General features: G+C 36.3%; 4 protein-coding genes and 4 pseudogenes across 12 annotated transcripts; 6 read left to right on the forward strand and 2 right to left on the reverse strand.

Moving 5' to 3' along the window:
* Window positions 1-2,026: 2,026 nt before the first annotated feature.
* On the reverse strand, window positions 2,027-4,115 carry LOC132171666 (uncharacterized). Of its 2 annotated transcripts, none has more exons than XM_059583039.2 (3): window positions 3,889-4,115; window positions 2,770-3,418; window positions 2,027-2,586 (listed from the first exon to the last, which is right to left on the reverse strand). In XM_059583039.2, the coding sequence occupies exons 2-3, from the start codon at window positions 3,316-3,318 to the stop codon at window positions 2,563-2,565; spliced, it is 573 nt and encodes a 190-aa protein (XP_059439022.2). In that variant the 5' UTR covers window positions 3,319-3,418; window positions 3,889-4,115; the 3' UTR covers window positions 2,027-2,562. The 2 variants fall into 2 exon arrangements, with proteins under 2 accessions (XP_059439022.2, XP_059439023.2); XM_059583040.2 differs by lacking the exon at window positions 3,889-4,115 and adding an exon at window positions 3,505-3,673.
* Window positions 4,116-8,623: 4,508 nt separating this feature from the next.
* On the reverse strand, window positions 8,624-9,020 carry LOC132170287 (calcium-binding protein KRP1 pseudogene; annotated as a pseudogene).
* A 6,593-nt stretch (window positions 9,021-15,613) lies between these two features.
* Window positions 15,614-19,069, forward strand: LOC132170284 (G-type lectin S-receptor-like serine/threonine-protein kinase At1g11330). Of its 7 annotated transcripts, none has more exons than XM_088517642.1 (7): window positions 15,614-16,995; window positions 17,255-17,367; window positions 17,478-17,654; window positions 17,727-17,937; window positions 18,180-18,417; window positions 18,509-18,659; window positions 18,761-19,069. In XM_088517642.1, exons 1-7 carry the CDS (start codon window positions 15,714-15,716, stop codon window positions 19,067-19,069), a joined length of 2,481 nt encoding a protein of 826 aa, XP_088373768.1. In that variant the 5' UTR covers window positions 15,614-15,713. The 7 variants fall into 7 exon arrangements, with proteins under 7 accessions (XP_088373768.1, XP_088373757.1, XP_088373763.1 ...); XM_088517631.1 differs by having other exon boundaries at window positions 15,651-16,995; window positions 17,255-17,383; window positions 17,518-17,654; XM_088517637.1 differs by having other exon boundaries at window positions 15,651-16,995; window positions 17,255-17,383; window positions 17,530-17,654.
* Window positions 19,070-24,603: 5,534 nt separating this feature from the next.
* On the forward strand, window positions 24,604-29,218 carry LOC132170282 (G-type lectin S-receptor-like serine/threonine-protein kinase At1g11300). The gene is made up of 8 exons (XM_088517646.1): window positions 24,604-24,735; window positions 24,895-26,324; window positions 27,056-27,163; window positions 27,280-27,461; window positions 27,538-27,748; window positions 27,994-28,231; window positions 28,323-28,473; window positions 28,584-29,218. Exons 2-8 carry the CDS (start codon window positions 25,037-25,039, stop codon window positions 28,890-28,892), a joined length of 2,487 nt encoding a protein of 828 aa, XP_088373772.1. The 5' UTR covers window positions 24,604-24,735; window positions 24,895-25,036; the 3' UTR covers window positions 28,893-29,218.
* Window positions 29,219-33,002: 3,784 nt separating this feature from the next.
* On the forward strand, window positions 33,003-41,535 carry LOC132169963 (G-type lectin S-receptor-like serine/threonine-protein kinase At1g11330; annotated as a pseudogene). The gene is made up of 7 exons (XR_015912694.1): window positions 33,003-34,445; window positions 34,714-34,820; window positions 34,907-35,109; window positions 35,182-35,392; window positions 35,628-35,865; window positions 35,956-36,106; window positions 41,156-41,535. The product of XR_015912694.1 is annotated as a G-type lectin S-receptor-like serine/threonine-protein kinase At1g11330 (transcript).
* Window positions 41,536-45,420: 3,885 nt separating this feature from the next.
* Window positions 45,421-47,031, forward strand: LOC132169964 (G-type lectin S-receptor-like serine/threonine-protein kinase SD1-13; annotated as a pseudogene).
* Window positions 47,032-53,025: 5,994 nt separating this feature from the next.
* LOC148589905 (cytokinin dehydrogenase 3 pseudogene) lies at window positions 53,026-54,833 on the forward strand (annotated as a pseudogene).
* A 2,440-nt stretch (window positions 54,834-57,273) lies between these two features.
* On the forward strand, window positions 57,274-60,753 carry LOC132170280 (G-type lectin S-receptor-like serine/threonine-protein kinase At1g11300). Its single transcript, XM_059581197.2, has 7 exons — window positions 57,274-58,603; window positions 58,711-58,818; window positions 58,907-59,109; window positions 59,193-59,403; window positions 59,646-59,883; window positions 59,975-60,125; window positions 60,236-60,753. Exons 1-7 carry the CDS (start codon window positions 57,322-57,324, stop codon window positions 60,548-60,550), a joined length of 2,508 nt encoding a protein of 835 aa, XP_059437180.2. The 5' UTR covers window positions 57,274-57,321; the 3' UTR covers window positions 60,551-60,753.
* Window positions 60,754-71,009: the final 10,256 nt, after the last annotated feature.

The raw sequence follows: 71,009 nt of genomic DNA on the forward strand, positions 1-71,009 counted from the left end.
CAACTCCCAAATGACCACTTCTCAATACTGCACCAAACAGTTGGATGCGACATCTAATTTGTCCTTTTTGTGAAAGAGTTGCATTGCTAACTAACTCTCTTCATTAAAATTTTGCTAAGTTTTAATTTACGGTTGGTAATTTTTTATAGAATCTTCAAATTTGACATGACTTGTTTATCAAACGAGTTATGTGGGTCGTGTGTATTATCTTCTTATTTAAATGGATTGTACCACTATTGAGGGGATTGACTCATTTAACTAAATATATCGTATTCGAGTTGACCTATGAGTCAACCCAACCCGACAACATGAATTGCTAGCCTTATTTCATACCAAATTTTGGAGCAAAAATGCCACATTCTAGAAAGTTAGTTTCACATTAGGGAAAAATGCAAAATTAGTAATTGTGGTTTAGCTGATTTACAATTAGCTCAATGTGGTATCAAAAGCATGAACTCAAAGATCCCTAAGATATGCAAAAAAAATAATTTAGTACATACAGTCAAATGTCATCCACTAATTTAACAAATTATGTTAGTGTGACACTGACTTAAATAAGACAAGTATTACAATTTTATTGGTTCTAACATTTTACGCTCTTAGAATTTGTTAAATCAGTGAACAAAATTTGACTGTAGGGACTAAATTATTTTTTTGGCTTATCTCAAAGACCTTTAAGCTTATTTTAATACCACATGTAGTTAATTACAAATCGGGTGAACCACAGGGACTAATTTTGCATTTTTCCCTTGGATTGCCACATTGAGTTGAGTAGATTTAGTGCTAAATCTCACATTAATTTTCCTTACTAAATGAAACTAAGTTGTTTAAAACTCCAATTACAACTAAATCAATCTCTTAAAAATAATAATGTAAAATGTGACTAACTCTTCTCCTTTGTCATTACAAATAAAACCTTAAAAACTTTTCTAAATCATACTGGAGTAATAATGCAAATATGATGGGACATCTTTATTTCCGTAAAGAGAATGTACAAGGGGTGGGTGGCTGTCATTTCAAGTAACAAAAGGATATGTACGTGGGAGAATAATAATTCCCTTTCATACACAGAAGATCTTTTACCCAACAACAGTTCTGAGAAATAGAATCCAAAGATCAATCAAATACAACCAGAGTATCACTCCTCTTCCCTCTTCATGGCAGGGAAAGTTTCCAAAGGAACACACCACAGCCACACAAAGCTGTCTCCCCTTGCAAGCAACAATTTTCCTCCACAAACCCATATTTTCTTAATTCCTTCTTTCTTCGATGAAGCCATAATAATATAGATTAATTTCAACTTTCTTAATGACCCATTGATCAACTTGCAATTAAAATACTAATTTATGGTTTATGGTGGGCACGTGGAGATGTTCCAAAGCTTGACCCCATTATAACCCTGCTTTGCCTTAAGCTTCTCATGGCTTATCTTATTTTATACAAAATTATTTGTCAATCAAGTTGCAACCTGCTTGTATAGACCTCCCAAATTTGATGCGTTGATGGGGCATATAATAGTATTTAATTATCTTTAATTAGTGGTTTGAAAGAGAGGCAGGATTGGTATCAAGCTAGTTTAATATTGCAATCCCAAGATATCTGTTTGAGATACAATGCCTTTGATTTAAAGGTAGTATTTTCTTAAGAGCCTTGATAATAGAGAAAGCAAAAATTTATCCCCAGCTAGTAGTATAAACCTCCCCTTAATACACTCTGTCTCTAATGATATCTCTCCCCGCTTCAATTCCTAACATTCTCCTCAAGGCTCACGTCATGCAATGCCTTAGCGTGTTACTAAAAAGTTAGTCATATTTGCGTTGTTATTGTAAAAAGACTACTCAAGTTACATTTAGAGCTTATTTATAAACTTAGTTTCATCCAGTAAGAGACCAATGCAAGACTAAACATCAATAGCACATTTATAATCCATCTGCTTTATGTGAGTAATTCATCTTTTCAATGTAGAATTAACTTTCCGGAACTCCGCAAATATGGTAGATATTCAGGAGTTAATCCAACATAGCAAAAAACAAAAAAAACCCAGAGTTAGACTTTCTACTTTTTATCAACATATCCATCATTACAACACTGTTTAAGGATTTGAGCTGCCTAACCAAGGTTGAAAAGGAAACTATTTCGATCCTATTTTTCTTTTTCTTCTTCTTCTTTTCTTGGCGTAGTGACAAAATTCTGAAACTAAGCAAACTGCAGACATTATAGGGAAGAAAGTACAGCAGAGATATTTACCATATCAATGACTAAAGACTTGTAAGGACACAATCCGAGTTGAGATCACTATATTGAATAAATAAGGAAATTTACCCAACTCCTCAATGGAAAAATTAAAGGAAAAGGAATTCACCTTAAATAAGATTAAAGGGCTATACTCTACAGGTTAGTAAATATGCCATCAAGAAATCATGAAGACTTTTAGTACTAAATATGCCATCATGATGAAGTCTCTTGGAAACCAGCTTTCATTGTCTGCAGAGCCTTTGGTCTTGGCTTCAGCATTCCCAAATCTGCTTGAGACAGTTCTTTTCCTGTTCTTGGGATCCTGGATTATTGTGCTTTTGAACAGCTCTTCTGTTAAGAGATTGATGTATCATATATGTCATAAACAACACCAATCCAGATGTATATATAGAATGGTACCAGAAGAACCCCAAAAAGAGAAAAAAAGAAGAAAGAAATCTCAGAATTTAACTGGAGCTAGTGAGATTTAGAGAAAGTTCATCTTATAGAGCAAAAGACAGAAGAAAGACATACCTGCGAATGATGCTCTGTACTCCCACGCACACGCTTCCATGAAAACTTTTTTCTTGAATCAGAGAGGCCTTCTTCACTAGTTGAAGAACTTGAGGCTGATGGAGGCGGAGTTGAAGACCATGGAACTACTTGATTTTCTTCATCATCTTCATCAATATCTCCTTGATCCTCATGACCATGACCATGACCATCATCATCATCTTCAATGTTGTCTTCTCTATCAAGATCATCTTCCCCACCACCCCCATCATCATCATCATCATCATCGTCGTCGTCGTCATCATAATCATCACCATGGTCATTTGCCTCATTTTGGGTATCGCCACTATTCACACAACTTTCACAAACAGAAATAGTAGGACTGAGCTTTGGTCCGGAGCCACTCCAAGGCGTCGAAGACTGACAAACATGGCAAAGAAGTGTTCTTGAATGCTTGCTGACCAGGAAATTTGCGCCATGAACCTGAGAATCGCAGTCCCAACAAAGGCTAGCTTGATCCGATTCGCAGTACATCTTTGCCAGAGAGTCGCAGAGCTCACACTTCTTCATCTTTCCCCCTTCCAAGAAAATGGTACACAGCCTTAAACCTCTGTAATCACATCCTTGTGCCTGTTCCCATTGTCCTGCTTTATTTCCTCCTATTAAGCCCCTGGGTGTACAAAAAAAGAAATTTTAAATAATAATAAAAAAAAACACATGGTGCAGAGCAACTTGCAACTATTTATAAATTAAAACCTGCACTGTTTTCTTTGTTTTTTTTAGTAGAAAGAGCTGAGAATGGATGCACCAATCAATATACAGGACAGGTACTAATTTAAAATTATGAAAACTCCTTAAAAGAATGTTTATGACATTGTTAAGAAGTTAACACAAGTAGATTCCTATGACTATGGACTGTTCTTGTGTGTTGTGAGATAAGAACAAGGTTTTTCGGAAAATTCAGGCGCAAAAAAGCTAGTCATGTCTACTTTATTACATCAAAATAATTAATCAATTCAAAACTCGTTAAACATCACTTATAAAGCAATGTGGGACATAGAGTAAGCTACTTATTTTTTTAATATAAGAATTCCAAAACAACTAATCAATTTGAAATTACTTATAATCTAAAACCCGCACCCTTTCTCATTCACAGTCAGAATCCTCTTTGTAAGATCCGGGGTCCAAGGTGACTATAGCTTCATGGAAAAGAAAATTGGATGAGAAGAGCACAAGAGACGACTAGGGCAGCATTGTGTCTTAAACACCCACATGAAATTTGTCACATTAAAATTTGATCAACATTTGGTTAGTCCTAATGTTGAATGGATATTGGTCCGTCTGCAATTAGAGGGTCCAGCTGGTCCAAACCCAGTACCTACTTGGTTTCTTGCAATTTTGTGGTGAGCTGTGCATGCAGCTGCTTCTCTGTAACTCTGTTCTCTGTATGTAGACACACTTTTAAAGAAAGAGACGGTGCCCCTCATGGCCTTATCTCAGTTTCAACACTCTTCCCAAAGAGCTTGACACGCGTCTGAATCCAACTGAGCTCTAAATTCTGTGGGCTTCCTCAAATTTCCTCCCGAGTAGGTGGGATGGATTTAGGACAAAATCTATCTGCAATATTAGATAAGGTGAAAACAACTACTCATACCCCTCTCTCTCTCTCTCTCTCTCTCAAAAAAGAAAAAAAAGAAAAAAGGAAGTGGATCTTTTAAGATAAAACATAGTTGTCTGATTTGATCATGGAGTGTGCATGTTTTGGTGTTTTTATTTTGTTGTTTTATAGTACTGTCTAATCCTGTCAAGTCAGGTAAATCATTAACTTTCTCGGTGCAAATTGGGCCGCGATCAAAAACTTGGAAACGATCTTTACGGTGCATGAAATTAACACTAAAATTAGAACGAGAAATGAAAATATTCTTTTCTGTGAGAATTATAGATGAGTAATTTGCCTTAGAAAATGTAATCCATCAGTGACATCTTCCTATGGCATCTCACATTATTTTCAAATTATTATTATTATTATTTTGTTTTCAAAATACTAATAATAAGTATTAATCCAAAGTCTATGCTTACTTAAGGACGCTTCCTACTTCTATCGCCTGTGTCTGAATTTCATGTAAAAAAAAAAAACACCCCTTCAAAGTTTTAAAATTTTTCAATATGGTCCATCCGTTAACTATTTTCGTTTAATTTAACTGAAAATTGATCATGTATCAAGCACATGTATTGTTTTGTTTTAAATTTTTTAAATTGTATTCATATATTTTAACAAATTTCAAAAATATCCTCAAGTAAAACCAAAATAAAAATAAATAAAATTGGGCATAGGGGTGGCTTGACCACCCCAATCCGGCCATTTGGGAGTGGTTTTGAGCACTTCTATTTGGGCCTTTGAGGGTGGTCAGCCACCTCCCATGAACTGAGCCACCCCAATCGGCCGTTTAAGGGTGGTCGAAACCACACCCCCATTTGGTCTTTTGGGAGTGGCACGCCATCCCAATCTGACCAGATGTTGGTGGACAAGTCATCTCATGGCCAAAAGGGTGGTTATAATTAGAGGTTAAATTGAAAATGACATAAAACTTTGAGGTAAAGTGTAATTTTCTTTTAAAGAAAAAAAGAAATCCAATTTAATTAATTAACATGTTCCTTTCAAATGCCTAAAGACATTTTGTGGCTGAGGTTGATCATATGAGCAGAGATTCAAACGGCTATGACAGCCTTCTGGGCATGTTTTGATTTTCAAGCTAGTGGATGGTGTCGCGACTCAGAACCTGTGGGCTTCGCTTCTTGTACGTGTGTCAGTACTGCTGCGTACTATTAACTCAGACAGCATGACGTTACAAATTAGTGGGAAAAAAAAAATTTTAAAAATAAAAACCCATGATATGTCATAGTCTTCTCAGTAAAACTTTCTTATTTGTCTTTATGGTAAAGGCAACCAACAAGCGAGATTACGATTGATAAAGCACTAGTAGTAAAGATAAAAAAAAGTCAAGAAATCAAGGACTTGTAAGCGATAAAGACATTATTCTCCGAAATTTGTTATAGATTTAAAGTTGATTGAAACAGTGACTTCTCATAGATATTGCCTTATAATAGTCCGATAAACTATTGTATATGTCATAGATAATGTTTGAGTTGTGAAAACTTCAAATTATATCTTTGGCATTATACGGAGCATTTTGCCTCATTTGATTATTATATTAATGAAGAGATAATTCGTTCAATAAAAAACGAAAAAACTTTCTTATTATCATGGAAAACAATATAAGTAATTATTGAAAAAGGTGGTAATTAACAAAGGAATTAATTAGTGGAACCATTCTTTGTTGTCTGTTGAGTTCCTTATAATGATATTTTCAATTTCTTAATTAAAATTAGGCATGTCAATTTATGTTTGCATGTCAGTTTCAAATTGTGTCCAAGGCATGTGAATAAGACTAGGGGCAAAAATAAGAGTTTAGATGACAGGGGACAAAACTAAAAAAAAAAAGACTAGCTGGGGTAAAAAATTAATTCTGAGGGGTTCAACTCATAAAAATATAAACAATAGAGGAATTCATAAATTTTTTTTTGAAATTTTTAAAAATCGAGACCAGTACCCCTAAAGTTAAAGGTAGTTTTGCCATTGAAAATGTCGCATGTCAAGTTTGAAATGTGTCAAAACATGCACATAGAACTATATATGACAATCTTAACCCAACCTATTAAATAAAAATGAATTAGACCCTTTAATCTTAAATTCACTAATTTCGTATAAAATTTGTATCGACTTTGCATTCCCTGTGCCTGTTCCTACGCTCCATGAACTCCTCTCTATATTATGACACTAGAAAATTGATGTGCTTTAACTTTCAATTTGTGAGTCACATTTTCAATCAAAACACCCTTTAAAGCACAAACATTAAGAGATGGTAGAAAAGGTGAGAGGAAGGGATATTATGGCCCAGATAATATCATAAACAATGCTTCAGGTAGAGAGATATAAATTGAAAGATTTAAATAAGAGACACATACATGTATCTTGTGGTTGAGGAACCCATGCCTTCTAGAACAACATCATGTCTCAATTATGGCTTTGATATCCATTTATGATATGGGTGGTTAGATTGGTTACTTTATTAGGCTTCTCAAAGTGGAAAATAACCAGAGAAGTTGTTTCCATTTCTGTATACACAAAAGCTTAGAAGGTGAACTGGATCCCATTTGATGGTAGCCACACGGCAGGAGGGTAGTTGTTGAAATCTCTGCTACTATCCCCACCTTTCTCTTCCACAAGATTAAGATTGATGTAACACTAGCAGTAGCAGCCATTGAATCCCACCTATCTTTCAGGCCTACTTCACCTACTGCACCTGCTAGCCTCATAAGCTATTGTCTATGCCTGTTTGATGCTACGGTGTAGAAGTTTGATCGAGACCCCTTGCATTCGCGTGTCGGGATAGGAAATCTCTTACAATTGTTAAAACATTACATGAAATTAAGTAATGCTATTTTGATAAATCATGGTATGATTGTCATACAATTCTATATATGGCTATAAAAAGCAGTTATTACTTATTAGATCAGTATTTGTGAAAAATTAAGGATTGATTTTTACTATTATACACATACAATTGGAATAAGACTGATTGTCATGTAACTGGGATGATGTGACAATGAAAATCGAGAATTTTTTTTTTTTTTTTTTTTTTTTTTTTTTAACTAGTGTTGATTAAATTGTTAATTTTCACTGCTACATCATTAAGTTTTATGACAATTGTATAATAGTTTACTAAAGGCGTGTTTGAGATTGCATTTAAAAGGTCTAAAAGTACTTTTAACACTCAAAAAATTCGTTTAAAGAAAAAAAATACTCATTTGATAAAAAAAAAATTAGAAGCTTTTAACACTCAAAAAATTCGTTTAAAGAAAAAAAAATACTCATTTGATAAAAAAAAATTAAAAGCGCTTTTAAGAGTCAAAAAAGCCAAAAAATGACCAAAACATACTTTTGGCAAAAACTTAAAAATAAAACTTTTGCCCAAAAGCTATTTTTGATTTTAAAATTCTATTTCTTAAACACAATCCCTAACGGGCTCTAAATAACATTATTCATTTTCTTGGTTGGTATCCCTCGTACACTTGAATGAGCATGTCGAGATGAGCCCAGGCTATCTCAAGCAGGCCCATTAAATTTGGTTACTGGGGGTTAAACTTGCCCGGCCAACATTGCCTGCTTTTAAAACATTGCGTAGCCCATCAACATTTTGGACTAAATAGAGAGCCCATAATTGTTTAAAATGAGTTTTAGCGAAACCCAACTTTTTTTTGGACCCGACAACGACAACATATCGTTTGTGTAAACCTCTGTATATATACGAGAAACTCTTTCTCGGAAGGACCAGAACAAATTCAGAAAGCACTTCATTGCACCAAACCCCTCTCTCTTTTGGTGCATGCATGTGCATCTTCTTTTTATTTTATGAAATTTCGATCAAGCAAATATAATAATTGAAGTAAAATATAATCAATTGTCACTTGAAAATGGAGTAATATTCGGATTTTATTTTCTTGTGTGTCACGTCATTTAAAAATTTTAAAAACAATTCAATCGAGTGATAAATAGAATAGAATAGATATCAAAATAGAGAAGATGCATTAGATCAAGAACACAGAGAGACTACAATGGGCCTACATTTCACTAACAAATAGCTTCCTCAACAACACAGAATCCAATCCGACAAGAACTCAAGTAAGAAAAAGAGAAGATGCCCTGGAGCAAGAACAGGATACCCTTTTTTTTTTTTTGGGGGGGGGGGGGGGGGGGGGGGGGGGTTGTGGGGGGGTTGGAATTAAATTAAATAAAGAAATTAAAGGCACCTAATTAAAATTCACTAACAATGGCCTCCTCCAACAAATCTCTAGAAGTTTCCATCAATCCAGGGCTCAACCGAAACATGAGAGTGCAAAACTCCATCTCATTCAAAGCCCCATCCCCATCCAAATCTCCTTCTCTAAGCATACACATTAACTCCTCATCGCTCATCCCTTGCAACCCAAGCAAAGCCGAGTTTCTCTTCAAGCTCTCGAACGTGATCACACCCTTCTCCTCATCCACCAGCAGCTGAAACCCATTGCACAGCTCCTTCATAAACCCCTCCGTACCCAGCTTCTCCACCATCGCCGGAAAGAAATCTTCAAACACAATGCCATTCCGTGACGCCATGAATATCAGCTAGAGCCACGTACTTACGTCGTAAAACAATATGTTTATGTTTGGTTACAACGTTGGGTGGTGACTTAGGTGGTTGGGCAGGACTCAGGTATATATACGAGGACAGGGAAGAAAAGGTCTAGAAGAAACTAAAATGGAGGAAATTCAAAGGAAGCGTTGGAGGAAGGACGTTGGTGGGGATGACAACAAAGGTACAGATCAGAGAGATTTTTGTTTCGTGAACAAGGTTTATTCGTGGCCGTTTCATTTCTTTGGAGAGTTCTCCTTCCACGAAGTTGCATGGGAAGGTACCATTGGTCGTGTGAAGCATTTTCCTATCAAAAATCCCATCTACAGCTAGCACGGCAATAATTTACAAAATAATCTTCCATCCTTTACGAAGAATTAATATCCATAGCTAATTTTGGATAAACATTTTTGACTCACCGGGAAATGTGTACACTCAATCAACCATCAGTTGGGCTTTTGACACGTAATATCAATGTTCAACACCAAGAGTGAGTACAAATATGACATCATCATGGGATATGATAAATGAATATGAAATATAACTTTACCCATCAATTTAAACAACCAAATAGCTTTTAACAATAAAGAATACACTAATAATTAGTCGGAAAAGGAATTTCTTACAAATTTTATTTTAAATTCGTCTTTAAAAACGATATGTGTTTTTTATGTTAAAGCATTGATTAAATAATTAAGAACACGTTTAGAGTTGCGTTGGAAAATAGAATTTTTAATGTCAAAAATAGCTTTTTAGAAGAAAAAAATCTTCATTTTAAAACTTTTTTCAAAAGTGCGTTGTGATCATTTTTAAAGAAAAAAGTTAAATAAGTGCTTTTGAAATATCAGCTTTTTGTTTAACACAACTTTTTAAGTATTAAAAGTACTTTTAAGTTTACTAACGCAATTTTAAACTGTCTCTAAATTTATTTCTACATATAAGTGGCATAAACTTTTAGAATAAATGGTGATTTACTACTTTAAATATGTAATTAAAGTTAAACGATGTAGATCACTTTTAGAGACGGATTTTCAAAACTTTTGCGTATGTTAAAAAATGGAAATTTCTGTCCTATTTATTTGGAGATAAAGCCAAGGGGTTTGAAATCAAGGCATGTCCACATCTATAAACATATTGCAGACAAAAGGGAAACCCAAGACATTTGATTAAAATCACAAAACTGAGTAAAAATGCTTTCTTTCCATTTACAGCTTTATGGCATTGGATATTGGCGGGGAGTGCAGCGCGATGCTTCGGTGAAGATGGCCTTGGTGGTCAGGACTCGGGACTCGGGAGGTATTATAGCCACCGTCTTGTCATGGACCATTTACCCTTATTTTCATTCAAAGCTCTATGGGCCCACTTCCATAAGGTCCACAATCAAAAAGAGTATTAAATTTTTCGCCAAAATTTAACTCCGCATAATTCACTCTAAATTAATTCTGAGAATTAAAATCCAGTCTATTAAGTTTATAAGAAAATATTTGTTCAACTTTCATAGTCGGTGACATTAATAATCCTACCTTCTTCTTTAAGGAGTAGCTCAATCGGCTGTGGACCACGCCTCATGAAGCGATGACCACTAGTTAGAATTCCTCATTTTCCTTTTCTTGTGTGAACATATCAAAAGAAAAAAAAAAAAAAATCCTACCCCCACCACGTCGTTTATTATTGTATTACTTAGAACGTGTGCTTCGGAAATGAGAATTATGATATGAATATATATATTATATAATTTGGTTTTTTTTTTTTTTTTTTTTTTTTTTTTTTTTTTTTGAAAAAATGAAAATTATCTCTAAGTTGTAAATTGTAGTATGTATTTGGCCCCTTCCAAAAGCAGGATGGTATTTGACTGGTTGGGTGATTTAGGAGAGCGTGTGCTTTTATTAATGTGAATAAGTTAAGGCAATATGGAAAGTTCCCAGGAAAAAACAGAAACAAAAAAAACGGCCATAAGGAAAGTACCCTTCTCCAAGAAACAAGAAGATACAACCAAAATACATGAAAGTTTGAGCATGAAATGATGCAAGATTAGAAGAGAAGAGATGGGTTCCTTTTGGATTTGGATCCGATATCCCTTTTGTCTTGGAATTGAAATAGCCACTTTCCTAGAAAACTCCCAACCCATGTTATCCACCTAATGGGAGAACCTTGCAGTACACATTTTCTGGTCAGAGAGGCCAAGTCAATTCAGAATTTGTGCATATTATATACAATTCAATCAAGGCTTCGTTGACAAAATATTATTTATTTATATTTCCCATTTGAATCTTGCAAGTACAGTGCTAAATCCCCCCTTCCTCCTTTTCCCTTTTTTTTTTTTTTTTTTTTTTTTTTTTTCTCTTTCCCTGCTGTTTCTTCTTTGTTCCTTTCTTTGTTTCTTGTGTTACTTTGTTTTACTGTTTGCTTTCTTCTGTTTGTATTTGCCCTGGGAAAAAAGAAAGAAAGAAAGAAAGAAGGAAAGTGTTAAATATTTTCGTAGTGTTAAAGCTTGTACATGGGTTGTAATGGAGTTAAGTATTGAAGGTTGAGCTTTGTTGATTTAATTTTATTTCAACCACGAGTCAAGCTCGAGCTAGATAATTAGTTGACGCTTTTTCAGTGAACTGGAGTTTAAAATGTTCTAATTATGAAATTAGAATAATACCATAAAAAATAATAAAAAAGTAATACAAGTATAGCTTGTTTAATAATCAAACTAACTTATAAAAAAAAAATAATAATAATCAAACTTAATTTTGTGTTTACAATTGACTCTTTTATTTATCGAACTGAAATTGAGTCGAATTTATGTACAAGCAAGTTGTCAAATAGAATTTTTGACTTACCCTCGTAAGGTTATATTGCCTCTGGAAGGGGAGGCCTTTACCAAATCATCACTAGCAGTCTAGCCTTTCTCTAGGGTTATTTGTACTAGCCTATAACCTGCTCTATGTGTAGTTTTTATTTATTTATTTTTGATAATTTAATCAAAGAGTCTTTAAAAGATTATCAATAACCAAAATTTTTTTTCCCTCACTCAATTAACTAATTGACGGGTATTTTTTTATTATAATTTAATTAAAAATTCTTTAAAAGATTATCAATAACCAATTTCTTTCCCCTCACTCAATTAACTAATTGACTATCAAAAATGAAAAATATTCATAAGATCATTTTGAACCATTTTTCTTTACTCAACAGCATAAATCCACGTATCAAATAAATTTAGAAATTCATAAAGTTTAATCTTTATAAATTGGAACGTATTAATTAATATTTGTTTCCATAAATATGGTATAAAACGAATGAAAACTATAAAGGAAAAAAAATTATTAAAATGAGTCTTGCATATATTCCTAACAATCTAAATAAAATATTATCACATAGAGCCTATTTCTCATATTAATTAATAAGCTACTGAAAAACAAATTTGATAAAACCCCATAAAAAATTCTCATTTCAAAAATCATAATCCATTATAAAATCCTAAATTAAAGTTGTCAACCAATTTAGCATATAAACAATATGCATTACATACGGAAAAATAAAAACTCAATGAAGAACAACAAAAGCTAAAAAAATTGTTACACCTCGTACTAAAAACAAAGAATGTTGATACCTTATTCAACTTAGCTTACTCATTCGGTAAACAAAAGAATGTTGGTAGTTCTAATTATTTAAAGAAAGAAAAAAAAAATGTTGCAGGAATATTGAGAACCCAAAAACACAAACAAATGCTAGAAAATAATTAAAATGCTTATACTAATAACATCCCATTACTTTGAAACTATAATTTTATTGCTATATAATAACCATTCAAGACAAAGTTTTTTTGAATACAACTTTATATTATTCATCTCATAAAACTAGAGTAATTTGCTCTAACGAAATAATATCAGAAATATATGGAGGAATGTCTTTCATCCAAACTTAATCTATGACGTGTTTAACTGCTGCTTTAACAAACCATGAGCAGTCAAATTTACCTCCCTCTTGAAATGAACTATTTGCCAATTAGACACCATTTTAAGCACTAGTTGTCTATATCTGCTCCAATTTCTCCTGCTTGATTTGACAACATTAACTATTTGAAACATATTACCCTCTAGAACAATGCGTCTAAGACCCAGGTCTCTGCAAAACTTTGCAACATATAACACTCCCAATACTTCGGCTAAAATTGGTTCTCCCCGCCAGAATTTTTGCATGTCTCCCACTACAAACCCATACGCGCATTAACTTTATCAATAGCCGCATCTCAATTAACTTTGCAAACATCAATTGGTAGTGCTTCCGGCCATCTGAAGTGTTCTATCCCTCTAGTCATTTTTGGCTAATTCCTCTCCGCCATCGCCATCGCCATCTTGTATTCATCGAAGGACTATATCCATAGCCCCCTTCACTACTAAATTGGGATCTTGGAATTCCAACTCCCCCCCAAAATGAACTATGGTATTCCGGGGAAACCATATTCTAATCAGTGATATTACCACAAATAACTCAAACTCTTCCGTAGAACATTTGGATGACATATTCTCCACAATTTGCAAATAATCAGATTCACTACAAGAGCTTTTTTGAAATTTCCTCCCACACACTCCCCAGACATCCATAGCAGAAGGCCAATTCCACAAAATAGGTCAAGAAGATTCTTTAACAAATACCCATTGCCTACCTTTTTTGAATTTAAACAAAAAACTATACCCAATAAAAAAAAAAAAAAAAAAAAAAAAAACTTCCAATTTTAACAATCTTATAAGTAACTAAATGAGTCTTGTAAATATTCCTAACAATCAGAAGAACATATTATCACACAACATATCTATCATATTAACTAATAAGCTACCCAAAAACAAATTCAATAAAACCCCATAAAATTTTATAAGAAGAAAAAATTCATAATCTATTGTTAAACCCTTAAAGCCAATGGTGTTGATCAATTAAGCACGTAAACAATGTGCAATATTACATATAGAAAACAAAAATGGAAACAGAACATAACTACGAAAATAAAGATAAAAGCAGAAAATAAAAAAAATACTGATGTAATAGATATATAAGAACTGTCTTTTTTCTATAATTTTCCCGGTTCCAATGAAACTTTGAAAGGCAATGCCACCCACCAATTAAGCACGTAAACAATGTGCATTATGCATAATAAAATAAAATAACATTTTTTTTTAAAAAAAAACTCACTGAACAACATTGAAAACCAAAAAACCATCATACTTTGTATTTTTCCAAATTCAATTTAAAATGTACCTTTTGCATCCCGTGAATTACAGCGCCTTGGCACTTTTTTCCCATAAACTACCAATTATGACAACTGATCCCATCAAACTATCATCTTATGACAAATAGCCCCATTCCGTTAGTCAAAGGGGTTAAAATTGACGGTCAACGGTCATGTGCAAGTCATGTGTCATTTTAAATTTTTTTTCGTCCACCCTCACTTCAGACCGAGAAAATGACGCTTATACCCTCCTAAACCCTAATCCAACACATGAAAACAATTTAAAATGAGGGAAAAAGTGGAAGAAAAAAAAAAATTAAAATAGTATATGACTTGCACATGATCGTTAACCATTAATGTTAACCCCTTTGACTGACGGAATGGGGCTATTTGTCATAAGATGGTAGTTTGATGGAATCAGGTGTTATAATTAGTAGTTCATGGAGGGAAAGTGCCAAGGCGTTGTAGTTCATGGGGGCAAAAGGTAATTACCAAAAAAAAAAAAAAAAAAAGGGAAAATACACTTCACCCCCTTAACTATCCACCCATTTGCACTTTTAACTCCAATGTTTAAAAAGTGACACTTTACTCCTCAAAGTATTTGAATTGACACTTTTAACTCTAATGTTTAAAAAGTGACACTTTATCCTCAAAATATTTTTAAATTGACACTTTACCCCCTAAATTGACACATTACCCCCCAAAACTTAGTTACTTCATGGGGTCAAGTGTCAATGCCAAATACTTTGAAGGGGTAAAGTGTCACTTTTTAAATATTGGGTTTAAAAGTGCAAATGAATGGATAGTTCAGGGGGCAAAGTGTATTTTTTCCCAAAAAAAAAAAAAAAAAAAAGTTACAAACATCCCATGAGTTCATCTTGAAAATACGAATATACAAATTACAAAACACGGTTAGTTAGTTGCTTGCGATTAATAAATAAATGCCCACATGTATCAGCTACCCTGATAAACAAGATAAGAACCATTAGGAGAAGAAAACGAAGCGAACACTGCAAAAGAAGCCATAGGATCCAGATTTTTTTTTTTTTTTTTTTTTTTTTTTTAAATAAAAATAAAAATAAAAATTGAGGGATGAGCTTAGAAGAGTGCTCATCATCACTTATTTTACAAACTTAAGTGGATATAAAATAATAAATTATTTAATTTATATTATAACCCACTAATTCCTAATATGATCTTTACAATTTAAATGACCAATAAAAGATAACATTGTCATATATTTTCAACTTGAAATGTGTTGCCGATCTTGTGGATGATCTTTTCGAACTTGAACCACAGTCATGGTGAAGTGTACAATTGAAGCAAGCGTCCAAATATTTCAAACCGAAGTCCAAAAGGGCAGCTTGATAGAAAGTCTAAAGCATTGACAAAAAAACGCGCTTGATAGAAATATCTGTCGAAGAAAAAGTATTGAGGACGAGAAGCAAGGAATCAATAATGCTCCTCGCTCCTGCCATTCAAAATCTGTATTCTCACAAACAAGAAGCGTTGAATCTATGGAACTTGTTCGAAACACCAACTTGTCTGCCCTTCTTGTCTTGCTATCTTGCTTTTGTTTACAGTTTGGCTCTGCAACAGACACCATCACAGCAGCTAAATTCATCAACGACTCTGAAACCATCATCTCCAATGGGGGTGACTTCAAACTGGGATTTTTCAGCCCTCCAAATTCTACCGATCGGTATGTTGGGATATGGTATGCTGAAATTTCTGTGTTCACTGTCGTATGGGTTGCTAACAGAAACAATCCCCTTAAGAATTCCTCTGGAGTTCTTACCAAATCCGAAGATGGGAATCTGGTAGTGTTAGATGGGCAAAAGAAGATTCTTTGGTCCTCAAATTTAACAAATTCTGTCGTCAATTCAAGTGCTCAGCTTTTAGATTCTGGAAATCTTGTCTTGCAAGGAAACACTACAGGGACATTCTTATGGGAGAGTTTCCAACATCCTTCTAATACATTCATCGAAAAGATGAAAATTAGTACGGATCTTAGAACGGGTAAGAAAGTGCAGCTGACATCATGGACAAGCCCATCTGATCCATCCATTGGAAACTTCTCTGCCGGTATTGATGCTCGTAATCTTCCGGAATTGTTTATTTGGAATGGCAGTAGACCATATTGGCGGAGTGGTCCATGGAACAGCCTAGTCTTTATCGGATTACAAAACATGTATTCTGTATTTCATGATGGATTTAGTCTTGTAGACGATAAAGAAGGGACAATCTATTTATCTTTTAGCTCTTCGAACGACTCTTCCCCATATACTTATGTCTTGAATGAGCAAGGAAATCTACTTGAAGCATATTCCAACAACAGTGGGGAAGGTTGGGAGGTCACGTGGTCATCTTATAAGACAGAGTGCGATGTTTATGGCAAGTGTGGGGCATTTGGAAGCTGTAATTCACATAATTCACCAATTTGCAGCTGTTTACGGGGATTTGAGCCAAAAAACACAGAAGAATGGAACAGAGGAAATTGGACTAGTGGATGTGTGAGGAGGACACCCTTGCAGTGTGAGAGGGTGAACAATGGCAGTGATGGGGGCAAAAAAGATGGATTTTTGAAACTGACGATGATGAAAGTGCCAGACTTGGCAGATTGGTCATCTGCTCGTGAAGAAAATTGTAGAAACCAAAGCTTGGAGAATTGTTCTTGTATTGCTTACGCATTTGATGCTGGCACTGGTTGTATGCCATGGACAAGAAGCTTAATTGACCTACAGAAATTCTCGAGTGGCGGAGTTGATCTTTACGTTCGTGTGGCCTATTCAGAACTTGGTGAGTTGTTTTGGTTTTCGGTCAAAGTTTATCTAATGCTTCAAATCAACCACTGATGGTGCAGTTGTTTGGCTAATTTATGTTTCAAAATTGTATTTCAAACAAACCCAAGTCACCCCCAACTTGCCAATTGCTTAGGAAGTCTTTGTTGTTCTGTTTTTACAAAAATTGATAATTTTGTTTTACAAAAAAAAAAAAAAGTTACATATTCTCTAGCCTATTATGGATGAATTAGTTTGATGTTTTCTCTTGTTTTCAGATAAAGAGAGAAATGTGAAAGTAATTGTAACAGTCACAGTGATCATAGGAGTAATATTCACTGGCATTTGCATTTACTTATTGTGGCGTTGGATGGCTAAACAAAAAGGTAATATGCACCTTCCTCTTTGTGGCAGGAAGGACCCTCCTCATCCTCTCTCTTTTCTTCTCTCTTCTTTGTATGCACATTCCTATTAGCTCAGTGGACTAAGATTTATAATCACCGTGAAGAGGAGGAGATGTTATTGTTGAACAAGAGTGAAGACAACCATGGAGACAATGTGAACCAGGCTAAACTCGAAGAGCTGCCAATATTCAATCTTCAGGAGTTGGCAAGTTCAACAAACAGCTTCCATCAATCAAATAAGCTCGGGCAGGGTGGATTTGGTCCTGTATACAAGGTAATGGTTAATCTTGTAGAGGGTTATTGCCTAACAATTTGAATATATAGTCAAGTTGTTATTTGTTTACAGGGAAAATTGTCAGGCGGACAAGAAATTGCAGTAAAAAGACTTTCAAAAGCCTCTGGACAAGGGTTAGAAGAATTTATGAATGAGGTGGTAGTAATAGCTAAACTCCAACATCGGAATCTTGTTAGACTCCTTGGCTGTTGTATTGAAGGGGAAGAAAAGATGTTGGTTTATGAATACATGCCAAACAAAAGTTTGGACGCATTTCTCTTTGGTTGGTTAGTTCATTCTTATGGCCTTTGTTGGGATCTTCCAATATTACAATCTAAAATTATCTACATGCAGAGACAAAAATGGAATGATATTCTTGGTTGTGGTATCTTAGCGTGTAAATGCTTACTTTTCTTACGTGACTTCACCAAATTTACTTTGCTTACAAACATGACCGAAGTTCACCTTACAAGTTTAATCTGATTGCACTTTCTTTTTCTTATTTGGTTTGAATAATTTCCTTAGATACAATCAAACCAAAACTACTAGATTGGAGAAGACGCTTCAAAATTATCGAGGAAATTAGTCGAGGTCTGCTATACCTTCATAGAGATTCTAGATTAAGGATTATTCACAGAAATTTAAAAGTAAGTAATATCTTGTTGGATGAAGAGCTAAATCCAAAAATATCAGATTTTGGTATGGCTAGGATTTTTGGGGGCAATGAAGATCAGGCCAATACTACAAGGGTCGTTGGAACATAGTAAGTACCTATGTTTGGCCAAATTCACAAATATAATTACACTAATATTTCATGTAACAAGATTTGTATGTGTTTTATTGTTACAATTCAGTGGATACATGTCCCCTGAATATGCAATGAAAGGGCAATTTTATGAGAAATCGGATGTCTTCAGCTTTGGAGTGTTGTTACTCGAGATAATTAGTGGAAGAAGAAATTCTAGCTTTTATGATGATGAGCAGGCCATGAGCCTTCTAGGATTTGTAAGCCTTCCTTCTATCATTGCTTCATTTTTTAAGAACTTCAATTGCATGTTTCCTATGAGTTTTAGTGTTGATGCTAAGAATTTCTATCATGTTTTCAGGCATGGAAAATGTGGAATGCAGACAACATTGTGGCATTAACTGACCCAATAATACGTGAACCATGCTTTGAAATGGAAATTTTGAGATGCATACATGTTGGGCTGTTGTGTGTGCAAGATTTTGCAAATGATAGGCCAAGTGTATCCATTGTTATTTCCATGCTTAAAAGTGAGATCATTGATCTGCCTCTTCCAAAGCAACCTGCATTCACCGAAAGGCAGATTAACCCATATGCTAGCTCCTCACAAAAGAACCCAAGTAAATGCTCTATTAACAATGTTACTGTTACAATGGTTCAAGGCCGATAACTAGCATCTGTTCTTTGAAAAAACCACTTGGTGGTTATAGGTGTTGAAAGATCTCAGGGCTATATTATGAGAACCCTTTACCAAATCACCTCTTGACTTTCCCTATGGTTCTTTGTACGAGTCTTTGGAAATTGTTTGAGTTTTCCATCATTTAATTTGCTTTGTGATCTTGTTGTCCCTGTTCCAATTTGAAAAGGTATTACGTCATTCATGTAGTTTTAGGGTTGGCTAATTCGTTGTTCAAAAAGGCAATTCATTATTTATGTAAAGCTCGGTTTGATATATGTTCATTGGTGGTTTGAATGGTTGAAGCTTCAGTTGCAAGCTCATTTGCTGGTGGTTTGAATGGCACTCCTCAGTACTAAAATCCGAGGGCAGTTACTAACAATCACACCTTATGTTTTCACAGTCACACCATACGTTTTCAAGATAAAATTTTTGTTAGTTCTTGTGTTGGCTTAATTCAGTTCCAAAATGCAGAGGTTACTGTTCACGAGCTCAAACACTGATATGGAATGCTCAGAATCCAATCTCCACCGTTCATAATGTAGATTCATGTGTTATGAACGTCCCTGCAAAATTTCAGCTCAATCGGACCACAAACGCCCATCGATCAGGGCTGTTGATCAAGACTGGACAGCATTTCCAGAATGTTGTTTCACCCATGTCCGGACATGCCTTCCCCGGGTCCGGACCTCATTTCCAGAAACTCAAATTTTGCTCCGTAAAGCCGTGTCCGGACAGCCCATTAACATGTCCGGACACCCCGTAAGTTTGAGGCCCAAAAACGTGATTTTAAGTGGTTTAAGTCTAGGGTTTTGTCGGGGGTATATATACATTATTATAGAAGATAGAAGTACGAATTTTAACCCCCAGAGAGTTCGTCGGAGGCTGTGCTAAGAGAGATCATATGTGGTGAGCGTTAAATTGAATCTCTTAGAGTTTTAGTTATTCCTTTGATAAATCTACGGTTGAGAAGTCTATCGGAAGGGTCCGGTAAAAGAGAATCACGTTGAAGAAGATTGTGAGCAAGGAGACGAGTTGTAGGCTTGTCGATCTTACAGAGCCAAGGTCTTGCAAAGGGTTGTAAGTGTTCCTAGTGTCTGTAATCTCTAGATAATCTTTTGATAGTAATTTCCTGGGTTTGGCTGCCCCGGAGAGGTTTTACTTTTAGATCGGTTTCTAAAAGGTTTCCTCTTCGTCACCAAAATCTTTGTGTCTGCCTCTTTATTGCTTTATATATTTTGGGTGATTGAATTGTTTATTACTTCATAATATTAATTCCGCATAAATTGTGATAAACAAGTTTTTGGAGTCGGCATAGCGTTTTTCAATTGGTATCAGAGCAGGTTCACTCTGTTTGGATTAAATTCTTGAGTGAGATCTGTTGACTCCTGTTTGCTATGAATACTTCTTAAGGGGAATATGATCTTATAAATTCCTTCAACAATTTGTTGGAAAAATTCACTCTTTTGAGACATCAATACACAAATTGTTTGGGGGATTTTCAAGATCTTAAACATGTGAATGAATCTATTGTTAATGAATTGTCTGAATCACATGTCCTAATTGATTCTTTGAAATCTGATAAAGAATCTTTGGCGAATGATTTGTCTAAATCACATATCTTGATTGATTCTTTGAAATCTGAGATTTCTGTGCTTGTTGAAAAGTCTTTATCACTTAAGAATGAATTGAATGTTTCTAAGGAACTCTCACGAAATTTCTCTAATGATAATTTGAAAAGTTTTCTTTGTACTAAAGAACTTGTTCCTAACAAGCCTAGTATGATTGTTGATAATGTTGGTGCATCTACTTCACATGTTTCTAATGAGTCCTTGAATGTTGAGCCTGTGAATGTTAAAGAAACCAAGGCTAATTTTTCTAAGACTCCTTCAGTTAAACAAACTCAAGGTAAGTTTTTTTCTACATGCCATCATTGTGGGATTGTTGGTCACATTAGACCAAACTGTTGGAAATTCAAAGCTGCTCCAAAGAAAGAAAATCATGCAGCTGTTCCGACTCTCCATGGTAAGAAAGGTAAGAAAATTTATGTTAAGCATCATGCATCTTACCCTAAGCTTAGAGTCATGCATCCTCATAGAAAATTACCTTTTAAAAGGTTTGTGCCCACTTGTCATCATTGTGGAAAGGTTGGTCATATTCGACCAAAGTGTTTTGATTTGAAATCCCATAAGCATAAAAGTGAAAATTCCTATTCTAGGAAAGAAAGTGAAGGTTTGGTCATAATGATTAGAGAAGTGTTATCTAGGCTAGATAAGTTTGAGCAAAGTCATAAGTCTAGACCTAAGATTTCTCAAGTGTGGGTTAGGAAGAATGATACCATTCACCCATTGAGGGGGAGTGGTAGTGATCTCACCTAAAGTTAGGTGAGTCAATAACATGCCTAGGATTGATTGTTTTGCTTATTTTGTAATATCCTAGAGCATGTTGTTTTTTTTCATTGCATTTTTTTTTTTTTTTGCTTTATTGTTTATGCACTGCATTGTTTTTGTTGTTACACTTTCTGTATGAAGAGTATATACATGATTGTTTTGAGATTCATGTTTTGAGGCATATTCATAAAGGATTTTTCAAGAAATTCATATATCATGATCTTTGAAAAGCTTATAGATGAGATGTTGTGTGCGGACCACCAAGATTTTTGTCTACTTGCTAATCAAATGTTCAGGAATGTGTAATGTCTTGTGAAGACCTAGAAGTAGTTATTAAACCAAATCATTATTTTGTAGTGGGGCCTATAAGATGTGATGAAAGTTTAATGCTAAAGGACATTCATGTTTTTCCTGTTGTAATCTCAATTCAAGCATGTTGTCTTGTTTTGCATTGCATTTTTCTTTGTTTTGCATTTGTTTTTCTTTTGTGTGCATTTCTTTTGTGAAAAATTTCAAAAAGACAAAAATATGTTACTTTGATTGTTTCCTTTTCTTTCTTTTGTCTTATGCACCTAGATAGTCCATTAATTTCTCATGTTGCTTTTTATGGATTTAATTCCTTACATCTTGGAATGTTCTTAATATGCATGAGATGAAAATTTGTGTCAATGGACTTGTTTTTGTGGTTACCTAAAGCCTAAACTTATGTGGTACATTTTGCCTATGCTTTATCTTTTGTGCACATTTAAGCTTAAATTGAGGTTTTGTTTCACTTTATTTGTGAGGTCTGTTAGGTAACCATATGAGGTTTTTGACTAGTCATATTTTTCAAATTGACCATATGCGAGTTGAACCTAGGGCTTAAAAATTCCTGCTTTCTCTGTTGTGATAAGCACCAAAAGTTTAATGACACTTTCTCAAAGAGAAAAATAAACAAAATAGTGAAACAAATAAAATCAAAAGATCATATTCCAAAAGGAATTTATTTCACTGTGTCAAACTTGTGCAAAATATTTTACAAAGAGAATTGTATAGGATGAGAGTGGCTAGGCCCTAGTATGATAAGGTTTGACTTTTGATTTGATATACTTGTCAAAACCTCATGGTGGTGAAACTTTCTCCTCATTTTGTAAATTGAAATTTTTTTCTCTTTGGATGGCTTACCCACACACCACACAAGCATAGGTTGAATGAAACATTTTCTTGGCTTGGGTTAAGCAATATGAGTTTCTAGCAATTTCTAGTATCATGTATGTTTTGCATATTTGGAGCATGTTTGGGATATTCATTGTGCAATACATGAGTCATTAATGTGTTATCATTTGTGTTCATTTGACTTTTGAGGGGGAGAAACATGTTTCGCATTTTTTAGCTTCTTGTTGATTATTGAGTCATATGTTGAGGGGGAGTTTTTGGTGATGTGTGTTCATGATCTTGCATTCTACGTCATTTTTTTGTGATCATGAGTTTTATTTCTGTATTCCTGTTCCACATATGCCTTAATATATTTTGTGAAGTGTTTCAGGAAATATGAAGACCTTTTGTCATTCTGTGACAAAAAGGGGGAGTAAATATGGGGAGATGATGGGATTGGCTCGGCATTTTGGTTTTGTCACTGAATTGCCAAAGGGGGAGTTTGTTAGTTCTTGTGTTGGCTTAATTCAGTTTCAAAATGCAGAGGCTACTGTTCACGAGCTCAAACACTGATATAGAATGCTCAGAATCCAATCTCCACCGTTCATAATGTAGATTCATGTGTTATGAACGTCCCTGCAAAATTTCAGCTCAATCGGACCACAAACGCCCATCGATCGGGGCTGTTGATCAAGACTGGACAGCATTTCCAGAATGTTGTTTCACTCATGTCCGGACATGCCTTCCCCGGGTCCGGACCTCATTTCCAGAAACTCAAATTTTGCTCCGTAAAGCCGTGTCCGGACAGCCCATTAACATGTCCGGACACCCCGTAAGTTTGAGGCCCAAAAACGTGATTTTAAGTGGTTTAAGTCTAGGGTTTTGTCGGGGGTATATATACATTATTATAGAAGATAGAAGTACGAATTTTAACCCCCAGAGAGTTCGTCGGAGGCTGTGCTAAGAGAGATCATATGTGGTGAGCGTTAAATTGAATCTCTTAGAGTTTTAGTTATTCCTTTGATAAATCTACGGTTGAGAAGTCTATCGGAAGGGTCCGGTAAAAGAGAATCACGTTGAAGAAGATTGTGAGCAAGGAGACGAGTTGTAGGCTTGTCGATCTTACAGAGCCAAGGTCTTGCAAAGGGTTGTAAGTGTTCCTAGTGTCTGTAATCTCTAGATAATCTTTTGATAGTGATTTCCTGGGTTTGGCTGCCCCGGAGAGGTTTTACTTTTAGATCGGTTTCTAAAAGGTTTCCTCTTCGTCACCAAAATCTTTGTGTCTGCCTCTTTATTGCTTTATATATTTTGGGTGATTGAATTGTTTATTACTTCATAATATTAATTCCGCATAAATTGTGATAAACAAGTTTTTGGAGTCGGCATAGCGTTTTTCAATTTATATCTTGATTCCACATTTCAGGCTTCTAGCTTAAAAATAACTAAGAATATTCAAAGGTCCCATGATGAGTTCATCTAGTAAATACAAACATATAAATTACAAAGTGCCGTTAGTAAATTTGCTTATATATATAAGATTCATAGTAGTTAATTGCAGTTAATAACTGCTCGCATGTATCACCCTAATAAACAAGATAAGAACAATTAGGAAATGAAAACGAAGAAGCAAACACGGCAGAAGAAGCCATAGTATAAAAAAAGAAAAAAAAATGAAGCGTGCTCTTAGATGAGCTCTGATCATCACTTATTCTAAAACTTAAGCGGATAAGGAATAATAAATTTAATGATTTAATTTATGTTCTTAGTAAATTTAATCATTTAATTTATGTTCTAATACTTATTTCTAACGTGATCTCTACGATTTGATAAAACCTACAGAATGCCAAAATCAAACGCACCCTTATGCTAAGAAGTCATTCATAAACATATGTGTATATGTTTATATCCACATATCTCAAGCTGTAGTCTAAAAGGGCATCTCTTGATAGAAATATCTGTTCATGAAAATTACGTGCGAAGACGAGAAGCATTGAGTCAATAGAATAGAAAAAGGTGTTACAATTTAGATATGCTCTCGGTCAAGGAGCAGCAACAGCCTTTGCAATTTATATTGAAGAGGCTGTGCATACAAAGGAGAAGTGAAGAAAGCAAGATTCCTTGAGAAGGAGGCAACAGGTAACTCTGAGGTTAAAAAGGAAGACATCTCTAGTTTTACAATTTGAAACTGTTCTTGTTTCTATAAATATTATTTCTTAGTTCATTTTATTGTTGTCTTGGTCTTTGTTTATTTGTTAGGAAGTCTTGAGCCATAATTTGAGCCTTTTGTTTTTTTAGTTGGAAGTGGTTCTTGTAGGAGGTTCCTAGAAGGCCTGAGTCAGACTATAAGATATCTCTATTCTTTCTTCTTCTTCTTCTTCTTAATTCTGCCTCCTGGAATCCAAAATCCGCATTCTCACAAACGAGCAGCTTTGAAACTATGGGACTTGTTCGAAATACCAACTTGTCAGCTCTTCTTGTCTTGCTATCTTGCTTTCGTTTAGAGTTTGGCTCTGCCACAGACACCATCACAGCAGCTAAGTTCATCAACGACTCTGAAACCATCATCTCCAATGGCGGTGACTTCAAACTGGGATTTTTCTGCCCTCCAAATTCTACCGATCGATATGTTGGGATATGGTATGCAGCGTATGCTGAAATTTCTGCGTTCACTGTCATATGGGTTGCTAACAGAAACAATCCCCTCAAGAATTCCTCTGGAATTCTTACCATATCCGAAGATGGCAATCTGGTAGTGCTAGACGGGCAAAAGAAGCTTCTTTGGTCATCAAATTTAACAGATTCTGTTGGCAATTCGAGTGCCCAGCTTTTAGATTCTGGAAACCTTGTTTTGCGAGGAAACACTACAGGGACAATCATATGGGAGAGTTTCCAACATCCTTCTAATATAATGATAAAAAATATGAAAATTAGTACGGATGTTAGAACGGGTAAGAAAGTGCAGCTGACATCATGGAAAAGTCCTTCTGATCCATCCATTGGAAACTTCTCTGCCGGTCTTGAGGTTCGTAATCTTCCTGAACTTTTTATATGGAATGGCAGTAGCACAATTTGGCGGACTGGTCCATGGAACCGTCGGATCTTTATTGGAGTACCAACCAAGTATTCTTCATATCTTGAAGGATTTAGTGTTGTAGATAATAAAGAAGGAACATCCTATTTTACTTTTTCCTCTTCGAACGAGTCTCTCCGATTAAATTATGTCTTGAATGAGCAAGGAAATCTACTTGAAGTATATAGCAACAATGGGGAGGATTGGGAGGTCACGTGGTCATCTTTACGGACTGAGTGCGATGTTTATGGCAAGTGTGGGGCATTTGGAAGCTGTAATTCACATAATTCACCAATTTGCAGCTGTTTACGGGGGTTTGAGCCAAAAAACAAAGAAGAATGGAACAGAGGAAATTGGACTAGTGGATGTGTGAGGAGGAGACCCTTGCAGTGTGAGAGGGTGAACAATGGCAGTGATGGGGGCAAAAAAGACGGATTTTTGAAACTGACGATGATGAAAGTGCCAGACTTGGAAGATTGGTCATCTGCTCGTGAAGAAAATTGTAGAAACCAATGCTTGGAGAATTGTTCTTGTGTTGCTTACGCATTTGATGCTGGCACTGGTTGTATGCCATGGACAAGAAACTTAATTGACCTACAGAAGTTATCGAGTGGCGGAATTGATCTTCATGTGCGTTTGGCCTATTCAGAACTTGGTGAGTTGTTTCTGTTTTCTGTCAAAATTTATCTTATGCTTCAAATCATCCACTCCTGATGCAATTGTTTGGTTACTTTATGTTGCAAAATTGATAAAATTGTGTTACAGTCCAACTCCTATCATGTTGAGGAGATAAACAGCTTGAGAGTTTTAACTGAGCTAGAAACTTCTTAGGTATATTAAGTAATATATATTTTCTTAAGCGAGACTTAACACTCATAAATGCACTTACAACAATCTCCCCTTCAACCAGATGCATATGGACACCCGTACACCAATTTCAGGAAGCTAAACACTCTCACAAGTACACTCACAATAATCTCCCATTCAACAAGATGCATTTGGACACCCGTACACCTGTTCCACGAAGCTAAACACTCTCACAAGTGCACTCACAACAATTTCGTTCTCAACCAGACACATCTGGACGCTGTACAACCATTCTAAGAAGCTAACCATAGCTTTGATACCACTTGTTGCGAGATAAAGCGCTTATGAGAGTTTTTACCAAGAGAACGTTAATATACATATTTGAACACCACTCCAACACAAAAGCCTAAGCTAATAGTTTGAGTCTTCTTAGGTATATATTAACTACTATTTTTTTTTTATATTTTCTCAATGTGAGACTTCACATTCACAAGTATACTCACGACACATCATTCCCTAACTTTCCAAGCTAAGGAAGTCTTTGGATGAATTAGTTTGATGTTTTCTCTGAATTTACAGATACAAAGGAAAAAGTGAAAGTAATCATCACAGTCACAGTGATCATTGTATTGATATTCACTGGCATCTGCACTTACCTATTGTGGCGTTGGATGGCTAAACAAAACGGTAATATGCACATTTCTTTTTGCTTACAAAATAGTCTTGATATCTCAGTGGACTAAGAATTGTTACCACATTTCTACATAGAGATTACTAACAACTGTTGTATAAATACCCTGTAGGGAGAAGGAAAACAAAAATGTTATTGTACAAATTTTCTGGTGAAGAGAAGCTTGGAGACAACGTGAACCAAGTTAAACTCCAAGAGCTACTGTTATTCAACCTTCAGGAGCTGGCAAGTGCAACAAACAACTTCGATCAATCAAACAAGCTTGGGCAGGGTGGGTTTGGTCCCGTATACAGGGTAATGGTTGCTCTTGTAGAGGCTTATTACCTAACAACTTGAATATGTAGTCAATTACTTGTTTCTTTGTTTACAGGGAAAATTGTCAAATGGACAAGAAATTGCAGTAAAAAGACTTTCAAGAGACTCTGGACAAGGGCAAGAAGAATTTATGAATGAGGTGGTGGTGATATCTAAACTCCAGCACCGAAATCTCGTTAGACTCCTTGGCTGCTATGTTGAAGGGGAAGAAAAGATGTTGGTTTACGAATACATGCCAAACAAAAGTTTGGATGCATTTCTCTTTGGTTAGTTCATGCTTATGCCCTTTGTTAGTATCTTCCAATATTACAATCTAAAATTATCTACATTGAGAGAAAAAAATGAAATGATATTCTTAGTTGTGGTATCTTAGTTTGTAAATGCATACTTTTCTTATGTGAATTCACCAAATTTTCAGCTTTTACAAACATGATAGAGTTCACCTTGCAAGTTCAAACCGAGTGTACTTTTTTTTTTTTTTTATTTGGTTAATTTGAATAATTTCCTTTAGATCCAGTCAAATCAAAACTACTAGATTGGAGAAGACGCTTCAACATTATTGAGGGAATCTGTCGAGGTCTACTGTACCTTCATAGGGATTCCAGATTAAAGATTATCCATAGAGACCTAAAAACGAGTAATATCTTGTTGGATGAAGAGCTAAATCCAAAAATATCAGATTTTGGTTTGGCTAGGATTTTTGGGGGTAATGGAGATCAAGCCAATACTACAAGGGTCGTTGGAACATAGTAAGTACCTTTGTTTGGCCAAATTCACAAATATAATTATACTAATATTCCATGTAACAACATTTGTATGTGTTTTATTGTTAAAATTCAGTGGGTACATGTCCCCTGAATATGCAATGAAAGGGCAATTTTCAGAGAAATTGGATGTCTTTAGCTTTGGAGTATTGTTACTCGAGATTGTTAGTGGAAGAAGAAATTCTAGCTTTTTTGATGATGAACAGGACATGAGCCTTCTAGGATTTGTAAGTCTCCCTTATATCGTTGCCTCATTTTTTTAAGAACTTCAATTGCATGTTTCTTATGAGTTTTAGTATTGATGCTAAGAATTTCAATCCCGTTTTCATGTTTTCAGGCATGGAAAATGTGGAATGCAGACAACATTGTGGCGTTAACTGACCCAATCATATGTGAACCATGCTTTGAAATGGAAATTTTGAGATGCATAAATGTTGGGTTGCTGTGTGTGCAAGATTTTGCTAATGATAGGCCAACTGTACCCATTGTTATTTCCATGCTTAAAAGTGAGATTATTGATCTGCCTCTTCCAAAGCAACCTGCATTCACGGAAAGGGAGATTGCCCCAGATGCTAGCTCCTCACAAAACAACCAAAGTAAATGCTCTGTTAACAATGTTACTGTTACAATGGTTCAAGGCCGATAGCAAGCATCTGTTCTTTGAAAAAACCACTTCGTGTGTATAGGTGTTGAAAGATTTCAGGGTTATATTAAGAGAACCCTTTACCAAATCACCTCTTGACTTTCCCTATGGTTATTTGTATAAGTCTTTGGAAATAGTTTGAGTTATGCAGCATTTAATTTGCTTTGTGATCTTGTTGTCTCTGTTCCAATTTGAAAAGGGATTACGTCATCCTTGTAGTTTTTAGAGTTGGTTAATTCGTTGTTCAAAAAGGCAATTAATTGTTTATGTAAAGCTCGGTTTGGTATATGTTCATTGGTGCTTCGAATGGTTGAAGCTTCAGTTGCAAGCTCATTCGCTGGTGGTTTGAACGACATTCCTTAGTACAGAAACTCGAGAGTTTCGTTCGCTACGCACTCGCTAAAGTGTCCGAATGTGTAGCGAACGAAGGCATGACATACTTTTACCTGTTCCAATGAAACCTTAAAAGCCAATGTCATCTATCAATTAAGGAAGCATTTTTTGGGGAAACTTTCTTGGAATATCTTGCCTCTTAGACCTAACATTTTCAGGTTTTCCCCTAGCAAGATCTAAAAACATTACAAGTCCTACTATTTATAGGTAAGAAAACTAACAAACTATTCCAAGTAAACTTGGCCCTAACATGATTGGCCGAACAATGGCAACCAGCCATTGGTTCCCTAAATGTGGCAATAGCTTCTCATTGGTTTTCCTTAATTGGCAGAAGCTTCTTATTGGTCCTCGGTTATTGGTAAGGTCGGTTCTATCATTATTCCTTTGAGGCTCTGACATAACTTTGCAGCTTTCCCGACTGTGGTTCTGACATCACCGTCCTTCTGATATTACAACCCTGATATATTCCTGTCCTAAGTTTTAACAATATTCTTTCGGCGCTGGTAGATTCTATCAGATATCAGAATTGAGCTTCCCGAGTATGCCTCGGTCAAGGGTGCCTCGGTGTTTCCTGAGTATTCCTCGGTTCTTGATTTCCTGAGCCGAGGTTCGACCCTCGGTTTGACTGAACAATGCTCGGTGGCCAAGTATTCCTCGGTTCTTGATTTCTCGAGCCGAGGCTCGACCCTCGGTTTGGCTGAACAATTCTTGGTGGATTGTTCTACATCAGCTTTGCTGCCCAATTTGTCAAGGCTCAGCAGAATCGTTCCATCACATGTTTTTTTGAGTTGCCCTTTTGCCAGAATTTTGTGGAGGAATTCTCAATGGCATCTAGATACGGGGCCTTCTCCTCTCTTCCTTTTGACTCCTAGATTAAGGCTATTCTCAGCGCCCACTCGGCACTGAGTGTTCCTTGGAAAGAAGCCAGAAATTTTCAGATTTCGGCTTTGATAATGATGGATCAGATCAGGCTGACTTAGAATAAATTGATTCATGATTCCATTCAACGAGTCCCCCCCTCTCTGTTTTGAAGCTTATTAAGATCACCACCCATAATCACCTCTCTGTGTGGAACTCTGGAGATCATGCCTCTTCATATTGGGTTCCACCCTCATTAGGCTATCTCAAGGTGAATTTTGTCGTGGTAATTAGGCCTAATTTTGCTGTTGCTACTGCAAATCATGAATGAAATTTTCTGGCTATGAATACCTTAAAGCTCCCTCCTATGGAAGCAGGCATGGGTGAAGCTCATGCAGCCCTTCAGGCTTCCAGAATTGCAGTCTCCTTTGTCTGCCCCCGCTTGATCATTGAAGGGGACTCCATGCTTACTATCCTTGCTGTAAAGGATCCCCATCTCTTCTTGTACTAGAACTCAATGCCTATTATTTCCAATATTAAGCTCCAATTGCTTTCCATCTCATATCGGAAAGCTGTGAAGATTTTCAAATCTACGAATATAGGTGCACACCTTGTAGTTAGATGGGCCGCTTCCCACTTAATGTTCGAAAGCATTCCCACTATTTCTCATTTTCTTTCCTCTATCAGATTAAGGAGTGGCAAAGACCCTCTTTTGTAATTCCCTTTTCTGTTTCTCCTTTATTTGAATAAAAAAAAAAAAAAAACTCAATTAACAACAACAAAAACCAAAAAATTGTCATACTTCATACCAAAAACAAAGATAGAAAACCCTTTCTCTCTCTCTCCGTCATTTTTCCAAATTCAGTCAAAAATTTAGAAAAGAAAAAATAAGCAATTTGAATAAAAGTAAAATATAAATTAGAATAGAAAATAAAGACAAACAAAAGAACAAAACCATTTGAAATAAAGTAAAAACAAAAAGAAAAAAGAAAAATAGTACTAATCTAATACAAAAGAACTATCTTTTTTCTATACTTTTTTCGGTTTTAATAAATTTTATAGATATAGGAAGAAGTCTTGTCAAATACAGATTTTTTCTTCTTACCATCTTGCTCATGTAAACAAACAAATTACAAAGATAGGAAATTCTCTCTCGTAAAATTTATAATGAAAAAGAGAGAGAGAGAGAGAGAGAGAGAAGAGAAACGTGAATACCAGCCGTCATCCACTTTGTTGGGCCACATGGAATCTCAGGAATCACCATCATTCACATTGGGAAAGCTACAATGGACGATTTCCGTTGGATTTGATATTTCTTGGATAGTCACTTTCCTATTTTTAGAATCTTGAAAAGTTTTTCATTGTTAATCTTACAAGTTAAGCATCTCTAAAGCTTTTATATGAAGATATATTTTTCCCGGGCCAAATCATGTTCACAAAGCAATTAATAACTCCTAAATATTGGAACTTTTTTAATGTTGTGGATGATATATTTTTTATTTTTATTTTTAAGTTCGAAGGCTTCAAAAGTTTATACTGTGTAAATTTTAAGGCACATTAGTTTGCTAAATGGACTGTTTCTAACCTTGTTTTTGAAAGTATTCTCAAATGATCTTTCAATTCAGATTAAGAGTGAGAATGATATGATTTTCCATTGTAACATTTTCCCGTATTTAATTAAAAAAAAAAAAAAAGCTAATGAATTTATCAAATGCATCTTCTCTCCAGCCTCAAGGTAGGAAGTCATTCACGACAAATGGGAGTAGGAATGGAGCCAGGAAATTTTATAGGAGGGGCCAACCAAATTTTTTTTTTTTTTGGTTATTTAGAATTTTTTTTATTAAAAAAAATTATTTTGATTGTTTTTTATAAATTAAAGACTACCGTAAGGACCAAAAATGGTGAGCATTTGAAAGTAAGAGCAAAAAAATGGACATTTAAAAATAAGGACTAAAAATAAAAAAATTTAATGGCAAAAAAATTAGGGTTAAATACCTCAAAACCCCCTAGGGTTTAGCAACTTTATTTTTTTCCCCCTGGGGTTTCACTTTTATCACAGGACCCCCCTGAGGTTTTGATAAAGACCAATTTAGTCAATCCGTTAGTTGACCGTTAAGACTGATACGTGGACCAGATGAGGGTCCTAACGTGTCTGTCCTAACGGTCAACTAACGGTCAACTAATGGATGGACTAATTTGGTCACTTATCAAAACTACAGGGACCTCCTGTGATAAAAATGAAACCCCAGGGGAGAAAAAATAAAGTTGAAAAACCCTAGGGGGGTTTGGAGTATTTAACCCAAAAAATTAAGAATAAGGCCAAAAGTTTTTATTGGATATGGCCAAAAAATCTAAAAATAGGGCCACCTTTTTTTTTTTTTTTTTTGGAGGGGCCAAATGACTAAACTTAAAACATTACTTTACCTTTTTTTTTTATTTTTTACTTACAATTTTTTTTTTTTCCTTATTTTGGGAGGGAACCATGGCCTACCCCGGTCCCCTCCCCCTCCGTCTCTGAATGGGAGGCTTCATCGACATTGACCAACTTTCCACCAGGAAACTGATATGGGTTTTATCATTTTTTTTTTCATAGACTACCTTTCACCAATAAATTTAATTATTTAATTTATATTCTAACCCACTTATTCCAAATATAATATTTACAATTTAAATGACAAATAAAAGATAAACGTTACCATATATTTGAACTTGAAATGTGTTGCTGACCTTGTGGATGATCTGTTTGAACTTGAACCGAGGCTAGCTTTATCTCTAACATTGATGATGTTACACCACTTTCAGGGTGAAGCGGACAATTGAAGGCTGAAGCGTCTAAATGTTTGAAGCCGAAGTCCAAAAAGGCAGCTTTGAATGATAGAAAGTCGAAAGCATTGACAGAAAAACGCGTTTGATAGAAATATCTGTCGAAGAAAAGTACGAGGACGAGAAGCAAGGAATCAATAATGCTCGTCGCTCCAGCCATCCAAAACCTGTATTCTCACAAACAAGAAGCGTTGAATCTATGGAACTTGTTCGAAACACCAACTTGTCTGCTCTTCTTGTCTTGCTATCTTGCTTCTGTTTAGAGTTTGGCTCTGCAACAGACACCATCACAGCAGCTAAATTCATCAACGACTCTGAAACCATCATCTCCAATGGGGGTGACTTCAAACTGGGATTTTTCAGCCCTCCAAATTCTACCGACCGGTATGTTGGGATATGGTATGCTGAAATTTTCTGTGTTCACTGTCGTATGGGTTGCTAACAGAAACAATCCCCTCAAGAATTCCTCTGGAATTCTTACCATATCCGAAGTTGGGAATCTGGTAGTGTTAGATGGGCAAAAGAAGGTTCTCTGGTCATCAAATTTAACAAATTCTGTTGTCAATTCCAGTGCCCAGCTTTTAGATTCTGGAAACCTTGTCTTGCAAGGAAACACTACAGGGACATTCTTATGGGAGAGTTTCCAACATCCTTCTGATACATTCATGGAAAAAATGAAAATTAGTACGGATGTTAGAACGGGTAAGAAAATGCAGCTGACATCATGGAAAAGTCCTTCTGATCCATCCATTGGAAACTTCTCCGCCGGTATTGAGGTTCGAAATATTCCTGAAATTTTCATCTGGAACGACAGTAACACATATTGGCGGAGTGGTCCATGGAACGGCCAGATCTTTATTGGAATACCGGACATGATTTCTGTATATCTTGATGGATTTAATCTTGTACCTGATAATGATGGAACATTCTATTTATCTTTTTCCTTTTCAAACGATTCTTTCACAACAAAATTTGTCTTGAATGCGCAAGGAAATATACAGGAAACATATTTCGGCACTGGGGATGATCATTGGGGGATCGGGTGGTCAGCTTTGAATACTGACTGCGATGTTTATGGCAGGTGTGGGGCATTTGGAAGCTGTAATTCACAGAATTCACCAATTTGCAGCTGTATACCGGGGTTTGAGCCAAAGAACAGAAAAGAATGGAACAGAGGAAATTGGACTAGTGGATGTGTGAGGAGGAGACCCTTGCAGTGTGAGAGGGTGAACAATGGCAGTGATGGGGGCAAAAAAGATGGATTTTTGAAACTGACGAAGATGAAAGTACCAGACTTGGCAGATCGGTCATCTGCTCGTGAAGAAAAATGTAGAAATCAATGCTTGGAGAATTGTTCTTGTGTAGCTTACGCATTTGTTGCTGGCATTGGCTGTATGCCATGGACAGGAAGCTTAATTGACCTACAGAAATTCTCGAGTGGCGGAATTGATCTTTATGTCCGTTTGGCCTATTCAGAACTTGGTGAGTTGTTTCTGTTTTCTTTCAAAATTTATCTTATGCTTCAAATCATCCACTGCTGGTGCAGTTCATAGGCTAATTTTGTGTTGCAAAATAGATAAAATTGTATTTCAAACAAACCCATGTCACCCCCAACATGCCAATTGCTTAGGAAGTCCTTGTAGTTCTGTTTTTACCAAAATAGATAATTCTGTTTTACCAAAAAAAAAAAAGGTAAATATTCTCTTGCCTATTTTGGAGGAATTAGTTTGATGTTTTCTCTGATTTACAGATAAAGAGGGAAATGTGAAAGTAATCGTAACAGTCACAGTGATCATAGGAGTATATTCACTGGCATTTGCATTTACTTATTGTGGCGTTGGATGTCTAAACAAAAAGGTAATATGCACCTTCCTCTTTGTAGCTGGAAGGACCCTCATCCTCTCTCTTTTCTTCTCTCTTCTTTGTATGCACATTCCTACTAGCTCAATTGACTAAGATTTATAAACACCGTGAAGAGGAGGAGAAGTTATTGTTGAACATGGGTGAAGACAACCATGGAGACAACGTGAACCAAGCTAAACTCGAAGAGCTGCCAATATTCAATCTTCAGGAGTTGGCAAGTTCAACAAACAGCTTCCATCAATCAAATAAGCTTGGGTAGGGTGGATTTGGTCCTGTATACAGGGTAATGGTTAATCTTGTAAAGGGTTATTGCCTAACAATTTGAATATATAGTCAAGTTGTTGTTTGTTTACAGGGAAAATTGTTAGACGGACAAGAAATTGCAGTAAAAAGACTTTTGAAAGCCTCTGGACAAGGGCTAGAAGAATTTATGAATGAGATGGTGGTGATATCTAAACTCCAACATCGGAATCTCGTTAGACTCCTTGGCTGCTGCATTGAAGGGGAAGAAAAGATGTTGGTTTATGAATACATGCCAAACAAAAGTTTGGACGCATTTCTCTTTGGTTAGTTCATTCCGATGGCCTTTGTTGGGATATTACAATCTAAAATTATCTACATGCAGAGATAAAAATGGAATGATATTCTTGGTTGTGGTATCTTAGTGTGTAAATGCTTACTTTTTTTAATTATGTGACTTCACCAAATTTACACTGCTTCCAAACATTACTGAAGTTCACCTTACAAGTTTAATGTGACTGCACTTTTCTTTTTCTTATTTGGTTTGAATAATTTTCTTAGATTCAGTCAAACCAAAACTACTACATTGGAGAAGACGCTTCAACATTATCGAGGGAATTAGTCGAGGTCTGCTATACCTTCACAGGGATTCTAAATTAAGGATTATTCATAGAGATTTAAAAGCAAGTAATATCTTGTTGGATGAAGAGCGAAATCCAAAAATATCAGATTTTGGTATGGCAAGGATTTTCGGGGGCAATGAAGATCAGGCCAATACTACAAGGGTCGTTGGAACATAGTAAGTACCTATGTTTGGCCAAATTCATAAATATAAGTACACTAATATTTTATGTAACAAGATTTGGATGTGTTTTTTGTTAAAATTTAGTGGGTACATGTCTCTTGAGTATGCAATGAAAGGGCAATTTTTAGAGAAATCAGATGTCTTCAGCTTTGGAGTGTTGTTACTCGAGATAATTAGTGGAAGAAGAAATTCTAGCTTTTATGATGATGAGCCGGCCATGAGCCTTATAGGATTTGTAAGCCTTCCTTAGATCATTGCTTCATTTTTAAGAACCTCAATTGATGTTTCTTATGAGTTTCATGTGTTAGGTTATGTTTTGGCTCATTCGGTTTGTGTGTAAAGTTGGTGAAAATGAAGCATCTTAACATGTCCAGAAAACAGATTCTAGAAGGCAGGTCTGGACCCCCAGAAGCCAGGTTCGGACCCAATTTCCAGAGAATACCTGTTGAAGGGCATGTCCGGACCTCCAGAAGCCGGGTCCGGACACAAAAACCAGCAAGCCTGTTTTGATGGGCAGGTCCAGACCGCCAGAAGCTGGGTCCGGACCTGATTTCCAGAATCTGGATTTTGAAGGAGAGGTCCGAACCGCCAGAAGCTGGGTCCGGACCTCATTTCTAGAAAGCGTTATTTTTCTGAGATGTCCGGACACAAGATTTGGAGATCCGGACATCACTAGGTTACGCATATGTAACCCTAGCCATGTCCAGACCCCAGATTAGCAATGTCCGGACACGGCAGCTTTGTTATGTTTTATTTTCTATTTAAGCAAACTAATTTGCCATTTATTTGTACGTATTTTTTGGAGAGCAAAATTAGAGAGCCTAGAGAGAGAGATTTTGTTCTAGGTTTGTTTGAGAAAAGGTTAAATACGTGAAACCAATCGGAGTTCCGGTGAAAGGAAATCTTATAGAAGAATTGTGCCAGATGTTCTGGAAAGGGCTACTGCGGTAGAAGTCAAGTGGGTCGCTTGTCGTGCACAAGGAAGAGTAAATTGCAAAGGTTTTGTAATTCTTCTTGTATTCCTTATTCTTCTCATAATGGATTGATTTCCTGGGTTTAGCTACCTCGGAGAGGTTTTACATTTAGAGAGTTCTCTAAATGGTTTCTTATTCGTAACCAAATATCTGTGTTCTTAATTTTCATTACATATTTGTATTTGGTTGGTTATTGATTGTTAGGTCAGATCTTATTCCGCTTAATATTTGTGAATCACCTAGACATTTGAATAGGTGTCATTTAGAGTCGTTTTAGATTTTTCAATTGGTATCAGAGCGGGTTCACTCTGTGAAAGAACTATTTCCTGAGTGTGATCCGAGACTCCATATCAAATGTCTCATACTGTTGCTCCGAATTCCATTCCCGTCTTTGATGGAACTAATTATACGCTTTGGAAAATACGTATGAGAGCATACTTTAAATCCATTAGCGTTTGGCATATTGTTGAATCTGGATGGACTCGTCCAGACAAAGCAATAGCTTAATGGACAACGGAGGAAAAGAATAATGCTACTGCTAATGACAAAGCTATAAATGCTATTTACATATCTGTTTCAAATGAGAAATTTTCTAGAATTTCTAGATGTGAAATAGCTAAGGAAGCCTGGAAAACTTTAGAAATCACACATGAAGGAACTATGGTTGTTAGAACTTAAAAAATTCAAATGTTGGTTTCTCAGTTTGAGGAGATTAGAATGCAGGAAGATGAAACTTTTGATGAATTTTATTCAAAGCTTAGTGCCATTAAAAACTCTACCATTAATTTGGGAAAGAAAATGAATGATGCTAAAGTGGTGAAAAAAATCTTAAGATCTTTGCCTGAGAGGTTTATTCCCCAAATTGCTGCTTTACAACAAAGCAAGGACTTAGATACTATGAGAGTAGAAGAACTTGTAGGTTCCCTTTAGACCTTTGAGCTAATTCTTCCTAAACACAAGAACACCAAGAATATTGCTCTTAAGGCAAAAAATGTTAAGGTTGACTCTTGTGGTTCATTTGATGAGGATTTTGAAAATGAGGAAGAAATTGCTATGTTTGCTAAGAAGTTTAGGAAATTCTTTAGAGCCAAGAAAGGAAATTTTAGAAATAGCAATTCACAATTTTCTGAGAAATCTAGAAATGAGAATGTTGAGAAAGGAAAGTCACCTAGAGGTATCAAGTGTCACGAATGTAGAGGACATGGGCACATTCGTGTTGACTGTGCTAACTTGAGAAAGTCAAATGGCAAGGCATTTAATGTGACTCAAAGTGATGAGTCAGACAAGGACGATGCTGAATAGGGAGTTAATTACTTAGCATTTGGAGTTAGTTATGAGAGTGAACATGAGAATAGTGAGTGTAATTGTCAAGACAAACAAGGTGTGTCCGATAATGATTCGGAAGAAGAAGATGATTTGCAAAATGCTTATAATAATCTCTTTGTGGAATACACTAAACTGAAAAAGCTGAATAAGCAGCAATTGAAGAAACTCAATGAGGTTAATCTTGAAAATGATCAACTTTCTGTCACCTTAACTGATTCTCTTGCTACTCATAATACTTTGATGTCTGAAAATCAAATGCTAATTTCCAAAGTGAAATCCTTAGAGAATGAACTGAATGAATCAAAGAATCATTTAACAAAATTCTCTAGTGAAAAGCTAAATCAAATGCTACATAATTAGAAACATTCGTTTGATAGAACTGGATTGGGTTTTGATAAATCTGCTATTTTATCTACTAATGTTGCTTCTTCTTCAAAGTTGATTTTTGTGAAACCAGTGAACAAAGAAGATAGCTTGGCTGAAAAGAAGGTAATTTCTCCTCAAATTTCCAAAGGTAGAAAAGGTAAGGGAACTCTAACTGATTCCTATATGTCTAGTTCTAAGTCGAGAAGTATGCACATGTTAAGGAACCAACCTTCTCAAAGGTTTATTCCTACGTGTCATAACTGTGGTAAGTTTGGACATATTCGTCCTAAGTGTTTTCAGCTTAACAGTCATGAGCCTAAAAGAGAATATTTCCATTCTAGAAATAGTTATGAGAAATTATTCAACGTGATGAAAGATGTAGTAACACGGTTGGATGTCTTGGATAAGAGTCACACAGTTGTCCCTGATGTGAAGAAAGTTCGGGTCAAGAAGATTAATACCATTCACCCATTGAGGGGGAGTGGTAATGGACTCACCTAGATTAGGTGGGAACTTGACATGCCTAGAAACTAAGCATATTGATAATTTTTCGTTGTTGTTCTAGGGCATTTTGGTTATTTTTTTTCTTTTCTTTGGTTCTGTTATTTTTATGATATATTTTTTTTCTTTTCTCTCTTTCTTGTTTGGTGGTCAGTTTCTCATGTATTGTTCCGAAATGCATATTGTACATATGAGTGGGGTCAACAATTCTGCGATTTACATCTAATGATTCATATGTTTTATGATCTGCCTTGTTTTTCTAAATACTGTTGAGGGAGTAAGAGTCAGTTTTTCTTATGTTCGAAGTTGTGCACTCTTTGCCTCCATTAAGTTTGTATTTTTGATATGTGTTTGGAAATTCGGATCAAACATTTTTTTTGGAAGATAGGTAATGTCCTTTCTATTCACTTGACCAACTCGTTAGTTGAACCTAGCTCCTAAAAATTCCGACATTTTCTTCAATAAATATATATATATATATATTTTTTTAAAAAAAAAGAAAGAAAGAAAAAAGAGGGGGGCATAAAAGGACATGATGAAAAGCGAATGATTAATCTCCGGGAAAGTGTATCGGATGAAGGACTCTAGGTCCTAACATTATAAGGTTTGACTGTGGCTTGAATCAGACTAGTTGTCTTTCATTTACTAAATGTTTGTCTAGATTTACTTTCCACTGATGAAATCTTATTTAATGGGAGTTTTCACACACTACATCTTCGTATGAGTTTTCTGAGTTATTGCTTCCTTGGCTGAATTCACAGAAAAATAATGCGTCATGCATACGGTACATTTATGGTGTGTCTGTAGTTTGTTGATCACTTCGGATTGTTAAGATATTCATAAGAACGAGCATGAGGTGTTGGACATCAATACAAGTTTTTATTTATGGTCAATTTTTTTTTGTTTGTGGTTTCTGTTTAAGGGGGAGAAATTTTTTTATGATCTTGCATTTCACTCATTATGCATTCATAACTCATTTCACTCATTATGAACAGATTTGGTTTGGTCATTATTTATTCCTGTTCCATACTTTGATGAATTTTGTGAGTGTTTCAGGAACCATGGAGACCTTTTGTCATTCTGTGACAAAAAGGGGGAGTTGATTTTGATGTGTCATTTTCATTTATTTTTGTCCCCGAATGGCCAAAAGGGGGAGTTTGTTAGGTTATGTTTTGGCTCATTTGGTTTGCGTGTAAAGTTGGTGAAAATGAAGCATCTTAACATGTCCAGAAAACAGATTCTAGAAGGCAGGTTCGGACCCCCAGAGGCCAGGTTCGGACCCAATTTCAAGAGAATACCTGTTGAAGGGCATGTCCGGACCTCCAGAAGCCGGGTCCGGACACAAAAACCAGCAAGCCTGTTTTGATGGGCAGGTTCGGACCGCCAGAAGCTGGGTCCGGACCTGATTTCCAGAATTTGGATTTTGAAGGAGAGGTCTGAACCGCCAGAAGCTGGGTCCGGACCTCATTTCCAGAAAGCGTTATTTTTCTAAGACGTCCGGACACAAGATTTGGAGGTCCGGACATCACTAGGTTACGCATATGTAACCCTAGCCATGTCCGGACCCCAGATTAGCCATGTCCGGACACGACAGCTTTGTTATGTTTTATTTTCTATTTAAGCAAACTAATTTGCCATTTATTTGTACGTATTTTTTGGAGAGCAAAATTTGAGAGCCTAGAGAGAGAGATTTTGTTCTAGGTTTGTTTGAGAAAATGTTAAATACGTGAAGCCAATCGGAGTTCCAGTGAAAGGAAATCTTATAGAAGAATTGTGCCAGATGTTCTGGAAAGGGCTACTGCAGTAGAAGTCAAGTGGGTCGCTTGTCGTGTACAAGGAACAGTAAATTGCAAAGGTTTTGTAATTCTTCTTGTATTCTTTATTCTTCTCATAGTGGATTGATTTCCTAGGTTTGGCTGCACCAGAGAGGTTTTACATTTAGAGAGTTCTTTAAATGGTTTCCTCTTCGTAACCAAATATCTGTGTTCTTGATTTTCATTACATATCTGTATTGGGTTGATTATTGATTGTTAGGTCAGATCTTATTCTGCTTAATATTTGTGAATCACCTAGACATTTGAATAGGTGTCGTTTTAGATTTTTCGTCATGTTTTCAGGCATGGAAAATGTGGAATCCAGACAACATTGTGGCATTAACTGACCCAATAATACGTGAACCATTCTTTGAAATGGAAATTTTGAGATGCATACATGTCGGGCTGTTGTGTGTGCAAGATTTTGCTAATGATAGGCCAAGTGTATCCATTGTTATTTCCATGCTTAAAAGTGAGATCATTGATCTGCCTCTTCCAAAGCAACCTGCATTCACCGAAAGGCAGATTGCCCCAGATGCTAGCTCTTCACAAAACAACCTAAGTAAATGCTTTATCAACAATGTTACTGTTACAATGGTTCAAGGCCGATAACTAGCATCTGTTCTTTGAAAAAACCACTTGGTGGTTACAGGTGTTGAAAGATTTCAGGGTTATATTATGAGAACCCTTTACCAAATCACCTTTTGACTTTCTCTATGGTTATTTGTACGAGTCTTTGGAAATTGTTTGAGTTATCCATCATTTAATTTTCTTGACGATCTTGTTGTCCCTGTTCCAATTTGAAAAGGGATTACGTCATCCATGTAGTTTTTAGGGTTGGTTAATTCGTTGTTCAAAAAGGCAATTCATTATTTATGTAAAGCTCGGTTTGAGATATGTTCATCGGTGGTTTGAATGGTTGAAGCTTCAGTTGCAAGCTCATTTGCTGGTGGTTTGAATGGCACTCCTCAGTACTAAAACCCGAGGGCAGTTTCTAACAATCACACCATTTGTTTTCACAGTCACACCATACGTTTTCAAGATAAAATTTATATCTTGATTCCAAATTTCAGACTTCTAGCTTAAAAATAACAAAGAATATTCAAAGATCTCATGATGAGTTCATCTAGTAAATACAAACATATAAATTACAAAGTGCCGTTAGTAAATTTGCTTTATATATATATATATATAATTCATAGTAGTTAATTACAGTTAATAACTGCCCGCATGTATCACCCTCATAAACAAGATAAGAACAATTAGGAAATGAAAACGAAGAAGCAAACATGGCAGAAGAAGCCATAGGATAAAAAAAGAAAAAAAGAAAAAGAAAAAAAAATGAAGCGTACTCTTAGATGAGCTCTGATCATCACTTATTCTAAAACTTAAGCGGATAAGAAATGGTAAATTTAATGATTTAATTTATGTTTTTAGTAAATTTAATCATTTAATTTATGTTCTAATACTTATTTAACGTGATCCTGGGATTTGATAAAACCTACAGAATGCCAAAATCAAATGCACCCTTATGCTAAGAAGTCATTCATAAACATATGTGGATATGTTTAGGGCTGGCAATTTTGACCCGACCCGACAACCCGACACTAACACGACACAAAATTAGCGGGTTTGGGTTTACCTTAAACGGGTTTGGGTCATAAACGGGTCTACCTGTTTATGAGTGCCTAGTGGGTCGTGTCACGGGTCGACCCGCGGGTGACCCGCCAGACCTGTTTGTTTGTTTTTTTTTTTTTAACCTAAAAGAATTAAAGTAAAAAACGCACCCTCATTCCTCCAGCAGCCCAGCTCCAGGCACAGCCGTACGAAACAGTGAAAGTGTGAAACCCATTACTCCCTTTCAGCCTCACTGAGCTCACCGGACCTCACGCCACACCACCGCCACCGCCCACGCCCACGCCACGGCCACGCCATTACGGGTCTCTCTCTCTCGCCGCTCCTCCACTTGTCAGTCATCAGACTCCTCACGCAGCCACGTCCCAACTCCCACGCCATGCCATCACCACTCCTCGCCTCCTCTACCGCCGCTCTCTCTCTTCCGCCGATGTCGAATCCGGTATGTATCTCTCTCTTCAGTCTCTGGCTCTCTCAAATCTGAATATCTGATGCTCTGATTTTGTGGATTGTTGATGTTCACTTGTTTGGTGTTATTGTTAACGTATGGGTTAAGGTTAACGACATAAGGTTAATGATAGTGGCATCTTGTTTATCTGTGCTTTGATTTCTTTTTATTTGCTTTATTGTTGATAATGCGGCGTGGGCCAGCTTATATCTGCTCCCGGCATGTCTATTTTTAGCTTTCTTTAAACTGGAAGTGGTGGAAATTTGCTCTCTCAGACATTTTGCATGGCCGGCTGCTTCAGCTCGACGGCCCCTAACGCTGACCCTAGCCCTAACCCCCTTTCTTGCGGAGTTACTCACCCTGGGGTTCCTGGGCTTTCTTAAATTTTTATATTTATGACCGTTAAATTTAGTGCTTTGGTTAGTATATTGATGGCCGGCTATTGAGATTAGTCTTCAGCGCCAGTTGTTACTCTCAGGACTGCAGTTTTGTTGTGTAAGTGGGTGGCTATCAATTAGTCATCGCTCTATTAGGCCATATTATGAATTTTTCTTCAAGATTGGAAACGTGTGGAGCGTGCAGCAGCAACATCTAAGTCCCAATCTCTATGAATCAATTTCAAGCACTAAACTCTATTAACAACGGTTGAATCTAATGAGGACCCTTGGAAATTCATTGAAATGCCTTTACTGAAAGGCATTACTGAAAGGAGATTGGTCAATTACCCAATGGCAATTGGCCTACACCATGTGGGTTAAGATTTCCCACATGGCTAATTCAAGTTTAAGCCATAGAAATGGAATCAATATGGCTTTAGGGCATCAATAACTCCCAAATTACACTTCCGTTACCTCAATAAAAGATTCATACACAGTGTATCCATGTCAGATGTTTATGCTAACCATTTTGAGTTAATCTAAGAAGGAAAGATGGGGGGTGGAGGAAGAACATAAACAGAGAAAAAAGAGAGACCCTGGATGTGTAAGAAAGGAGGTAAAAGAAAAACTATCATCCCTTGAGAAAGTTCCTGCATATCTTTTCCCAAAACTTCCTATCCGGCTCAACTGTCTGCAATCCAAACTTTACTTTATTTTATATAAAATTCATTAATTTTATATATATAAAATTGCTAAACACAATTTGACAACAAACCATGTGTTTGATGAATGACAAAGAATTAATGCCTACTTAATTCTAGTTTTGTGATAGCATTACTAAATTTGGTTTGATTCTTACTTTTGAACTTATCTTTAACTAACTTACTAACGATTATGTGTGTAGGTGATTAACGAAGATTCGGTTGTATTCAATGATGATGTGGTTGAAATAAATACAATAGGAGATGAAGATCCTTCTGTTCATACGAATCTGATGACGAACAAAAGGGTCCAGAAGAAGCGTAAGAAGACCTCAGTAGTTTGGACCCATTTTGATGAAGTTCGTTCTAAAGATCCAAATGACTCAAGCATATGCGCAGAATGCAAGTTTTGTGATCATAAATATATAGCTAACAGTTCACATGGAACTGGAAATCTGCAGAAGCATATGAAGGCTTGTGGGGGGAAAAATGATCATGATATTCAACAATTGCTTCTATCTAGAGACCAAGGAACTCTGTCAGTAAGTACCTCAAAATTTGATCCTAAAAGATATAGAGAATTGTTGGTTGCTACGATTATTAAGCATGACTTGCCATTTTCATATGTTGAATATGATGGTGTAAGAGAGATGCATAGATAGTTGCGTAGTGATGTACCATTAATCTCTAGAAATACTGCTAAGGCAAAATTGGTTAAGATGCATATGTTGGAGAAATAAAAGGTTAAGTCTTTGTTAACTGGTTGTCCAGGGAAGATTAGTTTTACATCTGATTTGTGAACTTCTTTGAAAACTGATGGATATATTTGCCTCACTGCTCATTTTATTGACAAAAATTGGGTATTATCTAAAAGGGTGATAAGTTTTTCATTTATGCCCCCACCACATAATGATGATTCTTTGGCTGACAAGATAGATAGTTTGCTACAAGAGTGGGGGATTGATAAAAAGGTTTTCTCTATAACATTATATAATGCTTCTGCAAATGATGGTTGTGTTGAGAAACTGAAACAAAAATTAAACATGAGGAAAGCCCTTCTTTGTGAAGGTGAGTTGTTTCATATGCGTTGTTGTGCTCATATTCTTAATTTGATTGTGCAAAATGGATTGAAAGAGATCACTGATGCTATTCAAAATATTCGAGATAGTGTTAAGTATTTTAGAGGATCACAAGTGAGAAAACAAAGATCATAGGATTAATATTCAGTGGCATCTGCACTTACTTATTGTGGCGTTGGATGGCTAAACAAAAAGGTAATATGCACATTTCTTTTCACTTAGAAAATAGTCTTGATATCTCAGTGGACTAAGAATTGTTACCACATTTCTACAGTGAGATTACTAACAACTATTGTATAAATACTCAGCAGAGAGAAGGAAAACAAAAATGTTATTGTACAAATTTTTTGGTGAAGAGAAGCTTGGAGACAACGTGAACCAAGTTAAACTCCAAGAGCCACTGTTATTCAACCTTCAGGAGCTGGCAAGTGCAACAAACAACTTCCATCAATCAAACAAGCTTGGACAGGGTGGGTTTGGTCCCGTATATAGGGTAATGCTTGCTCTTGTAGAGGCTTATTACCTAACAACTTGAATATGTAGTCAATTACTTGTTTCTTTGTTTACAGGGAAAATTGTCAAATGGACAAGAAATTGCAGTAAAAAAACTTTCAAGAGCCTCTGGACAAGGGCAAGAAGAATTTATGAATGAGGTGGTAGTGATATCTAAACTCCAGCACTGAAATCTCGTTAGACTCCTTGGCAACTGTGTTGAAGGGGGAGAAAAGATGTTGGTTTACGAATACTTGCCAAACAAAAGTTTGGACGCATTTCTCTTTGGTTAGTTCATGCTTATGCCCTTTGTTAGTATCTTCCAGTATTACAATCTTAAATTATCTACATTGAGAGAAAAAAATGAAATGATATTCTTAGTTGTGGTATCTTAGTTTGTAAATGCATACTTTTCTTATGTGACTTCACCAAATTTTCAGCTTTTACAAACATGATAGAGTTCACCTTGCACGTTCAAACCGAGTGTACTAAATTTTCTTTTCTTTTTTTTTTCTTCTTATTTGGTTAATTTGAATAATTTCCTTTAGATCTAGTCAAATCAAAACTGCTAGATTGGAGAAGACGCTTCAACATTATCGAGGGAATCTGTCGAGGTCTATTGTACCTTCATAGGGATTCCAGATTAAAGATTATCCATAGAGACCTAAAAGCGAGTAATATCTTGTTGGATGAAGAGCTAAATCCAAAAATATCAGATTTTGGTTTGGCTAGGATTTTTGGGGACAATGGAGATCAAGCCAATACTATAAGGGTCGTTGGAACATAGTAAGTACCTTCGTTTGGCAAAATTCACAAATATAATTATACTAATATTCCATGTAACAACATTTGGATGTGTTTTATTGTTAAAATTCAGCGGGTACATGTCCCCTGAATATGCAATGAAAGGGCGATTTTCAGAGAAATCGGATGTCTTTAGCTTTGGAGTGTTGTTACTTAAGATTGTTAGTGGAAGAAGAAATTCTTGCTTTTATGATGATGAGGACGACATGAGCCTTCTAGGATTTATAAGTCCTCCTTATATCGTTGCCTCATTTTTTTAAGAACTTCAATTGCATGTTTCTTATGAGTTTTAGTATTGATGCTAAGAATTTCAATCCTGTTTCCATGTTTTCAGGCATGGAAAATGTGGAATGCAAACAACATTGTGGCATTAAATGACCCAATCATATGTGAACCATGCTTTGAAATGGAAATTTTGAGATGCATACATGTAGGGCTGTTGTGTGTGCAAGATTTTGCTAATGATAGGCCAAGTGTATCCATTGTTATTTCCATGCTTAAAAGTGAGATTATCGATCTGCCTCTTCCAAAGCAACCTGCATACACCGAAAGGCAGATTGCCCGAGATGCTTGCTCCTCACAAAACAACCTAAGGAAATGCTCTGTTAACAATGTTACTGTTAGTATGGTTCAAGGCCGATAGCAAGCATCTGTTCTTTGAAAAAACCACTTGGTGTTTATAGGTGTTGAAGGATTTCAGGGTTATATTATGAGAACCCTTTACCAAATCACCTCTTGACTTTCCCTATGGTTATTTGTATGAGTCTTTGGAAATTGTTTGGGTTATCCAGCATTTAATTTGCTTTGTGATCTTGTTGTCCTTGTTCCAATTTGAGAAGGGATTACGTCGTGCATGTTGTTTTTTAAGGTTGGTTAATTCGTTGTTCAAAAAGGCAATTAATTGTTTATGTAAGGCTCGGTTTGATATATGTTCATTGGTGCCTCGAATGGTTGAAGCTTTGGTTGCAAGCTCATTCGCTAGTGGTTTGAACGGCATTCCTCAGTATAGAAACCCGAGAGTTGTTGGCATGAGTTGTTAATTAAGAATCAAATAAAAGAGATTATAGGAATAATTGTAATTGTCACCCATAATTCTAGTCCTAAGATCTGTATAGCCAAGAATAGCATATGAAATCTCTCTATATATGTATACAATATCCCTGTAAACAAAATAAGAGTGAATATAATGAAAGCAAAGTTGACATGGTATCAGAGCATCTTATGATCTAGCTCTCTGTTCACGTCCATCACTAGCCTCTAGCCTCTAGCCTCTCCTATGGTAGCCACCAAAATCCTAGTCCAGACGGAGGAATCTTTGATAAACCAGAATACACCCCTCTTAGCCACCGAAACCCAAATCCAGACGGAAAATCTCCCACCAACCAGAAAACCCTCCTCTCTGAATTATTCACCGCCACGATGGCCGAAGCCTTGTCCAATGCTCAGGCTCCGACCGTGACCTCTAAACCTGCGGCTCTACCGATTGGCATCAAGTTGGATGGCTCCAACTATGCCCTATGGCCCCAAGTTGTCGATATGTACACCTCTGGCAAAGACAAGTTGGGTTACATCAGTGGTGAACTAATCTCGCCGTCTCCGACCGACCCGTCCTTCCGTAAATGGTGCACTGACAACGCCATTGTCAAGGGCTGGCTGATTAAATCCATGGATCCGGCATTAATCGGCGATTTTATTCGCTTTCCCACAGCGAAACAGGTTTGGGACTTTGCTGCTACCACCTATTTTGATGGTGGTGATACCTCCCAGGTTTATGATCTCCTGCGTCGTGTCTCACGTCTTCGCCAAGCAGGTGGTTCCCTAGAAAAATACTACACCGGCTTGCAAGGTCTCTGGTGTGAGATTGACTTTCGTCGTCCAAATCAAATGGAGTGCCCTGCCGATATTCAACGATATAATAATCTTCTCCAAGAAGATAGGGTGTATGTATTCTTGGATGGTCTTGATGACAAACTGGACAATATTCGTAGCGACGTGTTACAGCTGCACCCATTTCCCACCGTGGAACAAGCGTATGCTCATGTCCGCAGGGAGGCCCTTCGCCAAGCGGTGATGAACGCCGGGGACCATGAACTACTGTCAAGAACAGTGCTTTCTTCGAGAGGCCTCAAGCTTGGGTTCTCTAGACCGGCTCCCCAGCATATTGGCAAATCTACTTTTGACAGTCTCAAATGCTCTCATTGTGGTAATATGAAGCACACGTGAAAATTGTTTTCAGTTGCATAGGTATCCTGATTGGTGGCATGAACTCTAAGCTCGAAAAAAAAGGGGATACTGGTGGTATGGCTGAAGGCACGGGCAAGGCTACCATAGCGGTAGCCAAACCATATCTCTCTCTAATACCACCTACTGCCTTTTCTCAACAGGATGTCTCTCTTGGGGATCAAGGTAATCTCTGTCACGCCTTGCTTAGTGATATCCGCGATATCGACCATGGAGATTGGCTTCTTGACTCTGAGGCCATAGACCATGACTTTTGACCCTGCGGACCTCTCTTACCACTCATCTCCAAGATGCACTAGCATGGCGAATGCCAATGGGATGATCTCACCGGTCACAGGGGCCAGATCTGTGATCTTATCACCCTCTCTTCATTTATCTAATACTTTACTTGTTCCCTCCTTGTCCCACAAGTTATTGTCTGTTAGTTAAATTACTACAGAACTAAATTGTGTGGTGCTAATGTTTTCCGATTTCTGTCTTTTTCAAGATATTTTCACCAAGGAGATAATTGGGCATCGTACTAAGAAGGGGGGATTGTACTACATGAAAGATTTCAGTTTGGGTCGAGCACATCACGTATCTTCCTTGCCTGGTTCAAAGCCTCAACATATTTGGCTATGGCATCGTCGTTTGGGACATCCATCATTCGGGTATCTAAGGCATTTGTTTCCTAATTTATTTTCCAGAGACCTCTGAATTTAATTACTTGTATTTTAGCCAAAAGTCATAGAGCTACTTATCCATTAAGCATGAAGAAAAGTGATACCCCTTTTGTTTTAATTCATTCCGATGTATGGGACCATCTCTTATACCTATTGTATCTCGTGTATGTTGGTTTGTGATATATGTTGATGATTGCACCTGCATGACCTGCATATATCTGCTGAAACATAAGGATGCAGTATTTAGAGTCTTTCAGTCATTTCATGCTATGATTCAAATGCAGTTTTCCGCTCAAATCTGGATTCTCCGTTCAGACAATGGTGGTGAATATGTTAATCACCACTTTCATTCCTATTTTCAACAACATGGCCTTATACACGAGACCTCATGTCGCCAAACCCCACAACAAAATGGGGTAGTTGAACGAAAAAATCGACATATTCTTGAGACTGCCAGGGCCCTCCTCCTTGGCGCTCATGTCCCCATACGACATTGGCCTGATGCTGTTTCCACTGCTATCTATCTGATCAACCGCCTCCCTTCCAAACTATTAAACTTTCAAACCCCATTACAGTCCCTATCAGCCTTGGTTTCTCTACCTACAACCCTCATGATCTCTCCTAGCATATTTGGATGTGTTGCATATGTACACCTGCCTAAGAACTAGCGTACCAAACTTGACCCATGTGCTCTTCGGTGCCTATTCTTGGGCTATGCTGGGCATCAAAAAGGTACTGCTGCTTTGACCCTACTACTCAGCGTACTTATGTGACCATGGATGTCACCTTTCTGGAGGGCACACCATTCTACCCTTCCTCGGCCTTCACTTCTTCTCTTCAGGGGGAGACATTAGATGAAGAGTTGAAGTGGCTAACATTTGAATGGTTTGAAGATCGGAATAACACACAAACAATTGGCGAAGAATCAACAAATACATCTTTAGGGCAAGACATATCCTCTGAATCTAGAGGGTCTCCGGAAACTGAGCCTCCACCATCAGGAGAAGAACCAGAATCCCCCTGCCCCTTAGTACTTGCAGGTCCATCTCCTGAGACTATTCTTGAGGTAAGTAATATCGGTACACCCTCCTCTACAAATGTCATAGATACTTCCGCTGGATATAACTTACCTTTCAGGCATAACTGGGGCAAGCCACCAAATAGATATTCTCCTGATATTGAGGAAAGAAGATCAAGGTACCCAATTGCCAACTATGTCTCCACCGAAAAGCTACCTGAGCCTCTCAGGACATTTTCACATGAGCTTTCTGCATGTCATATCCCCACTATAGTTTAGGAAGCATTAAGGGATCCCAAGTGGACTAAAGCAATGGAGGAAGAAATGGAAGCACTACTAAAAAAGCAAACATGGACCTTGGTTCCACTACCCCAAGGAAAGAAGAAAGTCGAGTGCAAGTGGGTCTTCTCTGTTAAACACGAGGCAGATGGATCTATAGAACGATATAAGGCGAGGCTAGTTGCAAAAGGATACACTTAGGCATATGGTGTAGATTATCAAGAAACTTTTTCACCAGTAGCCAAACTAAATACAGTCAGGGTTCTGCTATCTCTAGCAGCCAACCTGGACTAGCCATTGCACCAATTAGATGTAAAGAACACATTTCTCCACGGTGACCTTGAAGAAGAAGTCTCCATGGATACTCCTTCAGGCTACACAGCATCTTCAAAGACTGAAGTTCTGTGCAAATTGCACCATGCACTGTATGGACTGAAACAATCACCTCGAGCATGGTTTTGGCGGTTTAGTCAAGCGATGAAAAACTATGGCTTCTGCCAAAGCAATTCAGATCATACATTATTTCTGAAGCACCGACGGGGTAAGGTAACAGCTTTAATTGTATATGTCGATGATATGATCATCACAGGATATGAGACAGAGGAAATTGCTAAGCTTCAGAAACAATTGGCAACCGAATTCGAGATGAAAAATCTGGGAGGACTTAAATATTTCCTGGGAATAGAGGTTGCTAGATCAGAACGATGTATTTTTCTTTCTCAGCAAAAATATATTTTAGACTTACTATGCGAGGTTGGAATGTTGGATTGTAAGCTAGCAGACACTCCAATTGTTCAGAATCACAAGCTCGGAGAGTATCCAAGCAAAATGCCAGTAGACAAAGGAAGATACCAGAGGTTAGTTGGGAAACTTATTTACCTCTCACATACCTGTCCTAATATTGCTTACGCAGTGAGCGTAGTAAGTCAATTTATGCACCAACCTAGTAAGAATCATATGGAAGCAGTAATCCGGATTTTACGATACTTAAAATCCTCCCCTGGAAAAGGGCTTATGTTTTCAAAAAACAACCATCTCAAAGTTAATGGTTATACAGACGTAGATTGGGCAGGGAACACCACAGATAGAAGATCCACCTCAGGCTACTTCATGTTCGTTGGTGGGAATCTTGTTACATGGAGAAGTAAGAAGCAAAAGGTGGTAGCATTGTCAAGTGTTGAAGCAGAGTTTCGTGGAATGGCTAAAGGACTTTGTGAACTTCTATGGCTCAGAAGACTTCTAGCAGAAATTGGATTTGCTCCTACCTCCAAGATGGACCTTTTTTGCAATAACAAGGCAGCTATTGCTATTGCTCACAATCCTATCCAGCATGATCGCACTAAACACGTGGAGATTGACAGACACTTCATTAAAGAAAATCTTGAAGCAAAGATAATTCGGTTTCCTTTTGTGAAGTCAGAAGACCAATTGGCGGATATTCTTACAAAGGCCGTATCAAGCAAGGATTTCTACAACTCACTAGACAAGTTGCGCAATGAAGAATTCGACGCTTCCACTTGAGGGGGAGTATTGGCATGAGTTGTCAATTAAGAATCAAATCAGAGAGATTATAGGAATAATTATAATTGTCACCCATAATTCTAGTCCTAAGATTTGTATAGCAAAGAATACCATATCAAATCTCTCTATATATGTATACAATATCCCTGTAAACGAAATAAGAGTGAATACAATGAAAGCAAAGTTGACAAGAGTTTCGTTCGCTACACGCTCGCTAAAGTGTCTGAACGTGTAGTGAACGTTGGCATGACATACTTTTACCTGTTCCAATGAAACCTTAACAGCCAATGTCATCCATCAATTAAGGAAGCATTTTTTGTGGAAACTTTCTTGGAATATCTTGCATCTTAGACCTAACATTTTCAGGGGTCTAACATTTTCAGGTTTTCCCCCAGCAAGATCCGGATATGCTTTGCTGCCCAATTTGTCAAGGCTCAGCAGAATCGTTCCATCACATATTTTTAGAGTTGCCCTTTTGCCAGAATTTTGTGGAGGAATTCTCGGTGGCCTCTAGATACCTTGGCCTTCTCCTCTCTTCCTTTTGTCTTCTGGGCTAAGGCTATTCTCAGCGCCCACTTAGCACTGGGTGTTCCTTGGAAAGAAGCCAGAAAATTTTCAGCTTTCAGCTTTGATAGTGATTGATCAAATATGGCTGGCTCGGAATAAATTGATTCATGATTCCATTCAACCAGCCCCCCTCTCGGTTTTGAAGCTTACGAAGATCACCACCCATAATCACCTCTCTGCGTGGAATTCTAGAGACCATGCCTCTTTAGATTGGGTTCCGCCCTCCTTGGGCTATCTCAAGGTGAATTTTGATGTGGCCATTAGGCCTAATTTTGATGTTGCTACTGCAAACCATGAAGGAAATTTTCTGGCTGTGAGTACCTTGAAGCTCCCTCCTATGGAAGTAGGCATGGGTGAAGCTCATGCAGCCCTTTTGGCTTCCAGATTTGTAGTCTCCTTTGGCTGCCCCCGCCTGATCATTGAAGGGGTCTCCCTGCTTACCATCCTTTCTGTAAAGGATCCCCACCTCTTCTTGGATTGGAACTCGATGCTTGTTATTTTCAGTATTCAGCTCCAATTGCTTTCCATCCTACACTAGAAAGCTGTGAAGATTTGTAGACGTGCGAATATAGGTGCACACTTCGTAGCTAGATGGGCCGCTCTCTACTTATTGTTCTGAACCATTCCCACTATTTCTCATTTTCTTTCCTTTATCAGATTAAGGAGTGGGCCAAGTGGCAAATACCCTCCTTTGTAATTTTCTTTCCCATTTCTCCTTTATTTGAATAAAAACAAAAAAAAAAAAACTCAATTAATAACAAAATCCAAAAAATCGTCATACTTCATACCAAAAACAAAGAAACAAAACCCCGCTCTCTCTCTCTCACCATCATTTTTTCAAATTCAGTCTAAAATTTAGAAAAGAAAAAAAGAAGCAATTTGAATAAAAATAATATATAAATTAGAATATAAAATAAAGACACAAAATAGACAAACGAAAGAACAAAACCATACAAAATAAAGACAAAAAAATGAAAAATAGTACTAATCTAATACAAAAGAACTATCTTTTCTCTATACTTTTTCCAATTTTAATAAATTTTATAGATATAGGAAGAAGTCTCGAAAAATACAGATTTCTTCTTCCCACCATCGTAAAAAAACAAATTACAAAGATAAGAAATTCTCTCTCGTAAAATTTATAATGAAAAAAATAATCAATTTAAGTAAAAATTAGGGAAAATTACAGTTTACCCCCCCAAAGTTGTCAGCGATTTGCAATTCCGCCTCCAAAGTTTCAATTTTTGCAATCCACCCCCCTAAAGTTTCAATTTTTTTCAATTCAAGCATTCCGTCAGTCAAAGCCGCTTTGACTGACGGAACAGTGATCACATGCAAGTCACGTGATCACTGTTGGTTGTTTTTTTCCCAAAATGCCCCCATCCCTACCTCCTCTTCTCCGCAGAGAGGAGCTTCATTTTTTTCCGTCATTTTTTGACAATGTTTTATTTCCTTTCTTGTATAGGAGCTTCAAGTTTTGGTGAAAGGGTTAAGCTTTCTTCCGGGGTTCATGTTTGAGAAAAATGTATCGTACGTAGATTTTGTGAATAGAGTGGGAAGGGAAGAGCAAATACTTAGATCGAAAGGACTATGGGACATTCCTCATCCATGGTTGAATCTCTTTGTACCAAGATCTCGTATCTCGGATTTCGATTCGGGTGTTTTTAAGATAGAACATCATTCTTAAACAAAACATTTATGCTGGACTCGTCCTACTTTACCCCATGAACCGAAACAAGTAAGGTTTTAATTTACAAGTTAAAATTCTTAACATATATATTTTAACATGCATATATATAAATTGACGTTAAATGTTTCATTTGCAGGTGGGATGATAACATGTCTGCGGTTATACCGGAAGAAGATGTTTTCTACGTTGTAAGTTTGCTGCGTTCAAGTGGCTTCAGTATGTGGGAGGCATTTGATCGACAAAATGAAGAAATATTGCAATTTTGTGAGAATGTTGGCATTAAGGTTAAGACGTATCTTTCACATTACGAGACACAAGAATCTTGGATAAAACATTTTGGCTCGAAATGGGGATCTTTTCAAGAGAGAAAAGCTCAGTTCGATCCGAAAATGATATTAGCTCCTGGACAGAGAATTTTAAAAAAATTCTCTGTTCCGTCATTTTGGGAAAAAAACAACCAACAGTGATCACGTGACTTGCACGTGATCACTGTTCCGTCAGTCAAAGCGGCTTTGACTGACGGAATGCCTGAATTGAAAAAAATTGAAACTTTAGGGGGGTGGATTGCAAAAATTGAAACTTTGGAGGCGGAATTGCAAATCGCTGACAACTTTGGAGGGGTAAACTGTAATTTTCCCTAAAAATTAATTAGGAAAGAAAATTAGGACAGAAAAACGAAAGTTGAAAAACAAAAACACAGGAAACAAGGAAAAAAAACACGAAGAAAAAATAGCAAAAAAAAAAAAGAAAAAAAGAAGAGATCGAGAAGAGAAACGTGAATACCAGCCGTCATCCACTTTGTTGGGCTATATGGAATTTCAGGAATCACATCATTCACATTGGGAAAGCTACAATGGACGATTTCCGTTGGATTTGATATTTCTTGTATACATTAATCACTTTCCTATTTTTTGAATCTTCAAAAGTTTTTCATTGTTAATCCTAAAAAAGGCTTTGTGATTTTTTATTAAGTTGGAAGGCTTCGAAAGTTTCTTGTTGTGCCAATTTTAGGTCACATTGATTTGCTAAGTAGACCGCTTATAATCTTATGTTTGGAAGTATTCTTAAAAGATCTCATATTTTCTCCTCTAATCGGATCAAGAATGAGAATGATCTTCCAATGTAACATTTTCCTGTAATTGACTAGAAAAAAGAAAAAAGCTAATGAATTTATCAAATACATCTTCTCTTAAGTCTTAAGGTTGGCAGCCATTCACGACAAATGGGTGGCTTGGTTGACGTTGACTGAAACTGATATGGGTTTTATAATTTTTTTTTTTTTTTTTTTTTGCAGTAATATTGGCCAACCTTGTAACATAAACATTATATGATTGTACATGCTGATGCGGATGTTGTTATTGAGAATAACCGTATGTGTATTATTGTTATCCGCTATATACATATTAGGTATTGAGCCTATTATAATCTTTTCGCCTTTTTTTGGGTCTCTATTAGAGCATATTTTAAATAATTTTAAAAATATTTTGGGCAAAGTTTAGTTTTTTATTTTAATTTTTTTTTAAGCCATAGTGTTTTAGATAAATTTCATATCATGATTCTACATTCCAGCTTAAAAATAATAAAGAAATTACAAACACTCCCGAATGAGTTCATCCAAAACATACAAACATATAAATTACAAAGTGCAGTTGGTGAATTTGCTTATATATATATATATATCCATTTGCCATTTGGAAAGGAAAATAAACGAGCAAAAATGGCAAAAGAAGCCATAGGATCAAAAAAAAAAAAAAGCCGACATATATACCCCCTTCAAACTACTACCTAATTATCAATGTTCCACCCAAACTATCAAAATTTGTCAATGCTCCCCCCAATAACGAAAGTACCCTTAATAAATTTTTTTTTTTTGTTAAAAAAAAAACACTAAAACTTTTAGAAAAAACCAAAAACTTAAAAAAAAAAAAAAAAAAAAAAAAAATCCAAAAGGTGGCAAATTTAAAATTAAAAAAAAAAAAAAAATCCTTTTTATAAGAAAAAAATTAAAAATTTTCGATTTTTTTTGTTATAAAAATTAATTATTATTATATTTTTTTTTTGGTTTTATAACTTTTTAAAATAAAAATTTCCGTTTTTAAAAAATTAAAAATTTTCGTTTAAGAAAATAAAATTTTCGTTTTCTACAATAAAATTAAAAAAAAAAGTTTTATTTTTAAATAAAAATTTCCATTAAAAAAAATTGATATTTTAAATCGTTTTTTAAAAAATATATAAAAAATTTCATTTAAAAGAATCGTTCTATTTAAATTAATTTTTTTATTTTATTTTAAAAAAATTATTATTATTTTTTAAATTTATAATGGTATTTTTGTCTTATTGAAAAATATATAGTGGCATTTTTATTTTTTTGCTAGCCTTGGGAGGGACATCCATAATGTTTTGGTAGTTTGAAGATGACATTGTCACATCTAAAAGTTTAGAGGGACATTGTCAATTGAGTAATAGTTTGAGGAGCAAACAAAAATTAGGTGAGCTTAGAGGAGCTCTCTTCATCATTTACTCTAAAAAAATTTAAGCCATAAAAATAATAAATTTAATTATTTCATTTATATTCTAACCCAATTATTATATTTACAACTTAAATGACGAATAAAATATAAACGTTGCCATATATTTGAACTTGAAATGTGTTGCTGACCTTGTGGATGATCTGAACTTGGACCGAAGCTTTATCTCTAACATTGCTGATGTTAGACCACTTTCATGGTGAAGACAATTGAAGCGTCCAAATATTTCAAGCCGTAGTCCAAAAAGGCAGCTTTGAATGATAGAAAGCCGAAAGCATTGACAAAAGAATGCGTTTGATAGAAATATCTGTCGAAGAAAAAGTACGAGGACGAGAAGCAATGGATCAATATTAATGCTCGAATCAATAATGCTCCTCGCTCCTGCCATTCAAAATCTGTATTCTCACAAACAAGAAGCGTTGAATCTATGGAACTTGTTCGAAGCACAAACTTGTCTGCTCTTCTTGTCTTGCTATCTTGCTTTTGTTTACAGTTTGGCTCTGCAATTGACACCATCACAGCAGCTAAATTCATCAACGACTCTGAAACCATCATCTCCAATGGGGGTGACTTCAAACTGGGATTTTTCAGCCCTCCAAATTCTACCGATCGGTATGTTGGGATATGGTATGCTGAAATTTCTGTGTTCACTGTCGTATGGGTTGCTAACAGAAACAAGCCCCTCAAGAATTCCTCTGGAATTCTTACCATATCCGAAGTTGGGAATCTGGTAGTGTTAGATGGGCAACAGAAGGTTCTCTGGTCATCAAATTTAACAAATTCTGTTGTCAATTCGAGTGCCCAGCTTTTAGATTCTGGAAACCTTGTCTTGCAAGGAAACACTACAGGGACATTCTTATGGGAGAGTTTCCAGCATCCTTCTGATACATTCATGGAAAATATGAAAATTAGTACGGATGTTAGAACGGGTAAGAAAGTGCAGCTGACATCATGGAAAAGTCCTTCTGATCCATCCATTGGAAACTTCTCTGCCGGTATTGAGGTTCGAAATATTCCTGAAATTTTCATCTGGAACGACAGTAACACATATTGGCGGAGTGGTCCATGGAACGGCCAGATCTTTATTGGAGTACCGGACATGGTTTCTGTATATCTTGATGGATTTAATCTTGTACCTGATAATGATGGAACATTCTATTTATCTTTTTCCTTTTCAAACGAGTCTTTCCCAACAAAATTTGTCTTGAATGCTCAAGGAAATCTACAGCAAACATATTCTGACACTGGAGATGATCATTGGGGGATCGGGTGGTCAGCTTTGAATTCTGACTGCGATGTTTATGGCAAGTGTGGGGCATTTGGAAGCTGTAATTCACAGAATTCACCAATTTGCAGCTGTATACCGGGGTTTGAGCCAAAGAACAGAGAAGAATGGAACAGAGGAAATTGGACTAGTGGATGTGTGAGGAGGAGACCCTTGCAGTGTGAGAGGGTGAACAATGGCAGTGATGGGGGCAAAAAAGATGGATTTTTGAAACTGACGATGATGAAAGTGCCAGACTTGGCAGATTGGTCATCTGCTCTTGAAGAAAAATGTAGAAACCAATGCTTGGAGAATTGTTCCTGTATAGCTTACGCATATGATTCGGGCATTGGTTGTATGCCATGGACAAGAAGCTTAATTGACCTACAGAAATTCTCGAGTGGCGGAGTTGATCTTTATGTTCGTTTGGCTTATTCAGAACTTGGTAAGTTGTTTTTGTTTTCTGTCAAAATTTATCTTATGCTTCAAATCATCCACTGCTGATGCAATTGTTTGGCTACTTTAAGTTTGATGTTCTGTCTGAATTTACAGATAAAAAGGAAAATGTGAAAGTAATCGTAACCGTCACAGTGATCGTAGGAGTAATATGCATTGGCATCTGTATTTACTTATTGTGGCGTTGCATGGCTAATCAAAAAGGTAATATGCACCTTCCTTTACACTTAGAAAATAATCTTGATTGCTACAGAGAGAGATTACTAACAACTATTGTATAAACGCCTAGCAGAGAAAAGGAAAATGAGGATGTTATTGTTCGACACGGGGGAAGCATATAAAAAATTTTCTGGTGAAGACAATCTTGAAGACAACGTGAACCAAGTTAAACTCCAAGAGCTACCGTTATTCAATCTTCAGGAGCTGGCAAGTGCAACAAACAACTTCCATCAATCAAATAAGCTTGGGCAAGGTGGATTTGGTCCTGTATACAGGGTAATAATGGTTGCTCTTGTAGAGTGTTATTACCTAACAACTTGAATATGTAGTCAACTACTTGGTTGTTTGTTTGTTTACAGGGAAAACTTTCAAGTGGACAAGAAATTGCAATAAAAAGACTTTCAAGAGTCTCTAGACAAGGGCAAGAAGAATTTATGAATGAAGTGGTGGTCATATCTAAACTCCAGCACCGGAATCTCGTTAAACTCCTTGGCTGCTGTGTTGAAGGGGAAGAAAAGATGTTGGTTTATGAATACATGCCAAACAAAAGTTTGGACGCATTTCTCTTTGGTTAGTTCATGCTTATGCCTTTGTTATTATCTTCCAATATTACAATCTACACTTATCTACATAGAGAGACAACATTGAAATGATATTCTTTGATTGTGGTATCTTAGTCTTTAGATACATACTTTTCTTATGTGACTTCGCCGAATTTACTTCTTTTACAAACATGACGGAAGTTCACACTGCAAGTTCATTCCGAGTGTACTTCCTTTTTCGTATTTGGTTAATTTGAATAATTTCCTTAGATTCAATCAAACCGAAACTACTAGATTGGAGAAGACGCTTCAACATTATCGAGGGAGTCAGTCGAGGTTTGCTGTACCTTCATAGGGATTCCAGATTAAAGATTATTCATAGAGATCTAAAAGCAAGTAATATCTTGTTGGACGAAGAGCTAAATCCAAAAATATCAGATTTTGGTTTGGCTAGGATTTTTGGGGGCAATGAAGATCAGGCCAATACTAAAAGGGTCGTTGGAACATAGTAAGTACCTTTGTTTGGCCAAATTCACAAATATAATTACACTAATATTTCATGTAACAATATTTGAATGTGTCTTATTGTTAAAACTCAGCGGGTACATGTCCCCTGAATATGCAATGGAAGGGCGATTTTCAGAGAAATCCGATGTCTTTAGCTTTGGAGTGTTGTTACTCGAGATTGTTAGTGGAAGAAGAAATTCTAGCTTTTATGATGATGAGGAGGACATGAGCCTTCTAGGATTTGTAAGTCTCCCTTTTATCATTGCCTCATTTTTTTAAGAACTTCAACTGCATGTTTCTTATGAGTTTTAGTATTGATGCTAAGAATTTCAATCCTGTTTTCATGTTTTCAGGCATGGAAAATGTGGAATGCAGACAACATTGTGGCCTTAACAGACCCAATAATACGTGAACCATGCTTTGAAATGGAAATTTTAAGATGCATACGTGTTGGGCTGCTGTGTGTGCAAGAATTTGCCAAAGATAGGCCAAGTGTATCCATTGTTATTTCCATGCTTAAAAGTGAGATTATTGATCTACCTCTTCCAAAGCAACCTGCATTCACCGAAAGACATATTGCCCCAAATGCTGGCTCCTGTCAACCCAACCTAAGTATAAGTAAATACTCTGTGAACAATGTTACTGTTACAATGGTTCAAGGCCGATAGCTACAATCTGTTCTTTGAAAAAAGCACTTGGTGGTTATAGGTGTTGAAGACTTTACCAAATCACCTCTTGGCTTTCCCCAGGGTTGTTTGTATGACTCTTTGGAAATTGTAGTTGCTTTGTGATCTTGTTGTCCCTGTTCTACTTTGAAGAGGAATTGCCGTCATCCACTTTATTGGGCTATTTGGGCTTCCACCATTATTCATTTAATTGCTACACAGTCGAAGATTGAGGAAAGCTACAATGGACGATTTCCTTTGGATTTTATATGACTTATCTTGGATAGTCACTTTCCTAGAAAACTCCTTACCCATCTTGTTGCATATACATGGAGATATATTTTACATTGTTAGAGTGCGTTAGGTATTGCAATTTCGCATTTTAAAATTATGATTTCAAACTAAATTGTAAAAATTTGATCGTTTAGAATTACATTTTTAAAAAATTGTGATTTAAAAACGTTTAAAAGACTGGGTTTCAAATTACAGGCAATTGGGTACGTTTTAAAAACGCATAATTTTATAAGCTAAACTGCAATTTTGCCAACACTTACCTATATTTTTAAAAATTACATTTTCAAGTCGCATATTTTATTATCATGATGTTAAAATCACACTTTTTAAAATCGCCAAATTCAGACGGACCCCAATCTTACAAGTTAAGCATTGCTAAAGCCTTTACACTAATTGTTTTTTGTTTTTTGTTTTCACAGGCCAAATCATGTTCACTACTCAAGTAATAAAATGTGCAGTTTGAAAAAAAAGTGATTTCAAAATGCAATTTATAGAAAAAAAAAGTATTACATATATTCCCAAATGCTTACTCTTTATCGTGGAGGCAATGAAATACCCTTGGATAACATAATAAATGAACGTATATGTAGTATTTAATGGAGATTTTTATGGCCATGTTAGGGAGTAAATACTTGAGAGTGACCATTGGAGAATATATGTAGCATTTTTTTGTAATAAAAAACGCAATTTTTAAAAACACTAAAATTTTTTAATTTGAAAATAATAGTGCATTAAAATACCTTTAAAATTGTGTCACCCCTTTACTTATTACCCAAAAAGTTTTCACATTTTCAAATGACCATCTTTTCCAAACATTCTCTCAATGAGTCACATGTTACAATTTTATTCAAAAGTGCGCATTTGACCTTCAAAATCATTCACAACGAAAGGAAGACTTTCCACCCAGAAAATTGATATCAGCCAACCGGCCAGGCTGTAACATGCATGGTTTATTGGAAGGCCAGGGCTCATGAAAGTCAGTCAGGTTGATCCTTGAAAAGTGTTTATAATTGTCAGCTTCATTTTGGAATAGTTTACAAATAATTAATCATACCTTAAAAATAAATAAATAAAATCTTAACCCATGAGGCCCACAAATGTTTTGAAAATTGCAGTCGTTTACCCTTATGATCACTGGGAGCTCCACCCCAAGGTTAAATTGAAGGTGGTTTTTTTTTTTTTTTTTTTTTTTTAATATATAAGTAAATTGAAGTAAATTTTGATGATGGGTATATTCTCTTTGTTGTAGATCGACTTGGGTCTTTTTTTGAAGGTGCATAAGATGATCACACTATTATAAGTGTGGTCATACCCACACCAGATTGTATAATATATACAGGAAGGTAATATAACTTCCAGTGGAGGTAACCGGTCAAGAGACATAACTCTTGGTCAAGAGTTAAGTTGGAACTCTATAAATAGAGTCTCATGAGAACACAAACACTATCTCAATCTTACGTTCATTAGTTTTGTTACGTACAGAATGTGTGTTCAAGTTCTCTTGATCTCCACAGGATTTTCACCCTAACGGGAGAAATCCTTCCTGAGATTAATTATACAAGATCCTACGATCGTTAAGAATCCAACAGTGGTATCAGAGCCAGGTTGTGGAGGATCAAGAGAATCAAGAAAATTCTGCAAATACTCATGCAGATGCGTGAGATCGAAAGTCTGCCATCTGTTTGTGGGTGAACAGCGACAGATGTTGGTGTCTCTCAAAGCCAAGTCTGAGTCGCTGGTCACCGGCGAGGAAGCAGAATGGGTAGACCTGAAGGCGTCTTCATCTGGGCGCTCTTTTGTGAACACGGTTTCTTTCCCATGCGATCTGGGTTTGGAAACTAGAGGGATTGCTTCTCTCGGTGGGGTTTATGTTGTTTGGTTTTCTCTGTGACTGCGGATTGGGATTGTGGCTGCCCATGCGATTGGGTTGGTTGTCATGCCGCCAGAACCATTGCACAGGAATCGGAAGGAGTTCTTCAAGAAGAGGAAGAGGAGGCCGTCGTCAATGAGAATAAGGCTGCTGAGGATAAGGGTCCCAAGAGGAGGAATCGGTGGGACCAGTCCCAGTACGAGGGGGCTGCCACGGCGGAGTGGCTACCGAGGATCGCTGGACGGCTAAGATCGCTGTCGGTGTCGGACTTTTGGTTTCAGTCTTGTTGGAGAAAGTCGGAGGTTTTGTCTCTGGTTTCATCGTGCTTGCCTGTGAAGGAGAAGCGCGAAGAGAAGGCACCGGTTCAACCCACAGTGTCGGCGATTATTTGGCTTTTAACTAAAACCATTTTTTTTCGATGAAAAAGGTGTAACCATTGAGACGCGAACTCGCACCCATTGAGAAAAGGAAGGCATTGTATTCTCGGATTTGGCAAGTGAGAAAGAATAGATTATGGGACTTTGTTCTTTTTACAAGGAATTAAATAGAGTGTTTGTTCGGTGAAGACAATGATGGAGAAGCAAGCAAGGATGGTCAGTCGGGATTCACTAAAGAAGACGGACTGCAGGAAGAGATTTTTCGAGAAAAAATCCCTAACAGACCCAGAAGGCACCGGTTTGGGTAGAGAAAGAATCGGAGAAGAAAAAAGGACATTCAGAGGAAGAAGACAATGGTGGAAACAAATTTCAAACACGGTTTAATATTTGTTTGGTTAAAGTGAAACTTAAGAAGCTCATGGCCTAATGGTTGAGGCTTTGCGCAAGAGTATGACGAGGAAGAACACACCGGTTCGAACCACGGCATTGGTGGTTTCTTTTCTTTTTTTTTTAACCTTTATGCCGTTTCGGTCTTGGATCGGGTCAACCGACCCGCTCCACTCCTCCTGGAGCACGCCCACCATAACGATCCATCAGTGCAGCCCAACCCGTTAGCCCTTCGGCTCCGGCCCAAAATGGAGCCCGACCTGCAAAAGCCCGATTCGTTGAAAAACAACCGGCAATTAAATTGTCAGACCCGCCAAACCGCCATACCCGAGAACCGGTCCGGGATTCAACCCGAATCAGAACCTGTCCAGCACCAGAAAACCGCCCGGTTCATCTGAACCGGCCGATTCAAGAGGGTTTTAGTAATTTTGCTCGTTCTAGCTCGTTTTAACTTCGATTTGGTTCGTTCAAAAACCGTTGGAAAGCTTATTCGAAGGGCAACAGCGCTACAGGTTTATGTAGAGGGTACAAAATCTACTATTCTGAGAGAAGATTGATAGAAAGTAGTTATATTATCTTTCTTCAGAATATCAACTAAATTACTCCTATGAAAATGATCTAACTTTCACAAAATGTAGATTCTCAATGTCTAGAATTACAAGATACTCCATTACAAGATGAACAAGACACATATGTTCAAAAGAGTGGGAGTAAAAGAAAGTTTAAAAATCAATTACTTGTGGATGCAAGTGATGGAAACAGTGGGAGTAAGAGATAAAGGCAACTGTCAAGTATACTCAGAGATCATTATGTTTTGAGTGATAATGACACAGTGGTATTTGAAGTTCCACCAAGTTATACTGGAAATAGGATATGAGATGAGTTCGTTAAATCATTGTGTTTACACATAAAGGTGCCAAGATAAGTTAATAATATAGCCATTATATGTTAATGGTATATTGTTAGCTGATAATTGTTCAGATATGATGAATGAAATAAAAGGCATTTTCAAGATCCAAATTTTAAAATGAAAGACATGGGTAATGACACTCATGTTCTTGGTACAAGAATTTCTGGATATAGAAATTCAAGATTATTGTTTTTGGATCGAAAATTATCTGAATAAAGTGTTCAAAAGGTACAATTTGGAGAATTGTAAAGTTTTGAGCACACTTGTCTGCGAAGAGCAAAGTGACTATGTGCTCTAGAAATGAGGAGTAAATAACAAAGAAATGAAAATGTCTCCTATGCCCAGGCTATGGGCATCCTCATGTATGTTATGACAAGTATTAGTGATGCAGGTTTTGCAGGTTATCTAGATGATAAAAAAATTTACAAGTGAATGCATATTTCTATTTGGTGGAATGGTTGTTTCTTGGTTTCAGAAAGAAACAAGGCTGTGTTGCGGAGTTCACAATGGAGCTTAGTACATTACATGCAGCACAAAGGTAAGTAATTTGGTTTGGATTTAATTTTTTGTCGACAATTTAATTTAGGTATACCTAGTAGACCAATAAATGTGTTTTGCTATAATAAGTCTGCTATCTCTTTAATAAAAAGTGGAGCACATAGCTCCAATGACAAACACATTTATAGAAGTTATCACTATATTCAAGATATAGTGGAGAAAGGTGAAATAAAGGTTGAATTTACTTCATCAATAGAAATGGTAGTCAATCCTATGACCAAGGGATTGCCTCTGGATAAATTCAGAGGGCATGTAGCAACAATGGGATTTAAATACACCTAGGTGAGAGCTACATGGTTTGACGCATAGTCGGAAGGATCCGGGGACGCCTGGAAGAAAGATTTTATGCACTTCTGCCTAATGGGAAAATAATTGGTCAGTTAAGGGCAGATGACACTAATGAGGTACGGATATTACATCTCACATAAATGTAAAGTCCACTGAAAGGCATTATGTTGAGATTGGATAGTATCTATGCTCAGAGAGTGGAAAAAGACGCTAATAAGGTGTATCAAGGAAAACCATAGGAATAATGGCTTTAAAGGAAGTACTTGATCAAAAATTTAGCGCAGATTGACACATGGTTTTGTGTACGATTGAAGTCGTCAATTGTGGAATGGGTGTGGACTATACTCCCAACCATGGAGAATTGATGCCGTTCGTTTGAGAGATAGCGAAATGAAGTCATCCCTAATATACTATCGGTAAGGAAGTATATGGTAAAGGATGCGGTCAGATAAGATGACGAAAACGTGCTCACGTATAGCCATGTCATGATCTGACGACAATCTGTAGGTTTTACAGATGAGAGTTGGCATGGGGCAAAATTATTACTACCATGGTAATCATGCTCAACTAATGGTAAAAACGGCATAATCAGAAGGATTCAGGGAATGCCTGAATGAATGATGGTATGCGTTTCTTACGCCTCATTAAATGTAATGAACATTCTTGGGTGAATGACACTTGTGAATATAGATATCATAAACAGACATAAATGTGTAAAGTCCACTTAAAAGCATTATGTTAAGTTTGGTATAACATCTATATATCGATAGTCATCGGAAAGAAGTGTCAATGTAAATCTCAAATAGGGATAACCTTGGAGATAAGAAATTGAATGAAAAATTCAATACAAGTTTACATATGGTTACTATGTAAAAATCATTAATTGTAGTTTGGGTGTGGACTGTATTCCCAACTATGGATAATTAATGTTATTTGCTTAGATAATATAGCAAGTAAAGTCACCACTAGTATGTCGTCGGTAAGACACATATGGTAAAAAGGTGCAATTAGATGAAATAACATAAGTGTGTACACATCAAAGATGTTATGATTTGATTATTGTCTGCAAGCGTTAGCAGATAAGGAGTTGACATGTTTTAAAGTACCAAAGTTAAACATGTACAACTAGGGTTTTATTACCGATCATAATAGTATGATCAAGTGGGAGATGAAGGTGCATAAGATGATCACACTATTATAAGTGTGGTCATACCCACACCAGATTGTATAATATATACAGGAAGGTAATATAACTTCCAGTGGAGGTAACCGGTCAAGAGACATAACTCTTGGTCAAGAGTTAAGTTGGAACTCTATAAATAGAGTCTCATGAGAACACAAACACTATCTCAATCTTACGTTCATTAGTTTTGTTACGTACAGAATGTGTGTTCAAGTTCTCTTGATCTCCACAGGATTTTCACCCTAACGGGAGAAATCCTTCCTGAGATTAATTATACAAGATCCTACGATCGTTAAGAATCCAACATTTTTTACCCAAATGAAGGTGAGGTCCAGTCCATGCAGTCAATTTTGCTGGTAAAATAACAACTCATTCTTGAAGAAGATTCTCTCATTCATTCTTAATTAGTGTCCAAAATAGTAACCTTACATATACTTGGAGAATTTCTCCAATTCAGGGGCAGAACTATTTTAATTAAGGGTTCCCTCTTTTCTTTTTTAAATACCTTTATAATCCTTTCAAAATCAAAATTTTAACCCCCCACTTAAAATAATTTAATTTAGTTTTGCCCCTCTCTCATCCAACTAAAATTCAAGTTTTGCCCTTGCCTTCTGATACATTTGGTCTAGACTAGACTCAGCTCTCTCAACAACTAGTCAGCTACTAAGATTGACAGGAGCGCTAACTTCTACCGCTAGATAGTAGCAAAACTCTCATTGGATGCCTTTTTGAGGCCTTTGTGTGTGCGTTTTTAGATCTGTCTGGATTATATTTGTTTCATAGTTTCTATGCTTTTCAGTTCTGTTGTTTGTTTTGGGTATTGGCTTATCTATTGATATTTAAAACAGGCTATTGAAATAAAAAAAATACTACACATTCTCTCAAGTGTTAACTTCTTGATGTGGCAATAAAAGTCACTATTAGATATTAAATGTACCTTCATTGTGATTCTATCAAATAATAATATTTGCTGACACGCCAGTGAATGAGTAATCAAGAATGAAGACCTAGTAGTACTCCACTTGAAATAAAGATCATCAATAGAAACTTGGATTCTCAACAGAACATGAATCTGGAGCCTACTTGAACTAGGCCTGCCGCCTTCCAATATATGACGAAGTCTTTGGAAATTCTTGGCCTAAAAGATAAGTGAAATGGTAATATAATATGTTGGGGTCTCATTTAAGTTAGAAAATTATGCTTGCGTGTTTCAACCTAGTACACTTGAGAGTAAAATATTGGTAAGATAATATGTTGAGCTGTCATTTAAGTTAGAAAATTATATATGCTTGTGAGTTTCAACCCAATACACTTGAAGTAATTACTCTCTCTTGTGACAATTATCCTGTGTATATAATGCTAATTAACTACTTCACAGTCAAAGATTTTGGAATACTACAACGGACGATTTTCTTTGGATTTGGTATGACTTATGTCTTGGAAAGTCACTTTCCAAGAAAATTCCCGACCCATGTTGTTACATATATATAGGAGATATATTTTACATTGTCAATCTTACAAGTTAAGCATTGCTAACCCTTTTATTTATTTTTTATTTTCTTATGAAGATATATTTTTCCCAGGCCAAATCATGTTGATCGAAAACACAATTAAGCTAATGAATTTATCGAATAGAAATTCTCTCATGTCTTAATTAAGATAGGAATTATGTATTTTCATGAGAAATGGGTGGCTTGGTTGACAATGACTGACTTTCCACCAGGAAAATGATATGGATTTTGAAAATCTCCTAGTAGCTCCAAATAATACCTAGAGGGGTGAACATGTGTTTTTAGGCAAATCACAACAAATATTAGCAAATTAAAATTAAGAACCACAAACAAAATCACCAAAATTAACTAGAGCATAAGCAAAGCAAATCAAGTCCATGGGTTTTGGTAAATAAGTGAAATTTTTTTGAAAAATTATTTAAAAGTAAAACCACTATATGACAACCAAACCAGAAAACTCATTAATTATAGAAGAATTAAGTTGCACACAGTTTATATTTCTGAAAATTTTGTAACAAAACTTTATGTGTACCCCGAACAAACAATCGGTTTGTTTCTACCGCAGTAGCTTTAGAACTCTGGCCAATTCTTCTATTGAGTCTCTTCTTACAACCTAAAACTCCAATGGTTTGAAGGTTTTCGAAATTTTGTGCGGTTTAATCAAACTATAAGAGAGGTATGAACTTGAAGGCATAAGTATTAAGGAATTCTCAGCTCCTAGCTCACAAAATATTGGCCTTAAGGTTTAGAAAAAATTGTACACTCTTGTTTATATAGACCCTAAAAAAATTTTAAAGTCGGCTTTTAGATGAGTAAGTGGGCTCATTCAAATGCAGCTAGGTTTTCAAGGATTCCTAATTGGAACAAGAAGAGTACCACTCTAATAATTCCCCCAAAATTATGAATGAAAAAGCTTATACCCCAAAGTAGCTACGCTCAACCTTTTGTTCAAAAAAATTTATTTAAAAAAAAATGAAAATCTTATGATTAATTTTATTAGTTTGCCTTTGTAAAGGTTTCTTGGTTTTTGCTTATAGAACTAAAAGTTTTATATAGTAAAACCACGTGCTGCACTCATGTCTCATGGTCAAGTGGACAGTTGGAGCGTCAAAGTTCATGTCCAAATATTACAAGTGTTAGAATAAATCAATAACAAATTTGTTCTTTCTCCATAACATGTATAAATAAATCTAACAATGTCATACCTTCAATATTCTCATGGCAAGCTTTCAATATCTACTTTCATCAATCTCCTGTAGATGCCCAAACATATAGAAGAAGACTGTGTTTTGTGTGTGGAGAGAGACTATTTCTCTCAACCCTAATTTTCACATAATAACCTAGTGAAGCGTAATGGGCAAACTTCACTTGTGTATAGGGTGAGAGTAAATGGCTTTCTCATGCGTCCACAAAATTGACTCATCCTATTATAGGCCCAAAACAAAACAAATGACTATGCTAATCCACCCAAAAGGAATAAATACACCAATCTCCCACTTGGACAGCATAAGTATTTAACCACAAGATAAACATAAATAAGCATTCTAAACACATAACCCGATCAAAATGTATTTGCAAGTAACAAGTTATAATACACCGATAGGATGCATGACATATAACAAGTATTTACAATCATGTAACCAAGGAAAATAGAATGCAAGTGTATGACACAAATAACGTTATCATTATAGTGATATTTTCAAATGAAGCCCACTAAGACTAATACACAATGTCTCACCGAGACTCACACACTATGTCTCGTATCACAACATCAATGCCACATTTACCAACAATGCACGCAAATGGCAACACAAAAAATACTCATGATATATACAAGGCACATAACTCCCACTAACTTAATAGAACAAAAGACTCTAACAACCCCATATGAGTCGCATGCTCCTGAAACACTATAGGAGCTAAAACCCTTGGTTAGTCGGTCCGCCAACATATGTTATGTGGGAGCACTACACAAACGTGAGATTCAGTTAACTTTCTTTCTAACAAACAAATATATTATGTCAATATGCTTGTATTGCAAGGAGCTCCTAGTATTGTGAGAGAAAGAAAAAATTCTGCAAAATTAACTCAAAATATCTCTAATGGCATCACAATGGCATGTGGAATACCTAGCCCAGAGATGAAATTTTGCAGTCATGTATGCTAATGTGTAGCCTCACAATAAGCTACACATTATGTCTTCATAGTTGAGGAAGCTATATGTGTTTATATGACACTGTTTCACAAAATAGTTCTTTCCACCATCATAAATACACTACATGCACAGCCAAAATAATCGGCATCACAATATCCAACTACATCAAGAATATGGATTACCGTTACGTTGGCACAAAAGTCCTTAGCACTCCCACAAGTACCTTAGTACTTCTTTACAGCTTTCCAGTGACTCAAGTATTTCCCAAGTACACCAACAATATAATCATATGATTTTATATACATACTTAAGTGCATATCAAGCTGCACACAGTTAACACAAATATGATTGCTTGAGGCTCTTGAAACTTGGAAGTTATCACATTTTTATAATATGTGTCTTTCCAAGAGAGATATGCCAGGATTGTCAGGATTGAGGATGTCACAAGAAATTTATGATGCATATAAAACCAGAAATATGTACTCATAAATATCCTCATTCACCAAATAGTAAGCTTTTTATCTTACACATGCTAGAGTTCAAAATACACATTGCACTCTTATACATTAATTTTATCTCAAATTCATGCTAGAGACTCTAGCACATAATGAACTCTTACGCACTATTTTTATGGCAAACTCATGCTAGAGTCTGCAACACACAATTGACTTTTACACATTATTTTTATCCCACTTTCATACTTGAGTCTTTAATACATAATGAACTCTTACGCACTATTTTTATGTTAAATTCATGCTAGAGTGTGCAACACACAATTAACTTTTACACATTATTTTTATCCCAATTTCATGCTAGAGTCTTTAACACATAATGAACTCTTACACACTATTTTATATGTCAAATTCATGCTAGAGTCTGTAATACACAATTGACTCTTACACATTATTTTTATCTCAATTTCATGCTAG

The sequence above is a fragment of the Corylus avellana genome, chromosome 1 (genome assembly GCF_965113065.1).
Source record: "Corylus avellana chromosome 1, dhCorAvel1.hap1.2, whole genome shotgun sequence".
NCBI classification, from domain to species: Eukaryota; Viridiplantae; Streptophyta; class Magnoliopsida; order Fagales; family Betulaceae; genus Corylus; species Corylus avellana.

What these genes read in the sequence shown, in the direction of transcription:
- LOC132170280 (XM_059581197.2), top strand. Translation starts at nt 57,322, where the DNA reads ATGGAACTTGTTCGAAGCACAAACTTGTCTGCTCTTCTTGTCTTGCTA. An exon ending in GATTTGGTCCTGTATACAGG is followed by an intron (nt 59,110 to 59,192) that starts GTAATAATGGTT and finishes GTTTGTTTACAG; the next exon opens with GGAAAACTTTCAAGTGGACA. An exon ending in ACATGAGCCTTCTAGGATTT is followed by an intron (nt 60,126 to 60,235) that starts GTAAGTCTCCCT and finishes TCATGTTTTCAG; the next exon opens with GCATGGAAAATGTGGAATGC.
- LOC132170284 (XM_088517621.1), top strand. Translation starts at nt 15,714, where the DNA reads ATGGAACTTGTTCGAAACACCAACTTGTCTGCCCTTCTTGTCTTGCTA. An exon ending in TGTGGCCTATTCAGAACTTG is followed by an intron (nt 16,996 to 17,254) that starts GTGAGTTGTTTT and finishes TCTTGTTTTCAG; the next exon opens with ATAAAGAGAGAAATGTGAAA. An exon ending in GATTTGGTCCTGTATACAAG is followed by an intron (nt 17,655 to 17,726) that starts GTAATGGTTAAT and finishes ATTTGTTTACAG; the next exon opens with GGAAAATTGTCAGGCGGACA.
- LOC132170282 (XM_088517646.1), top strand. Translation starts at nt 25,037, where the DNA reads ATGGGACTTGTTCGAAATACCAACTTGTCAGCTCTTCTTGTCTTGCTA. An exon ending in GGTTTGGTCCCGTATACAGG is followed by an intron (nt 27,462 to 27,537) that starts GTAATGGTTGCT and finishes CTTTGTTTACAG; the next exon opens with GGAAAATTGTCAAATGGACA. An exon ending in ACATGAGCCTTCTAGGATTT is followed by an intron (nt 28,474 to 28,583) that starts GTAAGTCTCCCT and finishes TCATGTTTTCAG; the next exon opens with GCATGGAAAATGTGGAATGC.
- LOC132171666 (XM_059583039.2), bottom strand. Translation starts at nt 3,318, where the DNA reads ATGAAGAAGTGTGAGCTCTGCGACTCTCTGGCAAAGATGTACTGCGAA. An exon ending in GTACAGAGCATCATTCGCAG is followed by an intron (nt 2,587 to 2,769) that starts GTATGTCTTTCT and finishes ATCTCTTAACAG; the next exon opens with AAGAGCTGTTCAAAAGCACA.